Source organism: Triticum urartu, chromosome 1A, assembly GCF_056163025.1.
Source record: "Triticum urartu cultivar PI428250 chromosome 1A, HENAU_Tu73, whole genome shotgun sequence".
Taxonomy (NCBI): Eukaryota; Viridiplantae; Streptophyta; class Magnoliopsida; order Poales; family Poaceae; genus Triticum; species Triticum urartu.
The window spans coordinates 538,996,564-539,067,522 of record NC_141873.1 but is presented as its reverse complement, the minus strand read 5'-3'; the positions used below and the strand labels follow the sequence as shown (position 1 = coordinate 539,067,522).

The window sequence follows — 70,959 nt, the reverse complement described above, 5'->3', positions numbered from 1 at the left end:
TTTCATTAATTTCTTCTTCCATAGACTCCTGCAAAATAGTAGTCTCTTCTTGGACAGCGGAGACTTTCTCAATAAGCACATTAATATAGGAATTATATTCATAATTGTCATAGCAATATTTTAAGATAGCTAAATTTTCAGGCCTATAAACATCATCATCATAAGCTTCATGCTTTTCAAACAAATGTTCAATTTCATAAGCACCCTTAAAAGAAACAAATTCTTCTATTTGTTCCACATCATAGTAATCATATATACCATTAGCATAAGAAGCTAAGGTTTCATTATCATTAAATTCACATGAAAAGGGAAGGTGTGGAGCCTTCACCTTAGAGCAACAAGTATAATCATATCTCAAGCATAGTTGCCTAGCATACCAATTCAATATATGAATTTGATCCCATAATAGTTTCCCTTTTTGTGTCAAGCGGTAATCCCTAAAGTATTCACGTTGATCCAACGTTACTCCCATTACATAATTGAATGGGGTTTTCTCAGGACTATTAAAGTAGTACATAATATTATTCACATAACCACCATCGAGGGTTTTAGGAGGTTCCCATCTCCATGAGTAGCAAGTACACCTAATTTTTTTGGTATTTAGTGTTCCATATACATAACTAAATATAGAAAACAACTAAGAACAGCAAATAAAAATTACTTAGTGATAAAGCAAACAAGCACACACGAGAATATTCACCCCACGCTATTGCTCCCCAGCGACGGCGCCAGGAAAAGGTCTTGATAAACCACAAGTATAGGGGATCGCAACAGTTTTCGATAAGTAAGAGTGTCAAACCCAACGAGGAGCTAAAGGTAGAACAAATATTCCCTCAAGTTCTATCGACCCCCGATACAACTCTACGCACGCTTGACGTTTGCTTTACCTAGAACAAGTATGAAACTAGAAGTACTTTGTAGGTGTTGTTGGATAGGTTTGCAAGATAATAAAGAGTACGTAAATAAAAAGTAGGGGCTGTTTAGATAAAGAAACAATAAAGTAAATATAGCAAGTGTGGAAAAGTGGTGGTAGGAGTTGCGAAATTGCCCCTAAGCAATTGACTACTTTACTAGACCGATAGCAAGTATTATGTGGGAGAGGCCACTGCTAGCATGTCATCCCTGACTTGGAATTCTATGCACTTATGATTGAACTATTAGCAAGCATCCGCAACTACTAATGTTCATTAAGGTAAAACCCAACCATAGCATTAAGGTATATTGGCCCCCCTTCAATCCCGTATGCATCAATTTCTATGCTAGGTTGAAGCTTCTGTCACTCTTGCCCTCCAATACATAGTCCTATCAACATACAACTAACCCTAGGGTGTGATCCACGTGCGCAATCATATGATGAGCACCAAAGGACAACAACATAACCACAAGCAAATTAAATCAATCATAGTAATTCATCAACCACCGATAGGACAACGAAAATCTACTCAGACATCATAGGATGGCAACACATCATTGGATAATAATATGAAGCATAAAGCACCATGTTCAAGTAGAGGGTACAGCGGGTTGCGGGAGAGTAGACCGTTGTATATAGAGGGGGGAAGGTGATGGAGATGTTGGTGAAGATGGCGGAGGTGTTGGTGTAGATCGCGGTGATGATGATGGCCCCCGGTGGCACTCCGGTGCCACTGGAAGCGAGGGGGAGAGAGCCCCCCTCCTTCTTCTTCTTCCTTGACCTCCTCCTAGATGGGAGAAGGGTTTCCCATCTGGTCCATGGCCTCCATGGCACAGGATGGGCAAGAGCCCCTCCGAGATTGGATCTGTCTCTCTGTCTCTCTCTGTTTCTGCGTTCCCAGATTCTTCCCTTTTGCCGTTTCTTATATTCCTGGAGATCCGTAACTCCGATTGGGCTGAAATTTTAACATGACCTCTATCCAGAAATTAGCTTTCTTGCGGCGAAAGAAGGGCACCAACCGCCTTACGGGTGGCCCACGAGGGTCAGGGGCGCGCCCAGGGGGGCAGGCGCGCCCCCTGCCTCGTGGCCACCTCGGGCACCGTCTCGCGTGGATTTTTCTTCCCAAAAATCATATATATTCCAAAAAAATCTCCGTCAATTTTTATCCCGTTTGTACTCCGTTTGATATGGATATTCTGCGAAACAAAAAACATGCAACAAACAGGAACTGGCATTGGGCACTGGATCAATATGTTAGTCCCAAAAATAGTATAAAAAGTTGCCAAAAGTATATGAAAGTTGTAGAATATTGGCATGGAACAATAAAAAATTATAGATACGACGGAGACGTATCACTCGGCAGTAATTTGTTCACCCACCGTAATATTTTCTATCTTGAGAGAACCCTCTAGTGAAACCTATGCCACCGGGGTCTATTTTCCATCATATAAGTTTCCGATCTACAATTTTAGTTTCCGATTTACTTCCTTTGCAATCTTTTACTTGCCGATGTATAAACCAAAAATACCAAAAATATTTACTTTACCGTTTATCTATCTCTATCAGATCTCACTTTTGCAAGTAACCATGAAGGGATTGACAACCCCTTTATCGCGTTGGGTGCAAGATGTTGATTGTTTGTGCAGGTATTCGGTGACTTGTTCGTTGTCTCTTACTGGATTGATACCTTGGTTCTCAAACTGAGGAAAATACTTACTCTACTTTGCTACATCACCCTTTTCTCTTCAAGGGGAAAACCAACGCAAGCTCAAGAAGTAGCAGGAAGAATTTCTGGCGCCGTTGCCGGGGAGATCTATGCCAAGTCAAGACATACCAAGTACCCATCATAAACTCTCATCTCTTGCATTACATTATTTTCCACTCGCCTCTTGTTTTCCTCTCCCCCACTTCTAAAACGATTTTTGAAAAGATTTGCCTTTTCTTCGTCCCTCTTCCGTTCGTCTTCTTCGCTTGCTTTTTTGTGTGCTCGTGTGTTGGATTGCTTTCTTTGTCATGATGACTCAAGAGAATACCAAATTATGTGACTTCCACAAATGCATTGATAAGTGGTTTGCCTATCCTCAGCCTGGTAATCAAATCGGAGTGAGAGTTCCACCCATGGGTACATTTTAAATGCATATGTAGTAGGGGTCGTGAACCAGTTGGTACACAACTTGGTTTTGAAAGATATGTCACCAAAAGTAGTAGAGTTGGTCGTCTTTCATATCGAGCCATTGAAGATAGGCCATCTCCTAAAATGTGGAAGTTTGGTGCTTTAGAGATAGGGTCGGCACGCTTTGCTGGAAAGCAATAAGTCAACAAAACAAGGTAGGTCTACCCCTTAATAAACAAGAAGGCTTCCAGGAATTGGGAAGAACACGAGTTTGCAAAGCTGGTTGACAACATTGGAGGAGTGCTTTATCAACTTGACAAGAGGACAAGTGGAAGATTTTCTTACAAGGCAGCAAAGATGCGAATGTTTTTGAAATATTCATGGACATCGTAAGTTTCTCAAGAACCACCTACCAACTGAATGTTACACTATTTGTAGAAGTTTAGCCATGACATCATTAGGTGGATTTAAAAGAGAACATTTCAATCAATTTTTCATATTTTATTTCATAAAGTTAACCCACAATGGCATGTTAAAGTGGCAGAGCCAACTTGTTGGGATTAGGTTCAAGTCAACCAAATAAAATTGTGTATACCCCTTATAAAATTACAGTAGCTCAAGACTAAGCAAAGATTATAACCCATTGTCTATTAGAGTTGAACCGAGTAGTTGATATTCCTGGTTATGCACGTGGTTAAAGTATGACGATATAATTTTTTTAACTAAAACTTTAGTGTTTATCATTAAAAATATATCTTTCTAAAATAAACCCACACTTAATTTTGCTAATATTTATTTTTTGGTTCATATGTTATGTGTGAGTATGTTTTATACTCAATTCACAGTAGAAGGGTCCCGGTCGCATATCGCGCTATAGTTCTTGAAAGCATGCGTATAAAAAAATCTTGATAAATATTTCTAGACTAGACTAATAGGTTATGTGTGACTTCAAAAGATCGAGCCCATCTGATGAGGACATCGCTACCGCTATTACACCCACAATGATTGGCGCTACACATGTTCAAATCTTGAAAACCAGGGACCAATCACTAGAACTTGAGCATGCCAATTAAATTATCGGACACTTTTGTTTCTTAGAATTATTTCTAATCTTCATGAGAACATGGTGTTGCCTAAATTAGATATGCTTGTATTGCTCACAGCCTATCATGGACAAGATGAACGAGCTTTGGAGCATGATCAAACATGGAGATGAAGACGAGCGGACATCGAGCGACTATATTTTTGGTTAGGACCATGTAATTTCAAAATACAAGACCATGGATAGTTTTTAGAGTCCTTGTTAGTGGAGGAAACCAGCTTAGGGTAAATTTTGACCTCTCCCTCCAAGGGATGGATGAATTTCCACTTTGTCTCTCCATAAATACCGACTGAGTCCCAACTGCATTGTGGGGGCCTCAGCCATAGCGGTAGCTAAATACTTACCTAAAAGCATATCCAACACGAGACCAATAATCTGGAGACCAAAAACTAGTTTTAGGGGTGGAAACATAAGGTTTTTGGTCTCCAGGATTTTTTTCTGCTTTTCCAGCAAACCAAACTAGAAGCCAAAAATTTGGACTTATTATTTTACCACACATTTTTGTGCATATGCTATGTTGTAAATAATGAAACTCATGCAAAATTAATCTGAAACAAATAAAACAGAAATAGTATGTAATTTTTACATATTTCGTCAATCCACAACCCCAAATTCAACACAATTGTTCATCAAACATAACAGAAAGTGCATCAAACATAAAACAAAACATAGAAGTAGAATTAGTGGTCTAGTTGCCCATTTCAGATTCACCACTCCTTGATGAGGTCTTGTTGAAGTTCATGAGCATATTCATCTCGGTTTTCATGGTGAACTTGAAGAAAGTGTAGGATGAGGTATTCCATTCTACACGGATGCATCACCCTTCCCATGAAGTCATAGTAGGGTAATCCAAATCTTGGCCATGCTCATGCTCAAGAAAAATGTTTTGCAAGATCACGATGACAATCAAGATGTACCTAAGGATTTCTTCGTCCCAAAACTCTCCGATCCTCACACAAGAGCAAATTGGGCTTGCAAAATCCCAAACGCCCTCTTGACATCCTTCCTAGCAACTGCTCGAGGATTATGAAAACTAAGTTATTTCTTACCTTGGGATCTTGGAACTAGCTTCACAAAGGTTTCCCACTTTGGATATATCAATTTGCTAGGTAGTGACTCATGTTGTATGAGTGGCCATTTGCTTGAAACTCCACTGGTGGTGATTCCCCAATGGCTAACCATGCAACGAGTGGTGATCAATGGAGCATATTGATGTCATTGCAAGCTCCAGGCATGTCAAAACCATGTCTCATGATTTGCCATAGCTTCAAGAATGATGGTGGCATCCTTCACATGGCCATTAAACTCTCCATGCCATGCTGCAGGGAAGTTCTTACTAGTAGAAAAAGGGCCATTTGTCCTGGTTCCTAGGGCCCATTTGTCCCGGTTGGGGAACCGGGACTAAAGGGTCGGTACTAAAGCCCTATACCTTTAGTCCCGGTTCTTACACTAACCGGGTCAGATGGGCCTCCACATGGCCGCTGTGGCGAGCCCAGGCAGGAGGGCCTTTGGTCCCGGTTGGTAGCACCAACAGGGACCAAAAGGCATCCACATGTCAGCAGCTGGCAAGAGCTGAGGTTTTTGTTTTTTTGAAAGAGGGTGGTTTAGGGGTTTTTGGGGGGTTAATTTAGGGTGTTAGCTAGCTAATAGATAGAAGTGTTCTCTCTTATCTCCGTGCTTGGTTTACCAACGCTATTGCTATGCCTAAACATGGCTTAGATTGAAGTGAAGGCAACATGTGTGGTGCATGTCGAAAGTAATACTAATATCCTAACTTGATCAAATTTGGATTAGTACTACTTTCGACATGCACCACATGTTGCCTTCACTTCAATCCAATCCATGTTCATTTCACCCAGTGATATATAAAAACTCTTCATGCTCGCATCATGCATCATCATAATAACAAGTCCTACTAATCATCATCATACAACAATGAAAATAAGCTGTCAACTATTTTGAAATGAACAATATAAATTAGTTAATAACTATGTTTGACAAACTCGCATAGCGGTAGAATTGGAAGTGTATCAACAAGGACCCAAATGTCCATATTGTCTTGGTCGATGTCCAGATCACCAAGATCCATGGTGACAAGCATACCCTCATAAAAACCATACATCTTGCAAAGTGCTTCCCAATTTTTGCAACCAAAATGGGTTACGCTCTCAGAATTATACAGATTTACTTCAAAATCCACATCATGATGGGTCCTTAGGTGAATTTTCTGTGTTTCGAAATTTTCATGGTCTTCAAAATCCATCCTCTCCAAGACATAGCATCTTGCATGGCATGAGATAAGCTACTCAAATTGTAAAAGATGAAAATTACACATTGAAATAGTTGAAGTCATGCTTAATTACGAAAAAACACTTTTCGTCATTGCGTACCGTTTCAACATCGAAGGTCTCCTGGAGCTTAATGCTGAAGCGCTGATCTTCGTCCAGGTGAGGCCTGTCACACAGACCTCGGTCGTCGTTGCACTCCCCCGAGAGACTTTCGTCGTCCGATGATGACATTTCCTACGTTCATAATTCAAAGATTAAACTTGTACAATTCAATATATGTACTATAAAAATTAAAATAGATCATTATTATTCATCACGGGTTGACTATCGGTCTGCTGAGTCTATATGGTGGAGACTCTCCCTCATTGATTCCTCTCTGACATTTGCGACCGTCGGTGATGGTCGTTACTCCTCCTTCCCCTAGTGCATAACAAAGGTCTAGCACAAGGAGAAGAAAAATAAACGACCCCCACAACAACAGTCAGGATTCTTCGTCCTCTCATATATGGTGGAGCCTCGACAGACTTAAAGTCAACCCAAAATATCGTTTAATTATCTTTCTAAAAAAGGACATATCGAGCGCCTGAAATTTGCCGGAATGGAAATATACATGTTTTTATCTACATCATATGAGCATTCAAACTTTGATGGCCATTGCATTTCAATGGTTGAACATATGAGCAAAAATATTTCAAAATATCTTATAGGACTCATATTGACATGGAGATTTGGCTAGTCTCACCTCGAGGTCGGAGGGGGGTCGGTGATGGGGACGACGGCGGGGATGATGGAGGGGCTACTAGATTTTTGCAAAAACAAAAACCCTATAAGGTATCAACTAATCAAATGCATACGCCTTACATAGTGCTCTCCAACTTTAGCATTCAAAGTAGGAGTAGTTTTCCAATTTGAGCATTCAATAAGCAAAACCAAATCGTAAAATAAATTAGTATTCAAATTAGCAAGCATTCAACAAGCAAAACTACATCATCTCTTGCATCCGTACATCGTCGAATGTTATCACTAATACACCTAGAATAGTATCATACATATAGCATCGCTAATAAAACTAGAACCGTAGCGCCCGACGGGTATCGGCGCGGGAGGTGGACACCCAAAGAGAAGGAACCATTACAGGATCATAGCTGCAATGAGATCCCTGAAGAACCTGCCAGATATTATCGAACCTGCCCTCCAACGCAACCATGTAGCAACAGACGTGCTCGTCCTCCTCGCTGACACGGTGACGTACCACCTTCGCGGTGTCCGAAAGCTTCGGCACCGTCACTGGCCCACGCGACCGCCACCAAACCCTGTTCGGGTCAACGACGGGTTGCCTCCTCACCAAGCTACGCCCTCCGGAAGATAGCACCTCCCAATACCAGCCCGGCGGAGCCCAGTCCCGGACATGGCCCCTCTGATCAAGCAGGCCTCCTCCGCCGAGTCGACGACGAGGACGCGGGATAGGCATCGTCGACGTCGATGCGGGAATAATTTCTTTAACTAAAAAAATAAACTAATTCTATTAATTTCCGTACTAAAAATAAGCTACTTATATAGTAAAATAAAGTAGTTTTATTAAATCAACTAGTTCAACTAAGCACTTACTATAAATAAAATAAAGTACTACTTACTAAAAATAAACTAGTTTAACTAGTTCTATTATTTTTCTAACTAATTCTATTAAACACTTACTGAAAAACATCTAATTCAACTAATCTAAAGTGCACACTAACCTAACATCTAATGCACTAACTTAAATTAGAGAATGTTCAAATAAAGTAGTATTGCTTGGTTTTTTTAAGAAATGTTCAAATAGAAAATTTAGTAAAAAGGTAAGGTTTTGCCTAATGCATTCTTCATATAAAAAATTGTTACTCTGTAATTTAATAATTTAGTACTGTGACTATACATAATAATCTATACAAATTACTAGTATATATATACATGGAAAAAATACATATATATATATATGAAAAAAATGAAAAAAGAGAGCCGGGGCGGCGGCGGCTCACAGCGGGGCCGGCCGGCGAGGGTGACGGCGGGGGCGGCGAGGGCGTCGGCGGGGGCGGGCGACGGCGAAGGTGTAACACCCTCGATGCGACTATATCTCCCACGTGTCGAGGCACGACTTAGAGGCATAATCGCATTGAAGGCATATGTCGCAAGTGAGGTAATCTTCACACAACCCATGTAATATAATAAGGGAAAGAGATACATAGTTGGCTTACAATCGCCACTTCACACAAATACATGAATAAAGCATTACATCAATCAAATACACTCATGATCCGACTACGGAACCAAAATAAAATAAGAACCCCAAATGCGACAAAGGTCCCCGATCGACCCCAACTGGGCTCCACTACTGACTGACTGAAACGAAACAACACAAAAGGACAAGATCTTCATCGAGCTCCTCCTGAGCCTGGTTGCGTCATCTGCACGGACTCATCGGCACCTGCAAGCTGGTTTTGGAAGTATCTGTGAGCCACAGGGACTCAGCAATCTCGCACCCTCGCGATCAAGACTATTTAAGCTTATGGGTAAGGTAAAGGTATGAGGTGGAGCTGCAGCAAGCGACTAGCATATATGGTGGCTAACATACGCAAATGAGAGCGAGAAGAGAAGGCAAAGCACGGTCGATAAAGGTATGATCAAGAAGTGATCCTAGACTACCTACGTCAAGCATAACTCCAACAACCGTGTTCACTTCCCGGACACCGCCGGAAAGAGACCATCACGGTTACCCACGCGATTGATTCATTTTAATTAAGGTCAAGTTCATGTTTTCTACAACCGGACGTTAACAAATTCCCATCTGCCCATAGCCGCGGGCACGGCTTTCGAAAGTTCAATCCCTGCAGGGTGTCCCAACTTAGCCCATCACAAGCTCTCACGGTCAACGAAGGAATAGACCTCCACCCGAGACATTCCGATCAGACTCGGTATCCCGGTACAACAAGACATTTCGACAGGGTAAAACTAAACCAGCAACACCGCCCGATGTGCCGACATCCTGATGGGAGCTGCACATATCTCGTTCTCAGGGCAACACCGGATGAGACATCCTACGAGTAAAACCAGCCCTCAAGTTTCCCCAAGGTGGCCCCGCAGTCTACTCAGTTCGGACCAACACTTAGACAAGCACTGGCCCGGGGGGGTTAGAATAAGATGACCCTCGGGATGCCCGACTCCCAAGGGAAAAAAAGGCTGGGTGGCAAATGGTAAAACCAATGTTGGGCATTGCTGGAAAAGCTTTACTTAAGGCGAACTGTCAAGGGGTTCCCATTATAGCCCAACCGCGTAAGGGACGCAAAATCCGGGAACATAACACCGATATGACGGAAACTAGGGCGGCAAGAGTGGAACAAAACACCAGGCATAAGGCCGAGCCTTCCACCCTTTATCAAGTATATAGATGCATTAATTAAATAGGATATATAGTGATATCCCAACAAGTAAGTAAATGTTCCAACAAGGAACGAACTCCATGTTCCAACAAGGAACAAACTTCAATCTTCACCTGCAACTAACAACGCTATAAGAGGGACTGAGCAAAGCGGTAACATAGCCAATCAACGGTTTGCTAGGACATGTTGGGTTAGAGGTTTGACATGGCAATTGGGAGGCTGACAAGCAAAAGGTAGGCATCGTAGCATTGGCATAGCAAGAGCGAGCAAACTAGCATAGCAAAGATAGTAGTGATTTCAAGGGTATGATCATCTTGCCTGAAATCCCGCAAGGAAGAAGAACGAGTCCATGAAGAAGACAAACGGACGTAGACGAACGGATCCTCACAACCTCGACGTTATCGGAACCAACCCGAAGAAGCAACACCGGAAAGAAGCAAACAATCATGGTAAACAACCTCCACATAGACATGGAAAGATGCACAACCAAGTATGATGCATGTCCGGTTTAAGTATGCATGGCATGGCAAGGAGCACAAGCAATCCTACAAATTAAGTGGAGCTCAATATGCATCGTGATGCATATTGACAAGACACCACGTCAATTATTTAGTTCTCTCTCGTTTATGTACCCCAACAATATTAAATGTTGTTTAACATGGCAAGAGGTGAAGCACAACAAAACTACCTATCTAGGCAAGTTTAAATGAGGCCGCAAGCAACGAACAACAATTCCGGTAAATCCTCATATGCATATTTTAGGTTAGGTACTGTTCTGCCCTAAACCAGATTTTAGAGTTATTAAACATGCAAGATGATGCCACCATGTTAAACTAGGCATTTTTCTACCCCATTTACATATAAAGATTATTAAAAACGGAGCTACGGTTATTTAGTTATGAATTAAATCATTTTAGCATGGCATAGGAGCAAATTAATACAAACAACATTTTAATTATTTTAAACATAGCTGAAAGTTGGATATTATTAAACTACACAAAATTCTGAGCAAGTTTCATATATAAAACATTTTAATCCGATGCACGGTTGTGGGGTTGTTAAATGCATGATGTTCAAGGGTTTTTCTGCAAAACTGTAAACTCCTGGATAAATGGACAAATTCGCAGCGCACAAAAAAAATATGGGCTGAATCTGAAACAGGGCAGGCGGTGGGGGCTCTCTCAACACGGGCTTCGGCCCGGTAGAAGGAGGAGGAGGCAGGCCGGCGATGCTGGGTCTCGGATCTGGTTGGCGGCCCAGCAGAGAGGAGGGGCTGGCGCTGGGCCTTGACGCGGCGCTGGGCCGGGTGGAGCTGGGCCGGATCGGGCGAAGGGAAGGCGGCCCGTGCGAGAGGGATCTTGTCCCCGACCTCCCGCCGAGGCCGAGGTGAGCCATGGTGGCGGCGGCAGGGTCCGGTGGTGGCCTGAGGCGGCGGGGCGAGGCGGCACCGGCAGGAATGGACAGATCGGGAACTGGGGAAGCCGGATCCGGTGTCGAGGGTGGTCGACGGCGCTCGGGGATGCGGGATCCGGCGGGGTGGATCTGGCAGCAATGGACTCACCTGCGAGAGAGAGAACGAGAGGTGAGCGCTGGGAGGAGAAGAAAGAGAGAAGAGAGAGGGACGGCGGAGCTCTGGCCTCAGGTGGAGGTCGCCGGCGGCAGCACTCCGGTGGCCGGAAGAAAGAGGCAAAGCGCGAGGCGGCGCGGGGCTCCAGCGGGAGGAGGCATACGAGCGGCTGCGGGTGAGCGTGCTCGGGCGCACAGCGGCAGGGCGATTCGGGTCCGAGCGGCCCGGAGCGGGCCTCCCATGGGCTCTGAGGGCCGCGGCGAAGTGGGGCGCAGGGGAGGACACGCGGCGATGCGGGAGTGGGTGCAGGGGCAGCGCGGCTGACGTGGCGGCGGCGGCGGGTGGCTTTGGCGGCGACAAGTGGCGGCGAGGTGCTGGTTGGGCGCTGAAAGCGAGGAAGGAGGGGGGTTGGCTGCGGCAGGAGGTAGGGGAGGGGGCTAGGTTGCCCAAAATGGACTAGGGGTGTCCTTATATAGCAAATTTTGCTAGGGTTTGGGGGTTAGGAGGGGTTTTTCAAGCTATACGATCGCGATCGGACGACCCGGAGCGGAGGGGGTTAGATAGGTGGGCTAGTGGGCTGTGAAGAGAGGTTGGGCTGAGATGAGAGGAGAGGAGTGCAGCCCGGCAACTGTATCCGGAGACCGAAAACGTCCGACGTTTTGACCGACTATAATGCCGCTATAGTTTAACGGTTGGGCTATCAAACAAACTCCGAATGCGATGAAACCTGACAGACGGTCTGTCTACACTATAATAAGACCGCACGTCAACTCTCATCCCATTCCGAGAACATTTTCCGGCCACTAATAAAATAATATTTCGGACATGCCTCGGGCGCGTGCAAGTGTGTCTGGGGTCAGAACGGACAACGGAAGGAACGAGGAGACCGGGACGGATGCAAGTTTTGAAAACATGACGATGCAATGCACATGATGACATGATAAGATGCAACACGCAAGCACATGACATGGCAACAATAGCGAATAACTGGAGGACACCTGGCACAACGGTCTCGGGGCGTTACAGAAGGCGTGCGGGGGCAGGGGCATGGGCGACGATGACGGAGTGGGCGGCGGACGGCGACGGAGTGGGCGGCAGACGGCAACGTCGCGAGCGGCGGACGGCGTCGGCCTGGGCTCCAGGGCGGGGGCGACGGCGTCCGGCAGCCTGGCGGCGTCGAGGAGGCGCGTGCGTCGTTGGGGGCAAACTGCAAGATGGAAACCAAAATTTTAACAAATGTTTCTTATATACATGATGCTTTAGTCCCGGTTCTTGGCACGAACCGGGACGAATGTACCCCTTTGGTCCCGGTTCGTAACATCAACCGGGACCAAAAACCTCTTTTCAACAGCCCAAATGGTGGAAAACAGAGACATTTGGTCCCGGTTGGTGGCACCAACCGGGACTAAAAAGGGCGCATTGGTCCCAGTTGGTACCGGGACCAAAGGGGGGCATTGGTCTCGGTTCATGGCACCAACCGGGACCAATGGCCTTGCACAGCGACGTGGTGGGAGTTTAGTCCCACCTCGCTAGTTGAGAGAGTGCCGCACCTGTTTATAAGGCGCGGTGCGCCTGAGCCTTCGAGCTCCTCCCCAAAGCAGGCTTACGGGCCTAACCACTCTGTATCTGTCTGTGGGCCTGCTGGGCCTTCTGCGGGCCTGAATCCTGACCCAACAGGCTGGTTGGGTTTCTAGTCGTATTCAGGCCGTGGTTGCCCAATAGGCGGCTTTTTTTTTATTTTTTCCAGTATTTTTGTTTTGTTTTTCTCATTATTTATTTTCTTTTTTTGCTTTATTTTTTTAATTCCTTTTGCTTCTAGGTCAGAAAAATTATAAACTTTCTGTTAGTGCCATTACTTTTTAAATTTGAATAGTTTAAATTTGAATTCTTTGAAATTTGTGTGAATCACTAGTTTGTGATTAACTTTACTATAAAAATATTTTTTAGAGTGATTCTTTTTTCTGGTACTTAATATTACTGTGTTTTATTATTATATTCAAAAACAGTTTTTGTTATTCTAGTTTCTAACAAAAAAATCTTTATGATAATTCTTTTTGCTATTAAAGTTTCTAACAAAAAAAGATCTTCATGAAAATTCTTTTTGCTTATAATGTTTTGAACAGAAAATACTTTGATAATTTTAGTTGCATAAATTTTATATAATTTTAATTTCAATAATACTACAAATGATTCTTTTTAGTTGCATAAATTTTATCTAATTTAAGTTGCATAAATTTTATTTTTATTGATTCTTTTTAATTGAATCTTTTTCTTATTAGAGTTTTATTAAAGCTTTTTAGTTGATTCTTTTTGCTATTGTAGAATATTTTAGTTTTGTTTGGATTAAAAAAACACCTTTGGTCCCGGTTTCAGACACCAACTGGGACTAGGTGCTTTTGGTTGGCGGGATAGATTTGAGGGATATGGGTATCCCAACCACCTGGTTAGGGATAGCTTCTTTTTCTGTTTGGTTGGGCAGGATGAAGAGTGGTTGAAGATAATCATATATGTGTTTGGTTTGTGGGATGGGTAGTGGATAGAAATTGTGACGAACACACACATTGCATCAAACTGTGACCAGGAACTCTTTACAGAAGTAGCATCAATCTCGTGGGGACACGCTACGAAATATTGTAATCACCATGTACACACGGATGGCTCGGTCAGAAAATCGGCGGACGGAGTCTTCCCGGAGGCAACTCCACACGCTGCCATCCTCACGGCAGACGGTGCGACCCTGCTTTGCGGAGAGGAAAACGGCGCGATGGCACTGCTCCTTCCCTGACCCCGATGCCAGCGTTGACTTCCCCGACTCTCCGAGACCGGCCATGGCACTGCTTCGTCCCGGGCGTCGTCTTCCTCGTGGCGGTGGCCAAGATGCCACGCCAAGCTAACCTGTCGTACCTGGTCGCGGCCGGCCTAGTTCCGGCCGCCGCTCCTAGATCCCCCGCCGCTGCCGCACTCAACGAGAGGAAAAGTGAGGGGAGGTAACGGGCGAGAAGAAAGGCTATCGCACAGAACGAACGGGATGCCCATATCCAGTCGCGGGATATCCTTCAAGCCAAACACATCCTAAACATGATGGGCCAGGAGCAAGGTCCATTGGTCCCGGTTTGTTTCTGGAACCGGGACCAATGGCCTTCGAGGCCCGGTCCGCGTCCTGGCCTCATGAACCGAAACCTATGCCTTCATTGGTCTCGGTTCATGGGTGAACCGGGATTAATGGGCTTTCCTTGCCTGAACCAAAGCCCTATTTTTTACTAGTGTCTTCTACCTCAGTGCATGCATTCAACAGAGTTGAGCATCCCGGGAAACCCTCGTGCTTTGTTCATCTCCAAAGGTCTAAGAGTGTCCTGAGCATTGGATGCTCTCAAATACGGTGGTCCAAACACTTCAAACACTACTAGGAAATTAAAATACACACTTGATGTAAGTGCTCTCTCCCATCGCCACGTGATGATCAATCAAATCTGTAGGAATACCATATGCCATCATGCATAGTGTTGAAGTCACCCTCTAGATAGTGTTGCATCCAAGATCTCCTGCGCAATTCCTCATCTGCATGAAGAATCGATCATTCCCTTTGACGATGTTGACAATGTGGAGAAACAAATCCGAGTCATTCTGAATTGGCATTGAAAGTATCGCTCTGGATACACCGGGTTTGCACAAAAATAATCAAGCATCAGCCTATTGTACCCATATTACCTGCTCCTATGAATCACCTCACGGGCAACGGAAACGCCTTGCTTTGGCTGCTTGTTTTTTCCATGTCGAGCAACATGACCATGGCAATGTCCTCATCTTCATCCCACACATATTCCTCTTCGGAGGAGGAATCATCATACACGGGTAACGAGGAGGATTTGCAACAATTCATCTACACCACACAAATCTATCATCGTGAACAAGTCCTAGGACGCAACAAATGACAGAAAATGAAAGGTAATTACCTTAGAGGAATTCCGCCGAACACCTTGTGGGCACCAAGCTCAGCTTTTGCCGGTGTAGCTCGCCTAGGCCAACACAGTAGGGGTTCAAATGGAGCCTCGGCTTTGCGGTGGTCACACCGATCGAGTGGGAGTCGCCTGGCCGCCAATCTACCTCAGTGGGCGACATTGGTGTGGCGGCGAGAATTTTGATCGACAAAAGGGCAAGGGAGGGTTCGGAATCGGCGGGAACAGGCGCAACATTCCGAGCTTCCACGACAGATGCGGGGTCGTGGCGGACTGTCCCGGCTGACGGGAACGAGCAAAGGGGTGGCGTCGACAGCAGCGAGAATCGACCGGTGCCGAGGTGAGGTAGGAAGGGTCGGTGGTGGGAAAGTTTCAGACCAGACATTTGGGGCTTCCATGGTTGTGGTTTTGATTTTTTGTCGGCTGCTAGTGGTGACCCAAATATACCATTTCTATACCATTTTTTTGGTTAGGAAAAAAAATTGGTTGGTATGCATGTATTGGTCTTCTTTTGTAGCCTTTGTTTTTTGCTCCAAAAGAATAAAAAGCTAATCTCTCCGTCCCAAAATAAGCGTATTAAGGGAATAGTTTTTTTCTCATGTGAGATTTCTGTCTCTTGTTGGTGATGTTCTAATAGTGCTCTCAAAAAATATAGTGCTACCTTGAGTAAGCAGAGAAAATGTGTGCTCTTGAAAAACAGATACTCTTTTCGTAAGGAAATATAAAAGCGTTTAGATCACTAAGGAGTACTTTCTTCGTTTAGTTATCTAAACACTCTTATATTAATTTAGAAAGGGAGTATACGAGAACCACAATTTGCATTTTGGCATGATGTTGTGATTTCACTCGGCGCAACTGCTAGTACCTAAACTACACCTAGGGGTAGGACACAAGAAAATTTGTATCTCACGAAAAACATGCGAATTTTTAGATTGGAGGCAATCTCATGCCTCTTCTGTTGCTGTATCACATTACAAGATCACACACAGTCAGACATGGCCACGGGCGAAATGGTTGCAGCAGCTTCACCAATCTGCATTTTCTTCGCCATCAAGATTTTCAGTCTCTCCGTGCAGCACTCCGGTGGCCATGGTCGGGGCCTGCCGCTGGACGAAGTCCTCCTTGCCGACATGCCGTGCCCACCACGGCACCACCGGCGATCTTACTCCGCTTGCTCAGGTTACAAGATCTGGACCGGAGCAGTCGAGCAGAACGCGTCCGGCGGCCCGCCGGCGGCGACACGGAAGTGCCAGAGGCGCCCCTTGGCGGCGACGAGGTTGTCCTCGCACAGGTACTCCCTGGCGTACCACCGCTCCACCGTCCGGTTCATGTCGTGCACCGCCACGTCCACCGCGCCGCCCCCCGCCGCGCGCGCGAGCGCGGCCGCGGTGTATATGGCGCCCATCCGCCCCGGCTCCCCGGGCCCGGCCCCGCTCGGCCCGTCGACGACGACCACGTCCCACCGCGCGTCGAGCACCTCCCGCGGCAGTGAGGTCAGCGCCAGCCGGCAGCCGGACTTGCGCACCGTCCCCGTCGGCCGCCCGCACACCGGGCTCGCCCGCGCGCGCCGCAGCAGCGCCCACGCCTCCCCGGCCGGGTCGGGGTAGCTGGCCCGGTGGACGGCCGCCGAGCCGGGGCCGGGGCCGCGCCCCGCGAGCACGCGCCGCGCGCTGGCCGCGTCCTCGGCGCTGTCGGTGACGAAGGCGGTGGCGGCGCCCTGCCCGGAGTTGACCGCGGCGAGCGCGAGGAGCTGCGGCGAGAGGCCGAACACGAGCAGCCCGCACGGCGCGCGCGCGGCCACGACGGAGCGGAGCAGCGCGAACTCCTTGGCGTTCAGGCCGTCCCTGGCGGCCGTGCCGTTGCCGTTGCCGGACCCGCCGGCGTCCCAGGCGGAGCGGCCGGGGCGCGCGGGGGACGACGATGCGGAGTGGGTGAGGAGCAGCAGCTTGATGAAGGAGAGCGTGGAGAAGACGATGAGGATGGTGGTCAGCAGCTGCTTCGGCGACATCATCGCCATGTTTCTTGCTGCTGCTGCTGCTCAATCTCTTCTCGATCTGGTCTTCCTCCTTCAAGTAGATCTCATCTGCATCTGCAGCTCTGAATTCTCCTTCTTTTCTGAAAAATATTTGCTCCCAAATCTGAATCTGGTGTGTGGCTTTGGTCTAACCTCTGCTGATCGCTGTCCGGCTGGTGGGGATTGACTTTATTTCGCGCTGGCTGTTTGCCTCGCTGCTGACTCCGTGTCACTTTCCGCAAGGTGGTTGTGCTGCTGTTGAGTTCTTCAGTGAAACTATGATAATACTACCTTACTTCTACTATTTGTTTTAAGTTAAAGTTTGAAATTTTTGACTAAATTTATCCAAAAGAGCAGTAGTATATACGACATCAAATTGGTATATTATGAAACTACATTTCAAAACAAATCCAGTTATAGTAATTTAGTGCCATAAATGCTGCTACTTTTTCCTATAAATTTGATCAAAATTTTAAAACTTCAACTTTGGACAAAAGCTAGATGTACACTTATTGGTGGATGCAGGAAGTATACTGTTGTGTTACCTTTGGTAGGACAAGTGGACAACTCGTGGATATTATCATATTGTTGTCCTGTCTTGGAAATTATGCTTGGCTTTGAAGGCATGTTCATTTATATCTCAAACAAAAAATGATTTATTTCATGAATCCACACACACTGCATACAAGCTCGCACTACAAGATCAAATTCTAGGAACAGTTTCACCAATCAGCAGCATCTTCTTCGTCTTGAGCGTCTCCGGCGGTCGGGGCTTGCAGCTGCACGAAGTCCTCCTTGCCGAGGCACGACTCCGGGAGGACGTCCCCGACGTGCTTCCCGAACGCCTGGTGGCAGAACGCGGACGTGCTGCCCCCGCCGGCCGTCGTCAGGTTCACCCCGTCCAGATACAGGCGCCTGCACGGCATGGCGTCGCTGCACGCGAACGTCACCGCCTGCTCCGTCGCCGACGTGCCGGTGATGTCGATGTAGTTGATGTTCTCCACCGCCACCGCGCTCCCGTTCTGCACCACAATACCAAACAAGTTCAGAGATGTGCACGGTGTTCTGCTGCTAGGCAGTGAAACGCGTCATCGGATTCAGTCAAGACGGCCGGCGAGCTCAGCCGTACCGGGGCGCCGCAGCGAGTTCCCCGGTTGGAGGCGGAGTAGTGCTGGTCGATGACGATGGGGTTGGCCACGTTCCTCATCATGATCTGCGCGAACTTCACCTTGCGCGCGAACCCGCAGCCGTCCTGAATGACGACCAAGAACATCACACAAAAATGTCACCATGTCACACGGCCATTCTTGGTTCGGATGAGAATTTTGGCTATTGGTTTGTGCTTTGTACTACCTCGTAAGTCTTGACGCGGACGCCGTTCTTGGTGTTGGAGATGAACATGGTGTCCGTCTTGATCTTCTCTATCTTGTGATTACTCTGGTTCTCGCCCAAGCCCCCAATGCTGACATGACGAAGAAGAAGATGACACATTCAGCTTAAGATTAGGTGAAAATTCTAGTATTTGCAAAGAGATGACACATTACCTGATGCCGAGGCCAGGCCCGCAGGAGATGGCTCTGAGCCGGACATCCGAGCAATTGCCCACAATCGACACGCAGTCGCCACCTAAAAATGACACTCAAAATATAAACACCAGCAGAGTTCGCCTGTCAGAGAAAATTTCAGTTCAGATACAGAACCAGAGCGACGTACCGACGGAGAAGAGATCATCCTTGATGTGGACGTTGGTGGAGCTGACGACGAGGACGCCGGCGGTGCCGGGGCTGTACTCCGGCGAGGTGACCCGGAGGTAGTTGGCCTCGACGTTGTAGCAGCGGGTGAAGACGAGGTGCTGCCGCTGGCTGTTCTGCAGCGTGAGGCCCTTGACGCTCACGTCCTGGCAGTCCTCGAAGTGGAGCGCCATGGGGGCGACCTGGTGCTGGCGGTACGAGGTGCAGTTCTCGTCCTCGCAAGCCCCCGCCCACCACTGCTGGCCCCGGCCGTCGACGATGCCGCCGCCGCTGAGCGACAGGTCCCCCACGCCGGAGAAGTGGAGCCACCGGCCCTGGTCCCCGTCCGCCCACTCCTCCGGGCTCTCCGGCGCGATGATGTTCCCGGAAATCTGACGAGGCGCGAATTAGCTAGAGTGTACTGTGACAGTGACAGAGGAAGTGGGGACAAAAGTGTACCATGAGGTTGATCTCGCCGCGGCAGGGGCCGGCGAGCGTGACGGGCCAGATCTGGTAGGACTTGCCGGCGGGGACGTTGAGGTAGGTGTTGCCGCCGGTGGCGCACGCCGCCTCCCACGCGTCGACGAATGCCTGGAGAAAACAAAGGGAGAGTCAACGGAATGCGGCCGTGCCGCCGGAGATGGCTCTGGCGACATTGCTGCGCACCTGCGTGTCGTTGGCAATGCCGTCCCCGACGGCGCCGAAGTCGTCGAGCGAGAGCAGGACGCGGGCCTCGGCGGCGCCCGGCAGCAGGAGGGCGACGGCGCCGGCGATTGCCGCGAGCAGGAGCCGCGCCCTTGGCCTTGCAGGGAGCGCCATGCTGCACGCGCGCACTCACGAGCTCAGTCACGCTGCTGCTGCTCAGTGACGGAAGCTGATTTGGCGCGAGTTGAGTTGGGTGAGTGGGGGGCAACGGCAGGGCGGGTGGAGGATAAGGGCGCGCGGGAGAACGAACGGACACGTGGGCGCCAAGGCCAGGCCAAGCACGGCGCTGCACGATCGAGTCGAGTGCAGAACGAAACATGATCCGGATCTGCGGGAGGGGTCGTCCCTCGCCGCTGCACCTGCGATCGCCGGACGATCAGCCCGGGCCTGAATCACGTGCTGGTACACTACACGGTCAGCCGGGGCTTCTTCTCCCCGGCGATCTGTTTGACTTTGTGCATCGACGATCTTGGCATTCATTTTTTGCAGCTGGATACTCAACTTGGGCATCATGATCCACGAATCATGCAATGTGCTCTTTATTTTTAGAGTAAATTCTATTGTTTTTTACCCCAAAAACTGATCTTTGTGACATATATTACCCATTTTTCAAAAAATTCTTGCCACATTTTACACCGATACCGCAACTTTCCCCATTTTGTGTTGTTTTCAAGCTGTTTTTTTTTGGAGTCGAACTGGTTAATGGCCGACCCGGACAAAACCAGTTGCCGCACTAGCTGCGCACCTGGTCTAGCCGTACCATGCGGCAGTACCGGAGCTACATCAGAATGACTGGGCGGGCCAGTTTGAAAAGAGCCCAAGGTTTTTTTCCTCTATGGCCCATTTCTGCCTAAAGGCAAGCTCTCTTTGCGCCCTTTTCCCTCTTCAACTCATTGCTCCACTCGCACCCCCCGGGCTTTCTTTCCTTTCACGATGGTGTTTTGCAACCAAGGAGATCAAGTCAACGGAGCACTCGCTGGAGGAGTCAACGGGGCCGCCGTCCAGATGGTATGCTCTGCTCCTTCTTCTCCATCTCCTCTATCAGAAGATATATGCAGTGCTCTATTATGGAGGACAAAAACGATGGCAGTGCTCGTTGATCCATCTTCTTTACTCTCTTACTTGGTTTGTTTGCTTCTCCGGTCTGCTGTTGTGGATAGGGCAGTGTTGGTTAGAAGGGTTTTCTGCGGATGTACTACTCTTCCTTATAAGGTTTGGTGAAAAAAACAAAGATCTTTTTTCTAAAGATGTTAAATCTTCGAAAAAGATAGGTCTTTGATGATTTATTCTTGTGTTTTCTATTGGATTAGATATGTGTTGAATGCATCTTTGCATAAAAGAGAAGTATTTAAGAGAGGTCAAAGTTAGGGTTTATGGTTTTAGCATAGAAGAGGCTCGGTGAAGAGATGAAGATAGGGTTTTGATGGATTTATGTGAGTCTAGTGACGATTGGGCTAAAAGAGAAGAATTTAGAAGAGATCAAGAGAATATAGGGTTTTAGCAGTAAAAGTTCTTATTCGGGTCAAAGTTCAGTTATAGATGTCATAATAAATCAGTTCTACGTGTCAAAGTTCAGTTACAAGTGTCATAAAAATTTAGTAATATGTGTCAAAGTTCAGTTATAGATAAAAATCAGTTACATTTGCACTAAATTGTTCTTGATTTTGTCTGTTTCAGATTGAAAGCATGTGGCTGCTTAGGTTCACTGTGCACGGAAAAAGTGCTTCTCAACATTACAACCCTAGGCATGGCTTAGGGACTCAATTACCTATGATAGCTTGAAGGAACAATTGTTGGAGTGGGGGTTATGCAGAAATACATTTTTTTTCTCAAAGGTTTGGTCAAGTGGGAGGATGACCATGGTTGAACTAACAAATGATGCTACGATCCAAAAGATGCTTAAAGAAGACCAACCATTGCATATGATTGCTTTGCATTGTTATAGGAGACCTGTTTGGTATGTAGAGCCACCTCCAATGTTTTTCCTGCTCCTGGTCCAATTGTTGATGTTACCGCTCCTGCTCCTGCTCCATTTGCTCTTGTTCCGAAGGAGGTTGCTGATGGGCGGGCTAGGGCGGCGAGTGGCAACAAAGTTCATGGTGACCGACAGAGTGGCGGCGGCAGTGACCGATGGTCGGAATCGGGCGACGCAGAGGCGGGTGAGGCGGTGCGGTGACGTGGAAGTTCACACAAACGGTTGGGTTCCTGATACAACCGTTTTTCTTTTTGGCAGTTGTCAGTGCTGCTACAAATGTACCCCTCCCTTTCGATTTATAGGGGTCAATTGAGAAATCTCACCAACCAACATAGATGGTGAGTGGTAGCATAAGAGGGTGCTTGGATACGTTTTAGTCCCATGACTAAAAGTAGTGGGACTAAAACTTGCTAGCCTCACCCATGCTTGGATCCAAATACTAAAGAGACTAAAATCAAGTTATTGAGCATTTATTATCCTCCAAACCCTCCAATCCAAAACTCGCATGTGTTCAAGGAGAGGAATTAAATGAGGAGAGAGATGGCTAATACATATTTTAGTAGGAGGGTGCTTGGATACGTTTTAGTCCCATGACTAAAAGTAGTAGTACTAAAACTTGCTAGCCTCACCCATGCTTGGATCCAAATACTAAAGAGACTAAAATCAAGTTATTGAGCATTTATTATCCTCCAAACCCTCCAATTCAGAACTCGCATGTGTTAAAGGAGAGACATGAAATGAGGAGAGAGAGGGCTAATACATATTTTAGTAGGTTTCATATGACTAAATTTTTTTAGCCTCAAGACTAGTCCTAGCCTCTCTTTAGTCAGGGGTGCTTGGAACTTTAGCCTCTAAAAGAGACTATTTTTAGTCAGACTAAAAATAGTCCCTTGGATCCAAGCATGCGCTAATTTTTGTAGCTTGCAAAAGTACTCAATTAATGCGGTTGTTTTCCTAAAAAAATTGTATTAACCAATGCATTAATTGCAATGCATGCATGTGTGACTAATAAATGGCTAAGAGCTTTTACGTGCATCGTGAGTTTTCTTTTTAATCTTACATGCAACGATTTAATGCACCTCAAAAATCTGAATATGTGATGAGACACAATAAAATTGTGACTTATAAAATGGGAAAACAATTCTTTTGAGATAAGCCCTATAAACCGAAAGGAGGGTACATCACTTCTGGCAAAATTTAGGGCATTTGCAAAAAGATATTAAATTAGGCACTATGGGGCATCTGTTGAAGTTTTTTTTCCAAAAGGCCCAGAAGCAGTTTTTTTGGCACGGCCAATGGTGTTAGGACATCTACAACCGGATATACCAAATTCATCCTACTATACATCCATGGAAGGCCCGACCATATCCATGGATAATGACTGGTCACCCTCATATGGCCACGTCCACAACATGATTCTTCGAAGGCTGCGGACAGTGACCGGTCATCCCTCAAAGCTATCCATGCAATGTACGTAAGAAACTGTCTCTATTCATCATCATACGGCTACAGATGAACTGATGAACAACACAGTTAAAACGAAATAACATACGAACATATAAACACAGTCCATCGGACCCAAAGTCCCAGTTCATCGTCGTTAACATAGTTATTAAAAACTAAACTAAACTAACTTTCCCAGTTCATCATCATCACCACTTCCGTGCCGGTTCCTTGCCTTTGCGGTCGCCGGTGCGGCTGTAGCTTTCCATGTAGGCGTCGGCGACGAGAGAGGCGGAGTCGTCGGAGTCGGAGCTGTCGTCAAAGGAGATGATGCCGGCCGGTGGACGGACCACACGCTGCTGCTCCTTCGCCATCCTGGTTGCCTTGGCTTTGACCGCCGCATCCGCGGGTCAGTCAGCAACATTCTACGACGAGGTATGTGCCGATCGGTGCGGACGAAAATTGCTACGAGCACATTTTTTGTACGTACAGGAAAATACAACACGCCTGAATACGTACGGCGGTACGGGAGTACAGTACATCACAATATAATACTGGCACAATACATGGCGGGATTATTCGTAGAACTGCCGGCTACTCTACTAGGTACTACCATATCATGGCACTACTGCCGCCACTCTCTGCATGCCGGAGCATCACAGCCGAGACCAAGAACCCGGCCGAGACCTCACGGCTCACTCCTCCTCGTCGCCAGCGGCCCCCCTGGTTCCGGCGAGGCAGGACTCCGGGACGACGACGCCGGCGGCCTTCCCGGACGCGCTGCGGCAGTAGGCGGAGGCGCCGCGGCCGCTGAGGCGCTTCAGGTTCACGTCCTTGAGCGACACCTGCCTGCACGGCACGACGTCGCTGCACGAGAAGGTCACCGCCCGCTTCGACGCCGACGTGCCGGCGATGTTCACGTAGTCGATCTTCTCCACCGCCACCGTCCTCGTCGCCTGCATGCATGCGCCCAAGAACAAGAAGCAGACCAGAGTTTCAGGCATCGATCGGCGTGTTTGTTAGTCCGGCAAGCGGAGATCGTACCGCGGTCGATCCGCAGGGTGTGGGGTGCTCGGAGCGGTACTGGTCGATGATGATGGGGTCGGAGACGTTCTTCATCACCACGTTGGCGAACTTCACCTTGCGCGCGTAGCCGCAGCCATCCTGATGGAGACAACACAAGTTCATGATGAGCTCCTTGCAGTAGTTCATGATGAGCTACTGCTAGATCGATCTTACTACCTGCCAGGTCTTGATGAGGAGGCCGTTGGAGGTGTTGGCGATGAACATGGTGTCCACCTCGATCTTTTCGAGCCTGTCAGCCACCGGGGTCTCGCCTATGCTCCCAATACTGACAGATCCAACACATGAGCAATGAGCAGACAAGCATTTACCAATGGAGTAGCTGATGAGGCAGCTAAGAAGCTACCTGATGCCATTGCCAGGTCCGCAGGAGACGTATCTGAGGCGGACGTCGGTGCAATTGCCGACCATGGACACGCAAGCGCCGCCTGAAAATAAGAGATTCAGTTAGCCAGGAGCACTGTAACTGAGGAAGGAAACCCCTTTCTTCTTCAGATGCAGACTGCCATTGACGGATCGAACACACACCTGTGGCGATGTGGACATCGTTGACGTGGACGCTGATGGAGTTGACGAGGTGGATGCCGTCGGTGCCCGGGCTGCTCTCCGGCGAGGCCACCCTGAGGAAGCTGGCCTTGGCGTTGGAGCAGCGGGTGAAGGTCAGGTGGTGCTGCTGCCCGTTCTGCAGCGTCACGCCCTGCACCCGCACCCCATGACACTCCTCGAAGTGAAGCGCCTGCGTGCATGCAGAGAACACGAGCCATTTTTCTTCAAACATGAAACGAGGTAGATGGAAAAATGGCAGGGAAATGATGAGCAAACATCAAAGTGAAGGTGACAGAGGAGTTCACCTTGGGAGCATCCGGGGCCGTGCAATGCTGCAGAGAAACAATCGGAGTAAAACAAATCAGTCCTCAGTTGTGTGATAGTGATGCGCACAATCATACAGTGATGAAACAAATCATACCTTGTCGTTGCGGTGCCTCCCCTTGCAGGCCTGCGCCCACCACTCCTGCCCGCGGCCGTCGATGACGCCGCCGCCGCTCACCGTCAGGTCCTGCACCTGGAAGAAGTGCAGCCACTTGCCGCCGTCGCGCCGCTCCCAGTCCTCCGGGCTGTCCGGCGCGATGATGTTCCCGGAGACCTGTCCCGCCGGGCAGGGGCACAAACCAAGACTCGATGAGCGAAGACGCGCAGGTGCGTGCATGCCGGACGAGAGAAGCGCACGCGGCGGCAGGCAGGCAGGAAGGAAGGAGCGTACGAAGATCATGATCTCGTCCCTGCAGGGCCCGGCGAGCGTCACCGGCCAGATCTGGTACGACCTGCCGGCGGGCACGTGGATGACCACGTGGTCGTTGGTGCTGGCGCAGGCCGCCGTCCATGCGTCCACCAGGGCCTGGACAGCAGAGCCAAACAGACAGTGTCATGTTTGAGGAGCAAGGTGGAGGCATACTGTCGCATGCACGCACGTACGTACCTGCGTGTCGTCGGCGATGCCGTCGCCGACGGCGCCGAAGTCGTCGAGCGAGAGGAGGATGCGGGCCTCGGCGACGGCCGGCAGGAGGAGCGCGACGGCGCCGGCGAGGACCGCGAGGCGGAGCAGAGCCATCGCCGTCGCCATGTACCCTGCGCGTTGTAGCCCGCGCTAGTGGTTGCTGCTGCTGCTGCGAGTCACGGACCGGAGGAGCATTTGACGAGGCGCGGCGCGGCGAGAGGACGGGCGGCGGGGGCCATGCCGAGGACGGGGGCGCAGGCGCTCGCTGCCCGCTTTTCAGGTGCCTGGCCGGGGACGGGGTGACACGGAGCATCAAGCATCGGCACAGCGGGTTCACGTGGGCGGATGGACGTGACCTGACCAGCCGCGTCTGTACGTGCCAAACTGTGGCGTTGCGCTTGCGTCCGAGGGAGCTGTACGAGAGCTGCAGGAGGCGCGTGCGTACGACTGGGTTATTCTCGTGGCAAACGATCGGATATTTCCGATATGGCGTGGCTAGGTCTCAGTCCACTGAGATTTAACAAAGTTTCAATCAACTGACATACTTCTTTCATCCGAAAGTATTTATTATCAAAATGGATAAAGAAAAAATGTATCTATAATTAAAATATATCTAAATACATCTTTTTTTATTTATTTTGATTGATGACAAGTATTTTCAGACGAAAAAAGTATCATATAAAAAAAAAAATCTGAAAAGAAAATTTTGCACGGATCTCAATGCATGATCTAACGAATATAGCATCGACTGAGATATAACGAAGTTTGGATCAGCAGTGCGCCCAACACGCCGACTCATTTCATATCCGCACTCAACTTAAAAAAAGACCCGCGACCGATCATGCCAGCGGCCATGACTCATGCCGGCACCATGCCAGCGCCAGCATACAATGCCGCCTTCAAAAAATATCACCATAGTTCGTGTTGGCGCACTCGCCAGCCGGCCGACACACATGCCGTGTTGGCGCACTCGCCAGCCGGCCGACACACATGCCAGTACACAAAAAGGGTGGGACATGGGTTCGACTACGCCATCGCGGCCCCGTGGTTATGCCAGCACACAGGTCGGCATACAAAAAGGAAGGCGCTCGCGACCACGGGATCACTCGTCGGTGAACTTGAGCGTGTCGGCCTGCATCTTCTTGAACCATGGCCTCTTCCTTGGTGACACGGTGTTGAGATCCACCTTCATGATCTCCACCCCGGTCACCATCCGAGGAAACGCCGATGAGCCAGTGCTGGCCGCGGCGACGGCGGCGTTGACGAGGCCATGCTGGCCAGGGTTTAACCCTAGCATGTAGAGCGCCTCTGAGGGAGTCCTGGATTAGGGGGTCTCCGGATAGCCAGACTATATCCTTTGGCCGGACTGTTGGACTATGAAGATACGAGATTGAAGACTTCGACCCGTGTCCGGATGTGACTCTAATTGGCGTGGAAGGCAAGCTAGGCACTATGGATATGTATATCTCCTCCTTTGTAACCGACCTTGTGTAACCCTAGCCCCCTCCGGTGTCTATATAAACCGGAGGGTTTTAATCCGTAGGACAACATATAATCATACCATAGGCTAGCTTCTAGGGTTTAGCCTCTTCAATCTCGTGGTAGGTCAACTCTTGTACTACTCATATTATCAAGAATAAATCAAGCAGGACGTAGGGTTTTACCTCCATCAAGAGGGCCCGAAACTGGGTAAAACATCGTGTCCCCTGCCTCCTGTTACCATCCGCCTTAGACGCACAGTTCGGGACCCCCTACCCGAGATCCGCCAGTTTTGACACCGACATTGGTGCTTTCATTGGGAGTTCCTCTGTGTCATCATCATTAGGCTTGATGGCTCCTTCAATCATCGATAGCGATGCAGTTCAGGGTGAGACTTTTCTCCCCGGACAGATCTTTGTATTCGGCGGCTTCGCACTATGGGCCAACTCGCTTGGCCATCTGGAGCAGATCGAAAGTTACGCCCCTGGCCACCAGGTCAGGTTTGGAAGCTTAAACTACACAGCCGATATCCGCGGAGACTTGATCTTCAACGGATTCGAGCCCCTGCTGAATGCGCCACACAGTCACGATGAGCACGATCTAGCTCTACCATCGGACAGTGTTCAGGAGATCAGACCGGCAACTGCTCCGACCCTCAATTCGGAGCCAATTACGCCATCCGTGGACGGGTGGATAGACCCCGCCACGGAGGCCGTATTCTCAGCGGCGATCGAGCCGAGTATCGACCTTACCCTTCACGAGAGCCGTGATGCCAAGCTGTCGGATCCTTCCCTGGCCATGGACTCCGAACCGCCTGCGCCCATGCCTATCGAATCCGACTGGGCGCCGATCATGGAGTTTACCTCCGCGGATATTTTTCAGCACTCGCCCTTTGACGACATACTGAACTCATTAAGGTCTCTTTCCTTGTTAGGAGAGTCCTGGCCGAACTATGTCCGACAGGATTGGGATGCGGATGACGAAGAAATTCGCCGCCCACCCACCAGCCACTTAGTAGCCACTGTCGACGACTTGACCGACATGCTCGACTTCGATTCCGAAGACATCGACGGCATGGACGACGATGCAGGAGACGAACAAGAACCACTGCCCACAGGGCACTGGACAGCCACCTCATCATATGACATATATATGGTGGACACACCCAAAGAAGGCAATGACGACGAGACAGCAGAGGATGACCCCTCCAAGAAGCAACCTAAGCGCCGGCGTCAGCGGCGCCGCTCTAAGTCCCGCCAAGGCAAAATCGGTGATACCGGCACAGGAGATAATAGCACTCCGGACAGTGCCGAAGATAACAACAATCCCCTCCAGCAAGATGTAGAGCAGGAGGATGGAGAAGCCAGCCCTCCCGAGAGAGTGGCAGATGGAGAGGCGGAGGATGATAATTACATGCCTCCCTCCGAAGATGAGGCAAGCCTAGACGACGACGAATTCGTCGTGCCTGAGTATCCCGTCGAACAAGAGTGCTTTAAGCGCCGGCTTATAGCCACGGCAAATAGCCTTAAGAAAAAGCAACAGCAGCTTCAATCTGATCAAGATTTGCTAGCTTACAGATGGACTGAAGTCCTTGCGGCCGAGGAATATAAACTCGAATACCCCTCCAAGAGTTACCCAAAGTGCAGGTTGCTACCCCGACTGGAGGAGGAAGCACGAAAACCTACATCTCCAGCGTATGACGCGGCTGATCGGCCACCCCGTGGCCGCGACAAAGAGGCATTTCAGCCAAAAGCTCAGCCCGCACCCCGACGCCATTCAAATAAAAATGTCAAGGCATGGGGAAATACGCGAGACCTGCGAGACGTATTGGAGGACAAAGCAAAACACGCAATATCGATCTATGGATCACGAGGGCGCGCCACCTTGCGAGACGATAACCGTCACGCCGGATACAGTAAAAGTAAATCCGCCCGGGCCGAACACAGCGGACAAGACTCATTTGAGCTGCGTCGCGACATAGCCCAGTACAGAGGCGCCGCACACCCTCTATGCTTCACAGACGGAGTAATGGATCACCAGATCCCAGAGGGTTTCAAACCCGTAAATATCGAATCATACGACGGCATAACAGATCTGCGGTATGGATCGAGGACTTCCTCCTGCACATCCACATGGCCCACGGTGACGATCTACACGCCATCAAATACCTCCCACTTAAACTCAAAGGACCAGCTCGGCATTGACTCAACAGCCTGCCAGCAGAATCCATTGGCTGTTGGGAAGATCTGGAAGCCGCATTCCTCGACAACTTTCAGGGTACTTATGTGTGACCACCAGATGCCGATGACTTGAGCCACATAATTCAGCAGTCAGAGGAATTGGCCAGGCAATTCTGGACACGGTTCCTGACAAAGAAAAATCAAATCGTCGACTGTTCAGATGCAGAGGCCCTAGCAGCTTTTAAGCACAACATCCGCGACGAGTGGCTCGCGCGGCACCTTGGCCAGGAAAAGCCGAAATCTATGGCAGCCCTCACGACACTCATGACCCGCTTTTGCGCGGGAGAAGACAGCTGGCTGGCTCGCAGCAATAATATATCAAAGAACCATGGTACTTCGGATACTAAGGATGGCAATGGCAGGTCACGTCGCAACAAACACAAGCGCCGCATCAACAGCGACAATACCGAGAATACGACAGTCAATGCCGGATTCAAAGGCTCTAAACCCGGTCAGCAGAAAAAGCCATTCAAAAGAAGCACTCCGGGCCCGTCCAGTTTGGACCGTATACTCGATCGCTCGTGTCAAATACACGGCACCCCCGACAAGCCAGCCAACCACACCAACAGGGATTGTTGGGTATTCAAGCAGGCCGGCAAGTTAAATGCCAAAAATAAAGATAAGGGGTCACATAGCGATGACGAGGAGGAGCCCCGGCAGCCGAACACCGGAGGACAGAAGAGGTTCCCCCCACAAGTGCAGACGGTGAACATGATATACGCAACCCACATCCCCAAGAGGGAGCGGAAGCATGCGCTAAGGGACGTATACGTGTTGGAGCCAGTCGCCCCAAAGTTCAACCCATGGTCCTCCTGTCCGATCACCTTCGATCGCAGGGACCACCCCACTAGTATCCGTCATGGCGGATTCGCCGCACTGGTCCTAAACCCAATCATTGACGTATTTCACCTCACTCGAGTCCTTATGGACGGTGGCAGCAGCCTGAACCCGCTTTATCAGGACACAGTGCGCAAAATGGGCATAGATCCCTCAAGGATCAAACCCACAAAAACGACCTTCAAAGGCGTCATACCTGGTGTAGAGGCCCATTGCACACGCTCAGTCACACTGGAAGTGGTCTTCGGATCCCCGGATAACTTCCGAAGCGAGGAGTTAATCTTCGATATAGTCCCGTTCCGCAGTGGCTACCATGCACTGCTCGGGCGAACCGCATTTGCTTGCGAGATTCAATGCGGTACCGCACTATGCATATATCAAGCTCAAGATGCCAGGACCTCGAGGGGTCATCACAGTCATTGGAAACACAAAGTGCTCTCTCCGCACGGAGGAGCAAACTGCGGCCCTCGCAGCAGAAACCCAAAGCAGCCTCTTAAGGCAATCCGCCAGTTCGGCGATTAAAGACCCGGACACCTTCAAGCGCGCCCGGAGTAATCGGCAACAAGACCGCCTGGCACGTTTCGAGCTCGCATAGCAATGCGGCCTCCACCCCATCCCCAGCCAAACGGCAAAACTCGTGCTACGCATACATAATTACGTATTGAAAATACCATGGGCACAGGTGGGGAGGGGGGCACTACTACGGCACGCCCCAAGACGCGGCTCAACCGCACTAGGGGCTTCTCGCCTTATTATTTTTCCTCTCTTTCAGGACTTTACTCTCTGGAAACCTTGCCTGGCAGTATGTTCGCCGGACACACGATACAACAACCAAGGAGGCAGAAAGCTACGTCGCATTATGGAATTCCCAGGTGGTCTCTGATAACGAGTAAAATACCTGCTTTCAATACCATTCCTTAGCTTGCCCTTGGAGGGGACATGTCAAATAGTCCTACTTTTTGCTTATCGCACTACTTGTATCATTCTGCTTCGACGCACCTTTTTGAATAAACAATGCATAGCACTAGACTATTATCGCATTCTCCATTCTTTCTTTTTTTTATATATGTTCATCCATGACATTCAGCATCCGTACACTCTGGTACGGCCAATACGCCAGGGGCTTAAGCGTACCCCATAATACGGCGTGAGAAGTCCGAACACTTTCAACAGTGTGGCACCCCGAACTTATAGCATTATATGCATCAACTCCGAATCATGTCTTGGGTCAATAGTTGGGTTTGCCCAGCTCCCATGTTTTGGTACCTTACGTTCCGCTATATCGGCTAAGGTAGCACTGGGAGAACTACTGCAATTGTGCCCCGGTTCAGCTAGGCTAAGCACCTCAGTAGAGAAAGCTAAAATTGACTGTCATGATAAGGCGAGAGCTGGTCGCTGTTTGAGAGGTCTCGAGTCCCTAAAGACTTATGCCGCTTAGAGCGAGGAGTCGGCTTTGTCCGGCTTAAGGCGTGTATAGCGCCCCGAATTCGGCCTTCCGAATACTAGGGGCTTCGTCAAAATTTAAAATTATAGAATTCTATGGCTAAGTGAGAGTGATAAAGCATTATAGTCCGATTTCCTTGTTCGTTGTGCTGAGCACCTCCCTCGAAGGACCCAACAATGGGAAAAAGAGTGCTCAGGTTTATCCCGAACACCCCAGCACTCGTGGCATGGGGACAGAAGTCGACGACTGGCCATCTCTCAGATTTTATAAAACAGCCGCACAGAAGGTAATATTTTAAATTCAAACAGGCGTTGCATAGCGCATATGAACAAGTTTTCATAATACAAGATCACACGAGCAAGTTTATTCAAAAATTACATCTTTCGCACACTCGTCCGCCAGAAGACGGGCACCCTTCAGGACACCCTCATAATACATCTCGGGGTGGTGATGCTCCTTGCCCTGCGGCAGCCCCTCCTTCACCAGCTTCTCGGCATCCATCTTGGCCCAGTGCACCTTGGCACAGGCAAAAACCCGGCGGGCACCTTCGATACAGACGGACCGCTTGATGACTTCTAGCCGTGGGCAGGTATCTACAAGCCGCCGCACCAGGCCGAAGTAACTGTTGGGGAGGGAGTCGCTAGGCCACATCTGGACTATAAAGCCCTTCATGGCCTGTTCGGCCGCCTTGTGCAGCTCGACCAGTTGCTTCAGCTGGTCACTCATAGGCATCGGGTGTTCGGTCCCAGTATACTGAGACCAGAACAACTTCTTCGTCGAGCTTCCCTCCTCGGCCTGGTAATATTTCGCGGCATCCGACACGCTGCGGGGCAAATCTGCGAATGCTCCTAGAGAGCTCCGGACTCGGGTAAGTAACAAGTAATTTACTTTCACATGCTTGCTTTGCATATTGAATGCCTTACCCGCCGCTATCTTGCTCATCGCCTCAATCTCCTGAAGGGCCTTTTAGGCTTCAGCCTTGACATTCTTTGCGCTCTCGAGGGCCGCGGCAAGCTCGGACTCTTGCGTCTTCGAGTCAAGCTCCAAAGCCTCGTGCTTCGTCACGAGAGCCTGGAGCTCTTGCTGCACCTCGCCCACCCGTACCTCTTATTTTTCCTGCTCGGTGCGCTCCCGGGCTGCTTTGTTTTCGGCCTCGGACAACGCTTGCTTCAGGGTCACCACCTCGGTTGTGGCCCCTGGCACATTCATGATGATCCTTTCATTTCGCAACCACATTTTCTTTTATATATATAGACAAGGTATTGCTTACCTTTGTTCTCCTCGAGCTGCCTCTTGGCAAGGCCGAGCTCTTTCTCGGACCCCTCGAGGTCCTGCTTCAATGCGGCGACCTCCGCAGTCAGTGCGGCAGAGGTCAGCAGTGAAGCCTGCATACGCATACAGACATACTTATATTAGACTCCTGCAGATATTATTTGATCCTCTATTCGGCTTTTCTTTGTGAACACCAAACAGAGCATCAAGGGCTACTGTCTATGCGGTAATATTTTCCCTATATTTTAAATACTTACCTCAAAGCTTGTTAGAAGGCTGGCACAGGCTTCAGTCAGTCCGCTCTTGGCGGACTGAACCTTCTTGATCACCGCACTCATAATAGTGCGGTGCTCTTCGTCTATGGAAGCACTGCGAAGCGCTCCCAGAGGTCACCGGCACGGGCGTCTTGCCCCTTTTGGAAGGGGGCCGCCTGCCCGAGTCCGGAACCACTGGAGGTTCTGGCGCGGTGTTCGGCCGAGGGCCGAACTTGGAGCCCCCGGGAGCCTTACTCCCTTTGCTCCCGGAGTCCGGAAGGTCGCCTTGAGGCGCCTCCGAGACTGTCTCCCCTCGGCCCGGTGCCTCTTAAGACAATACCTCGGCATTGTCCGTAGGGCAAGGGGAGGAGGCGGTCGGAAGTGGATCGCTATTCATATCCAACGAGTCCAAGGAACCGTCCGACGAGGATACGTCAATACGGGCTTGGGGCGGTCTGCATAATCATATTCGGCGTTAGGAGAAGCAGTGCGACAAAGGTATGCTATGAGTTACTCTGGTATCCGAATACTTACGACTTCGCCAGGGGCTTGGCCCTGAGCAGCCACTCATCTTCGCCTTCGGCGGCGGCGGTGGAGCAGTCCGAAAGAAGAGTCCTTCCCTTCTTGAACCCTTCGGCCTCCTCGGTTGGGGCGGCCTTCCTTTTCTTGTCTCCCCCGGCTGGAGGGGGAGCATCTTCATCTTCCTCCTCGTTTTCATGGGAGGAGTGCATCGCGGAGTTATCGGACGATGACTCCGATACCACCTGGCGCCGGGAACTTTTTCGGGTTCCCTTGGCCTTCTTCTTGGTCTTCTCCGGCACCTCATAAGGAGCCGGAGTCAGCATCTCCGTCAGGAGAGCGTCCGCAGTGTCTTCGGGCAGAGGGGCCGGACAGTTAATCTGCTCCGATGTCTCCACCCAGTCCTGTCAAAGGCATGGGAGCTCAGACCCCGCACATGGTTAAGCTATGGGAAATAAATATCCTACCGGATGTACATAACTTACCGATTCGCAGGGCGCTTCGCGCTTAACCCGCGGTCCTCGGTAAGAGAAGGAGGGACCTCGGCACCCTTGAATAGCACCCTCCAGACGTCCTTGTGCGTCGTGTCGAAGAGCTCGTGTAGAGTCTGGTGCTGGGCCGGGTCGAACTCCCATAAGTTGAAATCCCGTTGTTGACACGGGAGGATCCGGCGAAAGAGCATGACCTGGACTATGTTGACAAGCTTAAGTTTCTTGCTTATCATATTTCGGATACACTTCTGGAGTCCGTCCAGCTCCACCGATGAACCCCAGGACAGGCCCTTCTCCTTCCAGGAAGTGAGCCGCGTGGAGAATCCAGATCGAAACTCGAGGACCGCCACCTAGTTGGTGTCGCGCGGCTCGGTGATGTAGAACCATCCCGATTGCCACCCCTTTATGGTCTCCACGAAGGAGCCCTCAAGCCATATAACGTTGGGCATTTTGCCCACCATGGCTCTGCCGCATTCCGCTTGTTGGCCGCCCACCACCTTCGGCTTGATATTTAAGGTCTTCAGCCACAGGCTGAAGTGGGGCCGAATGCGGAGGAAAGCCTCGCACACGACGATGAACGCCGAGATGTTGAGGATGAAATTTGGGGCCAAATCATGAAAGTCCAGCCCATAATAGAACATGAGGCCGCGGACGAATGGATGGAGGGGAAACCCCAGTCCGCGGACGAAGTGGGGGAGGAAAACCACCCTTTCGTGAGGTTTTGGGGTAGGGACGACCTGCCCCGCGGCTGGCAGCAGGTGCGCGATATCCGCGGCTAAGTATCCGGCTCCATGTAGCTTTTTGATATGTCCCTCCGTAACGAAGGAGGCCATCCACTTGCCTCCCGCTCCGGACATGTTTGGAGAGAGTTGAGGAGAAGGATGTGGACTTGGGCGTTGGAGCTCGAGTGCGCAAGAATGGATAAGCAAGGAGGAAGAAGGCGTGGGTAGAAAAAGGTGAGACCTTATCCCTTTATAAGGGCGGATGAAACCATGCGCCCCCCACTAGCCTGGTAAAACTCACTTATCCCCCAAGCGCCGTAATTGGTGGCACGGTTGGGTTACCCATGTCCGTATTGATGAGAATCCCGTAATAAGGGGAACACGATCTCTGCTTTGACAAGACGTGTCAACAAACCGCCTCGCGTTATGTGCGGGGCTGGTTAAAGAAAAACGGTTCGAATAATTACCGGGCCATGGCGTGATGCCATGCTGCCAAAACGTGTCAGCAGATTAGATTTGTGGAAATATTATTCTCTCTACGGTGGTATGTGGAACTTATTTTGCAGGGTCGGACACTATCCTTGTATTCAAACTCTTCTGTGGTGTATTCGGAGGAGGAACCCGCCTTGCAATGCCGAAGACAACACTGCGCGCCGGACTCATCGTCATTGAAGCCTGGTTTAGGGGCTACTGAGGGAGTCCTGGATTAGGGGGTCTCCAGACAGCCGGACTATATCCTTTGGCCGGACTGTTGGACTATGAAGATACGAGATTGAAGACTTCGTCCCGTGTTCAGATGGGACTCTACTTGGCGTGGAAGGCAAGCTAGGCTATACGGATATGTATATCTCCTCCTTTGTAACCGACCTTATGTAACCCTAGCCCCCTCCGGTGTCTATATAAACCGGAGGGTTTTAGTCCACAGGAGAACATACAATCATACCATAGGCTAGCTTTTAGGGTTTTAGCCTCTCCGATCTCGTGGTAGATCAACTCTTGTACTACTCATATTATCAAGAATAAATCAAGCATGACGTAGGGTTTTACCTCCATCAAGAGGGCCCGAACCTGGGTAAAATATCGTGTCCCCTGCCTCCTGTTACCATCCGCCTTAGACGCACAGTTCGGGACCCCCTACCCGAGATCCGCCGGTTTTGACACCGACAGCCTCCCTCATTGCCGCTGCGACGCGGGTGTTGGTGACCTCCTGCTGCGCAGCAGCGATGATGGGGGCCTGCGCGGCGGCCTCATCCCTCGCGTTCGCGGCGTGCCTTCGGTCCTTCCTCTTGGCCGACTCCATTGCCCGCTGTGTGGGAGTCAGCGGCTTCTTTGGCTTGGCCGCGGCGGCGGTCTTGCGCGGGGCACGAGGCTTGCCTTTCCCGGATGGGGCGGCGGCCGGACGAGGTGGGGTCGGCGGCGGCGTCAAGGTCGATGGCGTCGTCGATGGCGGGTGTGGGGCAGGGGCGGGAGGGTTTTGAGGGGAAATGGTAGTGGCTGCCACCGACCGGCGGGCCTGGGGAGAAGAGTAGGCGCGCGCGTTCGTCTCGTGTCCGCGCCGATGCAAATCCGGCTCAAAATTGGGCCAGGAATGGGTCGACATGCGGACGGCAAGCGGACGTGTGTCCGTTTGGGTCGGCGCGTTGGGCCACTTTTTCTGTCCGTGCTGACCCAAACGAACGCCAGCAGACGAAATGGGCCGCCCCATTGAAGTTGCCCTTAGGGTTTGTTGCACCAAGACACCGCATATTGATGCAACCCTTTGCATCTAACTCTAATCCATCGCTTAACTCTGTTTACACGAAGAACTCTCATCTAGAGTTTCTCTACTTCTTGTCGCCACCGCGGCCGGTCCGCCTCGTCTCCTATGGTCCTTGGACCATGGAGGCGCGGTGGATGCCGGCCTTTGCCGGCGGGAGAGCTCCGGTTTTAGGTGTTTTTCTGAGTTTTGTTAGGATCTGTGTTATGATAAGAAGACGAGGTATCGGCGGTTTCTTTTTGATGGGTTTAGGTCCTCGCAGCCTAGCCCCCGTCCTGGCGATGCTTCTACCGTCGCCGGAGGGCGTGTGGCAGCGAATCTCATGGGATGCGGTCGGCATTTGTTTTCGGTGGATCTGTCTGGATCCAGTCTTCGTTCGTCTACATATGTGTGTCTGCAGGTTGGATCTTTCTGATCTACACTTCTATTTATTGGTGACGATTGATGTTCTAGTGTGCTAGTCCTGTGGGGCATTATCATGACAACTTTTCAACTGTCTACTATAACAATATTTGCCCTGCTCCGATGAGGAAGGGGCGATGGACAGCAACACGCCTTCGCCTCGCTTCAGTGTTTGTACTCATCGATAGGTGGTCTACAGACCTGGATGTAATTTTTACTTCTGATGTTTTTTGTACTACCTTAATAATTGATGAATAGATTGAAAGATTTCTTGAAAAAAAAACTATGTTTACATGATTCCTAATGGGCGAGTCCCGCTTGTAAGTGCACACATGGCAAAATCGACGGCCACATCATCTTGCTAGTTAAAACCATTAATATTTGTAGTTTTAGTTGCTCATTCAATTTTTTGGTTCAAAATATGTTTAAAAAAATCCAATCATATTTCTACCTAGTATTGATATGAAAAAGCTTAACTTATTTGGATCATAGCTTTGGGCAACTAACATCATACTACTTGAAGAACATAACTAACAATTCTCACGGCTCGTCCTTAACAACATCCAAGATACTATAAAATTGCCATTTTACCTGTCCAGGCTACGCCAGAAACCACTAGCAACTATACATACTTGCACAACCAAATTCATATTGTGAGGTTATCATGGATGAGTGTAAAGGGGACAGAGCCACAAATGTTCCCGCCCATGTCTGGGAATGTCGTGCATCCTGGCAAGGGTTTCACCTTGCCTTCACGGTCAACACTTACAGGGTACTTCAAGAGGTGCCCTCTCATCTCAGTCACCTCATTGGCAACGAACTGATCCCAGTTATGTTCCCCGAGATGTCGAACCCGCCTCATGCACTCTATGCTCTCTGGATGGTTGAAGTCTTCCTCGATAGCTCCGATATGCTCAGCCCAGAGCGACATTCTGTACCCGTAAACCTACACAAATTTTATTTAGAGAACAATTCAAGATATATCAGTTGCGTCATAACTCACTAAATTATTTAGCTTTAATGCATCAAAAGCTGTACTAGTAGAGTTGGCATCAGAAGTGCTAGTGTCATTCTTGCTATTCCAATCCAATAAATAAAAGAAAATGAAAATATCAAACGGGTGCATCTGAGGTCATGTAATGGCAAAAACGACAGGTGAAAAACAGAGCCAATCAGCCAATGAAGACATGTCAGTCCTACAAGTACCAATAAATGTTATGCAGAAGCAAGAGCTTGAAAAATGAGGCATAACAGGATTACCTGTCCACGAGGGGCAGAAATTTTATTTGCCCAGGTGTACTGTGGTTGATACGCTCCCATAGCAATCTCAGTATCTCTGGTTCCTTCCATGGACCTCTGGTTGATATTAGCTGATCCAATTATCACATATTCATCGTCCACAATCATGCCCTTTGAATGTACATACAGCATGAACCTCCTATTTTTCCTAGCTTGTTCCTAAACAGTAAAGTGTAAATGAGTACTATGTCCAAGGTCAAAGAAAATATGACAAAAATCACAAGACCTTATACCAATCTCCTTTCAGAACTAATGTCACACGGCTATTCAAAATAAAACCCATATGCTATAAGGATGCAGGTGGGCATCCTGCAAAACCCGCATATAGACCTATCAAAAGTCGATCCTATGTTTGTATGTTTGTATGGGGGTATTCGCGAGCCTCCCGCTTGCATCCTTCTGAAGCAAGAGACAAAAAAGGATCTGAACCTTTGGCATTGTGGTGCATCATGGATCATAGAGGCTAACATAACCATGTCAATACTTTTCCGAGACAAACACAGAACTGTCAAGTTCTGTCCAGGTGAAGGGCATTAAGTTTGACGCATCTAACTTCTCTACTATTATATTGCAACTGAAAAGTCAAACATTTCAACCTTCCTGGGATGAATCAAAACAGCCAGGGATTGTTAGAATACATTGTAACATGTATATACGGTATAAGTATAAACCGTATATACGCCCGGTAGGCTAGCGTGTTGCGTGGTGTTGTAACCGGTAGTTGTGGTTGGTTAGGATTCATCCTCATCTTGTGTTTCTTTCTTGAGGATCAATCCAACATAACCTAACTACCAAATCTTGTAAACCTCTTTGCCTATATAACATGCAACGCGTCCCTGCCAGAGGCATACGCTTCATCCAATCTTTCATGGTATTCAGAGCCAACTTCCTCTCCAACATCCAAACCTAGTCATGGCTAGCTCCAGCTCCGCCGCCACCGCCGCCTTTGCCCTCATTCCCATCGCTGACAAGCTGCACCGGGGCAACTACCTGGTCTGGCGCGCGCAAGCCCTAGCCACCATCCGTGGAGCACAGCTGGTCGATCTCCTCAACCCTGATCACCCGTTCCCGGAGCCCAAGCTCGCCGATAAAGATGGCAAGCCGACAGATGCGCCAAACCCGGAGTATCTTGTCACCGTGGCGCAAGACTCACAGGTACTCAACTTCATCTTCAACTCGATCTCGCCACCTATGATGATCCAAGTCGCCCACTGCACCAAGGCCGCCGCGGCATGGACCACCATCAGGGAGATGTTCCTCTCCCAGACACAGGCCAACATTGTCAACACACGGATCGCCCTCTCCACCACCAAAAAGGGCACCGCGACCATCGCCGACTACATCGGGCGCATGAAAGCGCTGGGCGACGAGATGGCTTCAGCAGGCAAGCCGCTCGACGATGATGACATGGTCTCCTACATCCTTGCCGGACTAGACTACGACTACATCTCGTTTGTCTCGTCCATCTGCGCCGCGAGGACTGAACCAATCAAGGTAGCTGAACTTTACTCTCAGTTGATCGGTTTTGAAAAGCGTCTTGCCATGTTCGAAGGTGGAAACCACTCCTCCCAGTCCTCCGCCAACACTATCTCTCGTGGCCGCGGTGGCTTTGGCCGCGGTAACGGTGGCCGCGGCAATGGAGGAGGTGGCCGTGGCAACAGAGGCCGTGGCAATGGAGGCGGTGGTCGTGGCAATGGAGGCCGCGGCAACGGCAACGACAACGGAGGAGCCGATGATCTTCCTGAGGTTGTCTGCCAGATCTGCAAGAGACCGAATCACACCGCCCTCGAATGCTACCGGCGCTTCGACATCTCCTACACCAAGAACGAGAAGAGCACCGAATCTGCCACAACCTCGTCCTATGGAGTAGATACCAACTGGTATCTGGACACTGGCGCCACCGATCACATCACCAGCGAACTCGACAAGTTGACCGTCCACAACAAGTACCACGGCAACGATCAAACGGAGAAGGTATGGAAATTAGTCATATTGGTCACACTACTATTCGTCATGGGTAGTGCGTCATGTTCTTAGCCAGAATAATATTCCCTTTTCTAGTAGCGATTTGAATAAAGAAGGAGTGTGTGATGCATGCCAAATGGGCAAAAGTCACCAACTTCCTTATCCTAGTTCAAACAGTGTGTCTAAAGCTCCTTTAGAGCAAATTTTCTCCGATGTATGGGGGCCTGCCCGTGATTCTATCAATAAGAAAAACTATTATGTGTCTTTCATTGATGATTACAGCAAATTCACGTGGATATATCTCCTTAAGCACCGATCCGAAGTGTTTAAAGTCTTTCATGAATTTCAAACCCTTGTTGAAAGGTTGTTCAATAAGAAAATAATCACTATGCAAACAGACTGGGGTGGCGAGTATGAACGTCTAAATTCCTTTTTTCGTCAGTTAGAATCACTCACCATGTTTCATGTCCCCATGCTCATCAGCAAAACGGATCAGCAGAAAGAAAACATCGACATATTGTTGATGTAGGGCTGTCTCTCTTAGCCCATGCCTCCATGCCCTTGAAGTTTTGGGATGAGGCTTTCCTCTCTGCTACATATCTGATAAATCGCACCCCTAGCAAAGTGATTAATTTTGAAACTCCTCTGACACGTTTGTTTCAAGAACAACCCAATTATCATTCTCTTCGGGTCTTTGGATGTGCATGTTGGCCGAATCTTCGCCCTTATAATTCCAAAAAGTTAGAATTTCGTTCCAAACAGTGCGTGTTTCTTGGCTACATCAATCTTCACAAAGGTTTTAAATGTCTAGATGTTGCTGCTGGACGAGTATACATATCCCGTGATGTTATTTTCGATGAGACAGTTTTTCCCTTTGCAAATCTAAATCCTAATGCAGGCACCCCTCTCCGGTCAGAAGTCCTTTTACTTCCTGAGTCTACACCTTTTGATCATGGGGACGAACCTGTAGTTGATCAACAGGCTAATTTTTGCCCTAATCCTGTTGCTAACAGTGGAGAAAATCCAGTTTTTGTGTATGATTTTATGCAGCCAGAACAAGACGAAACTGTTGCAGAACACGAGGAGGATTCAGGTGCTGCGGGCAGCGATCCCGAGCCTGCAGCGTCAGCAGGCGCAGGCGACGCAGGTGGACCAGGGGGCGAATCTGCATCGACTGCGCAGACGCCGCCGCAGGAACGACGCGTGGCGCGCGCTGGGCCGCCCGCTGAATCTCCCGACAGCGCGTCGTCAGGTGGGCCAATCGGCTCCCCTCTCACGGGCTGCCAGGTGGGCCAACCAAGCGAGGGAGACGTGCGCACGGGCTCCCACGTCGATCTGCCTCGACAAGATGAGATATCCTTTGTCGCTGGCGACAGATCCGCTACGGGATCGCGCGCTGACATGGGATCGCATGCGGATCCTCCCTCCTCGGGCGGATTTTCTGTGCCGCATGCACCTGCAGCTCCTGATGTGCCAACCCGGCGAACACGGTCACAACATGGCATTTTAAAACCTCAAATTCGTACAGATGGCACAATTAGGTATGACAAGCTCAGACCTCATTTTGGTGGTCTGACAACTACTGGTGAACCTCATAACTTGCAAGAAGCTTTGAATGATACAAATTGGAAGAGGGCCATGAATGATGAGTATGATGCTCTTATTAAAAATAAGACTTGGCACTTAGTCCCACCAATAAAAAATAAAAATATCATTGATTGTAGGTGGGTCTATAGGATTAAAAGAAAGGCAGATGATCAAATTGACAGATACAAGGCAAGGCTAGTAGCAAAAGGTTTCAAACATAGATACGGTATAGATTATGAAGATACCTTTAGTCCTGTTGTTAAAGCAACTACTATCAGACTTGTTCTTTCTGTTGCAGTATCCAGTAACTGGAGCCTCAGGCAATTGGATGTTCAGAATGCGTTCCTCCATGGCGTTCTAGAGGAAGAAGTCTATATGAGACAACCACCTGGCTATGAAATTAGAGGCAAGGAAAATCATCTCTGCAAACTTGACAAAGCGTTGTATGGTCTAAAACAGGCATCTCGGGCATGGTACTCCAGGTTGTGTGACAAACTTCAAGCACTTGGTTTTAAACCATCAAGAGGGGATACCTCTCTGTTCTTTTTTAGAAGAGGAAAGACTATTATGTTTATGTTAGTCTATGTTGATGATATAATTGTTGCTAGCTCATCACAAGATGCAACTGTATCTTTGTTGGCAGATTTGAGAAGAGATTTTGCCTTGAAGGATCTAGGAGATCTACATTATTTCTTGGGAATTGAAGTTAAGAAGGTAAAAGATGGCATCCTTCTGACCCAAGAAAAATATGTCATGGATATATTGAAACGTGCAGGTATGACAAACTGCAAGATTTCAAACATGCCTCTCTCAACTTCTGAAAAGCTGTCAAAGGAACAAGGAGAACCTTTGGGGGCCGAAGAATCAACAAGGTATAGAAGTATGGTAGGTGCTTTGCAATATTTGACATTGACAAGACCGGATATTTGTTTCCCAGTGAACAAAGTTTGTCGGTATTTGCATTCTCCTACCTCTCAACACATGACAGCAGTTAAAAGGATTTTGAGATATCTCAAAGGTACTATGAGTACAGGCCTAAAATTCACTAAGTCAGCTTGCAGCATTGTTAGTGCCTTCTCAGATGCTGATTGGGCAGGATGTCCTGATGACAGAAGATCAACAGGAGGTTTCTGTGTGTTCTTTGGTCCCAACCTGATTTCTTGGAGTGCACGTAAGCAAGCTACTGTTTCAAGGTCAAGTACTGAGGCAGAGTATAAATCATTAGCCAATGCAACGGCTGAGATTATCTGGGTCCAAACTCTTCTGCGTGAACTTGGAGTTGCTCATTCGCCAGTTGCTCGTCTTTGGTATGACAACATTGGTGCCACATATTTGTCAGCAAATCCAGTGTTTCACGCAAGAACTAAACATATAGAAGTTGACTATCATTTTGTTCGAGAGAGAGTAGCTAGCAAGCTACTGGACATTCGGTTTATACCCACAGGTGATCAAGTTGCTGATGGGTTTACCAAGGCCTTGTCATGGCGAAAATTGGAAGATTTTAAGAGCAATCTCAACTTGGTGAAGTTATGATTGAGGGGGCGTGTTAGAATACATTGTAACATGTATATACGGTATAAGTATAAACCGTATATACGCCCGGTACGCCCGGTAGGCTAGCGTGTTGCGTGGTGTTGTAACCGGTAGTTGTGGTTGGTTAGGATTCATCCTCATCTTGTGTTTCTTTCTTGAGGATCAATCCAACATAACCTAACTACCAAATCTTGTAAACCTCTTTGCCTATATAACATGCAAAGCGTCCCTGCCAGAGGCATACGCTTTATCCAATCTTTCAGGGATCACAAGCACAATGTGTTCAGACTTAAAAGGAAAACAAGACATCATTCTCACCTGAGGACTATCTGCTGTGCTTGAAGCGCTAGGACTGTCAGAAGCTTCACGATTGCCAAGACAAAAGAAGACCAAATAATCCTGAGGCTCATATACATCATCCAAACCTGCCTCTTTCAAGGCTCTATATATTATCTTGTACATCATTTGCATTGTTTTGTTCTACAATGCCAGAGGAAGAGCGAAAATGAGCGATTCCACAATATAAATGAACCGAGATGCTCCATAATGAATAAACAAGTAACATGGCACAAATAAAGGTGCCCAATCTAACCTGCCAGTAAAGAATTCTTTGTGCTATGTGACCAGTTGGTTTACCCTCAGGCCACATAGGAAGCACTATGTATGCAGAGAACCTCTGGTTCACCTTAATTTTGGTTGCGATTTTGAGAGCAATTTCAATTGGTACTAGATTGTTAGCCCCTGAAAGAAAACACATTGCAATCTTGAGTAGTCAATCAAGGTATTTGGTGTATTCTGTACTTCCATGAGAAGAATACTGTACCAATATCTTTGTTTGAATCCCAATCGAATGAAGAACCTATGAAGTACTGATTCTCAATATAAATAAAGTGTTGGGCTGCCCGGATGGCATTCACATAAGCTGTGTGTATGCTCATATCAATTAGTACATTCTTTCCACAAACAAGATTCTGTTAGCCAAAACAGGAGTGTTAGTTAGAAGCACGCAAGCTGCAGAACATAATGTTAGCGGGTGGTGCTGCTTTAATTGATTCAGTGACCTTTCTGGTTGCTTCTCGTGGATCCTTTGGAAATCCTTTGGCAGAGTTGGAATCAATAGATCGAAACACCTGAATATCAAAGTACAAGAGAGCTAAATGCCCAAAAATTGAAACGAGAAGCAAGGAAAACCCTTGATTCCTGAGTTTCGTTTTTGAAAAGAGAGATCTCTCCAGTTACAGAATTTTGCAATTACCTGAACATGCCATGCCTCAGGATCGTTATCGCTAAAATATAATGTGTCGCTAATGTTTATGATATCAGGTATTCTTTCAATCCTGAGAAGTGCTTCATCATATGATTTTTCAAACTTCTTAATACCATGGCGTTTCGATGCCTTCAACCAACGCTCCTCAAAATTCTTTAGAACGTCATAAGCTGCTGGACCGTCGATTTTTGAATGCAAGTCATGCCATGGTTCCCTTGGGCCACGAGCATCAACCACCTGTAAACAGATGACAAGGATAATTACTTTCAGAACAGAGATTTGAATAAACACTGAGCAGAAGACATGATGCAATTATTCTTCCTGACCTAAGATGATCTCCTTTCAATGATTAAAAGGCAAACAGCACATAAGGCTCCTACTCTTTTAAAAAAAAGAAGACTCCGGTAACACACAACACAAGTAGTACATGACAAAGGAATCAAACACTTACAGCAAAGTTTGGATTGTGATAATCCTCCTTGTGCAAAGTTTGAAGAGTCCGAAACAGAGGGTGCCCAGGTATATCGTAGCGTCCACCACACAAATCAAGGCCTCCAATAAAAGCAATTATTTTTCTCCTATTACCACCAGCATCAGCATCCACGATAACTGTTTTCTGATGATGACTATATGTTGTTCCTGTTTCCTAGTTTTCAAAATCTTCATATGATAAATAAATGGCACTGAAGAATTGATACAATACAAGATTACTTCAGAAAATAAATACAAAAACAATTTAAATTGTGTGCAGCTATATATTTTAGTTTCCTGGTTAAATAATACTTCCTCTGTTCCAAATTATAAGATGTTTCGGTAGGCTAAAATATAGCCTACCAAAACATCTTATAATTTGGGACGGAGGTAGTAAATAGTAAGAACTGATATTATGAAGTAATATAAGGCAGCAGCATAATATAACTTTATGGTTGCAAAAATAATGGATGGCAAACAAACTAAAATCACACACATTAGCTAGGTGCACTGAACATAATACTTTCAGTCTCCAACAAAAGATGATCTACAATAACAGATAAGCAAAATGGTTATATGACATAATAATAAGAATAACCTTCTGTTTCACCCAGCTGTGACGTTTCCCAGCAGATCTTGGGCAGAGCAATATTTGAACCGGAGAGTGCTTGAAGAATCTACGTGTTTCCTCATCTCGTGTTCGCATATATCCATCCTATAATAAAATTTTGATTAGGAGGTCTACATAAATTCTTTCATCAGAAGTAAAAATAGGCTGTCCTATCTTTAACATGTTTAGCAACTTAAAATTTACGAATGAATGATAAGTATTACTGGGAGATTGGCTGCACTACAATTTTCAGCTTGGATGCAAAATTGCCTCAACACAGCAGTTTTGGACTCTATGAGTAACTCAAAATACCGTTCTGCCGATGATAGTCTCCGATGTTGGATCGTCCCAAACAAGAAGCAACACCCTTACTCCTTCCTGTGACTTCATCTTCAGCAGGTCCCCAAGTGACGGCACCTCCTTGGCCCCGTCCCTCACGAGCCGAATGGTGTGGAACACCGACCAGCCGGCGATGTAAATCAGCCGCCGTGCCTGGATTATGGCGGTATACATGTCGCGCCAACATTGCCCATGTTGGTATTGGAGCCCATTGTCAAGCCGGATGTCCGGGAGACAGCCCTCCGGCACATGTGCATCCTGGTAGAGGGTCACCCTCATGCCACGGCGCAGAGGAAAGTATGCATTTGGCACTCCATGGCTGTCCGGCCCAGCAGCGACACCACGGTGGTACGCTGTGAGGCGAGCCACCGGGGTGTACTGTATGGAGAGCCGCAGCACCGCGCCGGGAGCGCACGGCTTGCCATTGGGATCCAGCAGAGGATAGGCGCCCTCGATCCTGTCCCCGCGGAGGAGCTGCTCGGCGGGGATGGCCGCCGCGCCGATGACCTGGCCGCCGAAGACGTCGTTGTCCTTGACGGCGAAGTGGACCTCGGCCGCCTCGTGGCCGACGGGCACCACGAAGTTCTGCGCCCACACGGGGTCCTCGCTGTTGGGCACGACGTAGGTGCGGGCGACGGTGGCGGCGGAGACCTGGACGGTGACGTAGGGGTCTCTGGTCATCGAGGCGCTGGGTACCTTGCCGGCGACGGAGCCGACGATGCGCAGGCCGAGGAGGTCGCCGAACTTCTTGTAGAGCACGCCCTTGTCGGGGAGGCCCCCCGCGTCGCGCACCCAGATGTCGAGGCTGCCGTGGAGCAGCACCACCTTGAGCGACGCCCTCGCGCTGCCGGCGCGGCGGCTGCTTCCCTCCATCGCCGGCCGCCTCCGCCAGTACCTCCGGGCTTTGGGGTCGTCTGGTCCTGTACGGCTTCATCTCGCTCCCCGTCGACCAGTCGGCCTGAAATGGACCGGGACCTGCGGCAGCCGTGGGGTCTTCGGCGAGATGGGGACGAGGCGAGGAGCGGCAGCCGCACGGTGGTGTGGAAGGGAAGAGTCGTCGGCGCCGACAACGACGGCGGAAATGCGACGGAAGTTAAATCGGGAACACGACGGCGGTCCGTCAATTGGACTCCCCGACGGATTTTCCTAGTGTTATTATTTTTCAACAAGAAAATTCCACGACTTAATGTCTGTTTTGAGACACTGTAATAAATTTCAAACCATAGCCAAATTCCACGTGTTCACGCAGAACATACTAGCACCGCTTGTATCTAGACAAATCTAAGACAAGAATTTTGAGACGGAGGAAGTACTTTGAAACCTTTGACAAACCTCTTGACAGTTGTCCTTATGGCATTCGCCAAACAAACATGAGACGGATAACCACAAAACGCAAACGTGACAACTTGTCTTTTTTAAAAAACTTTCAATCTATTCGTCTTTAATCATGACAATACAACAAACCTAAAAAATAATAAAAATTATATCAAGATCCACAGACCAGCAACTTGTTATCGCCATAGCTTTAGTTCTCTCCATCTCATCTGATTTTGTGTTGCTTCGTCTTGCTCCCCATCAACTCATCGCCTGAAATTGACCTAATTGTACAGTCATGCGAGGAATCATGGAGAATATGAAAAAGAAAGATGTGCTTGCAAAGATCTCCTCGAAGACATTGGGGAAATAGAGGTTTTACTGAAGTTTAGGCAAGTATTAGTAAAAAGCCTAAGTCAAGCTTGTTGATTTGTATTGATGTGTATGAGAGTGATTATAAAGAGTAAGTTGGATATATGTATTGATGTGTATGAGAGAGAGGTTATAAACTACTCCCTCTGTCCCATAATATATGATCGTTTTGCAAGTTAAACAGTTTGCAAAATAATCTTATATCATACGAAGGGAGTAGTTGACTTTTAGTAATCCTAGTATTTCTTGCTCGGATTTTGAGACGGAGGAAGTACTTTGAAACCTTTGACAAACCCCTTGACAGTTGTCCTTATGGCATTCGCCAAACAAACATGAGACGGATAACCACAAAACGCAAACGTGACAACTTGTCTTTTTTAAAAAACTTTCAATCTATTCGTCTTTAATCATGATAATACAACAAACCTAAAAAATAATAAAAATTATATCAAGATCCACAGACCAGCAACTTGTTATCGCCATAGCTTTAGTTCTCTCCGTCTCATCTGATTTTGTGTTGCTTCGTCTTGCTCCCCATCAACTCATCGCCTGAAATTGACCTAATTGTACAGTCATGCGAGGAATCATGGAGAACATGAGAAAGAAAGATGTGCCTGCAAAGATCTCCTCGAAGACATTGGGGAAATAGAGGTTTTACTGAAGTTTAGGCAAGTATTAGTAAAAAGCCTAAGTCAAGCTTGTTGATTTGTATTGATGTGTATGAGAGTGATTATAAAGAGTAAGTTGGATATATGTATTGATGTGTATGAGAGAGAGGTTATAAACTACTCCCTCTGTCCCATAATATATGATCGTTTTGCAAGTTAAACAGTTTGCAAAATAATCTTATATCATACGAAGGGAGTAGTTGACTTTTAGTAATCCTAGTATTTCTTGCTCGGTGTTACAGAACGCCCCCCCCCCCCCCCCCCACCTGACACCACCACCACCGCACACACATGCATAAAAGTGCAAAATAATTAAATTACTAGCTATACTATGGGCAACTGCAATGAAAAACCATTGTATATCGATATGTAGATCGAGTCAGGACAGTGTTCACTAGTCGCCTCGCCCATGAGCCCACGGTATATTGCTTTCGTTCTTTACCATGATAAATTTATATTCTGGACCATGTAAAAATTTGATTTTGGTACCATGGATAGTTTATTAAGTTTACAGTGGCAAATATTATATACACTATAGCAAATTTTAATGACACAAACAAGTTCTAATCAAAGCGAACTATTTTTGAAAAATGTGAACATTTTTTCTAAAATTCTGGACAAAATTTGAAGTTTTTGAACTTTTTCTAAAAGTAAACCTTTATTGAAATTCTGAACATTTTTCAAACAATAAAATTGAAATTTTCAAACATTTTTGAAAAATAACAAAATTTGAAAATCTGAACATTTTTCGAAGATTTATTAAATTTTGAATTTATGTAAAAAAAGACTAAAAAAGGAAACAAAAAATAAATAGAAAAAACCCGGAAAAAAAGGAAACCAATAGAAATAGAAAAACTGGTAGAAAACCATTTCGAAAATACCTACGCTACGCTGATAAATTGGCTGGCCCAGTCCATCGCCAGGTGGCTCGTTCCTTTGCTGAGGATCGACTATTTGACGCGACGCGCGTCAAGTAGGAATTCCCGCCTAATACACGATCAAGATTCAAGAGACAATGTTGAATCTTTTTATTACACAGAGTAGCTAACACCGGACCAAATCTTACAGCCTGCTCCGCTGTCGATAGGAACGGTGCGTCTGCCGTAGTGTCCAGCCGCGGAATTCTCCACAGACATGGTGCTTCATTCTTGTTGACTGTCCATGAAACTACCGCGGTGTAATAATCCAGAGCTGGAACCCATATCAAATTATCGGTGAAGCTCAATCGTTGCACGATGGATTCAGGCACATTTTTACCATTAGCCTCACACTTGCAACTACCAGTAGTGCAAACCTTCGATAAATGTGCAGTTAGACTCATGTAATAGTATTCCGATGTCCAACAAATCACCGTCCACAATAAACATGAAAATCACTCCAGTAGTCTGGAAAGCCATGCTGCAAATTCTATCAAACCAAAACATGTACTATCAAAAAGTATGTGTACGTAATTTGCAAGCCAGTGCGTGAATAGGATGCAGAAAATATACGATTTTGTTCTTCATTCACATCGAAAGCTGGGGTCGTTTAACATGTATCTGAGTTAAATGATGTGAATTAGGCACGTGTGTAGACACAAGGTTCTAAGCAAAACCTAACGCTTCTTATTCTTGGGCTAACTGGAACGACCATCATTATGTCTCCCCTTCTTTTTGGTACGGCAAAACCATATTTTTACCGTTGCAACTGTCACTCGTCAACAGATCGAGTTCCATCGTTCTTACCCACAGCTTCAACTGACAAACTGCTGATCATCTTCACGACAGCTGGAGCCTCATCTTTGCCTCTCACACCTACAACTGTCAACTGTTTATCATCTTCGCTACCGACAGCCGTCCCGGTAACACCAATTTGATCTTCAATTGTCGTCATATCAAGCAGTAACTTATCAACATACTGCTGTGCTAACTTTCTCTGTCTGTACATACGCAAAAGCCTTTCCAGACACTTCAGAATGTCTTTTTTGTCAAAATCAGTAACAGCTTTTCCTGCATCTTCAGTCACATCTATTTGCTTTGGTTCCAAACTACCTGCAAACTGTACAAAACATAGCACGGAATTACTCATCAATTGCTTCACCACATCAGTTCATCGAAAAAGCATTGGCTGTTTATAAACTTGGTTAGATTCTCAACCTTAGCGAGTTCAATTTCGGCCTCAGACCCAGGAATCACAACCTTTGCAATCCTCCATGCATACATCAAGTCATCATCTTCCATGCCACCAATCCAAGAAACATACGGATCACATATGCCGCGTAAAACCTTGGTAGTAGCCTTCGAGAGGATGTCAAGAATATTCACGTAACCAAATTTATGTACGAAATCTGAATTAATCTGAAATCGACAAAAAGAAAAAGAAGGGAATCAAATCAGCCTACTCATGTAAAACTGCAGCAATCAATACACAAATAAACCATAGAGAGAAGCTGAAGTTCTTGAATTGATTATTTAATACAGTACAATAAGAACTACTAACCAGTTATGTGTTAGCATGATCACGGAGCATCGTAAATACCAACAAATTAGAAATACTCATGAATTCCACATTGTTGCAGATAAAAGTACTCGTTAATGTAATTTAACAAGATATAATTTCATTACTAGTGTAAACTGTAAAGGATGCTAGAAAAAAAAACTCGAATAATGAAATGCCTTAAGTATCACAACGAAATCTTGAATTCAGTAACATGAACATTAAACAATACTAAGTAGTACAAATTACTTTGGAAGGAAGTTTAATCACTGGTCATGAACATTAAACAATACTAAGTAGTACAATAGCAAGGCGAGCATTATTACCTTACTTGTGGAGACTTTGATTTTATATGTTTCCAAGTCCCTTAGCAGTTGCTTGCTCATTGGAAAAAAATACTCATCGGTGAGCTTATAAAATCAGACAGGAAATGCTTTAGACCCTAAATCAACTCATCCACAGCTTCATCACCAGTCCAACATTTGACACCCTGAGAAAATATGCCAACATTAAAATGCCAGACTTAACTAAACTAGCACCGATGATGAAAAATAAATAGTTGAGGGAATATAAAGTTATAAACTGACAAGTTTCGACTCAATAACAGCTTTAAGCTCACTGTCTTGAACAACCAATTCCTCATTAGCCTTGCAGAATCTTAGAATGAGTTGCCTCAGTTTGTCACTAGGACCAATGACACTATCACGGACAACCGAATGCTCAACTCTTACAAAACCGAGGGCAAAGACAACCTGACACAATCCAAAAGAACGCCCGTCAGAATATGATGGTGGGTGACACATGCTGATAAATGCAACATGAACAAAATGTTGAATGGAGCAGACAAATGCTGATAAGTGCAACATGAACAAAATGATTCGAATCAAACTAAGATACAAAGCTTAGAAGTTATGGTTGGCTATCACACATGGTACATCAAGTGTGTCCTGTAATTGGAAAATAAAAGACATTTCCCTAAGTGTCCTTTCAGGTTATCAACTGTCCCTCCTTGGCAGGGCCTACGTGCAGAGCGTGCAACATCCATACTAGCCTATCTAATCAATTTATCCACCTATGCCAGGTTGCTTAGATGTTTGGTGTCAGTCAGAGACTCAGAGGTAACACTATTTGTAGCAACGCTGTAAAAGTTGAACACCCGGCCTCGTTAGGCACTGGTCTGCTACATAACCAGCACCTAGCCCCTTGGTGAGATGTTCTGTAGAAAATAAAACTATCTGGGTATGTTTCACCACTGATGTTAGATTACTATGGAAGGGTATAGCTCTCCTGGAGGTCATTCTCTGTGAGACTCTGGCACTGAAAGTGATTCTTTGACATAAACTCTATGGAGTAACTGAATCAGAAGAAGCTGTTTTTTCAGCTACCAGCATTAGTTCGCTTCAGAGAATCAGTTTGCAGCCATTTGGAAGAGCTCCTCTGGATTCACTCTGGGTGCTCGGCCAAACAGGCCACGAGTTAAATTGCAAAGAAGATATGGCAGCATGATTATAAAAAAACCTAGAAAAGAAAATGAGTTTCCCATGTAACTTGAGCCCATACGGGATCAAACAAGTTAGCACCGAAAGTAATTAATATGTATAGAAGTTTCAGAGGTTGAACAGTACATTACGCGCATTCATTATATCCGTAAAATATTTCCAGATATTCTGCAAAAATGGGGAAAATTATTTATCAGTTTGACGATTCATTGATCATTTGCACGGCACCAAAAAAGAAGGAAAATAAATTATCCATCACAAGGTGTGGGACAAGTACCTCATGAGGACCGGTAAACACATACTCACAAACATTAAATATAGCAAAACCTGAGGGAGTCTGGAGCAGCACCCTCTTAAATTCCCTATAATCGAAATCCACAGGTTCCCTGCCAGTGAAATCAAGAACAGAGAAAATGACGAGCGACCATGTGATTGGAATAAATAGAGCAAGACATCCTGTCCTACAACGTATGGTCAACATTCCTGACTAAGACTAGTATGGTCACATCCCATTCCCAGCTCCAGATAAATTACCGACAGCCAGAATGTCACGTATGACACCAAGGCCCCAGCTGACGCTGCGATGGAAGAGGCGACGGGCGAAGCAAAAGCACACGGCAAACGCGTGACCAGTGCACGTGAGTCACTGCAAGTGGGTCCGGGGAGTGGGTGAGCTGGTGACGGCCTGCGTGCCGTGGGGGTTAAGTGCGGCTGCGACCGCGTGAGTGAGGATTATGATGTATTAAGATAAATCAAACGCACGAGCGAAGCTGTTCTTCCTCGCGTCTCTACCAGATCCCCTTTCCTTTGATCCTTCCCTTCCCTTGATCTCCTCTTCCCCCACTTAGATCGATCGAGGGCCGTGACAAGTGGTATCAGAGGTCACCGATCTGGATCCGCTGTATCAAAAACCACGTTATCAGACCAAGGCGGCGACGCAAGTGGCGGCCATGGAAGAACAGATCGCGGCGCTCGCCAAGGCGGTCAACGACAGCCGCCTCGCCACCGACGCGCGCCTCGACGCGATTCAGCAGTCGCTCGAGTTGTGGCGGTCGGCAGTGACAAATCTGCAGCAGCAGTTGGACGAGCTGCGGACGCAAGTCGGCCGAGTCGCGCTGCATCCAGCTCTCGCGTCGTCTCCGGGGACCCAGGAGGGCGCGGTGGTGCGGCCAGCGGGCGTCACCTCCGTCGACATCCCGGGGCACCACGGGCCAAGTGGCCACGGCGAGGTCATCAATTCCGGGGGCTCGGCTCACGGGGTGGTTACCACTCTGACGCCGCCTCCGGGCAAGGGTGCGTTATCTGATTCCACCTCTCAGCCTTTACCTCTCATTAGTTTGCACCAAAGTTTGGATCAGGGCTCATACCACAACTCGCACTCCAATTGGGCCCTGCCCAAATTGGATTTCCCTCAGTTCGAGGGAGAAAATCCCCAGTTCTGGAAGACTCGTTGCGAGAAATACTTTGCAGTTTATGGTGTGCAGCCGGATCTCTGGGTCCGGGTGGCCACCCTACACTTCTCAGGGACAGCAGCGCGTTGGCTGCAGGTCCAGGAAGCGCATAACACCCCGTTCACTTGGGAGACTCTGTGCTCTGCCCTGTGCGCCAAATTTGGCGGGGAACAGTATCAGAATCAACTTCGTCAGTTTAACACTTTGCGCCAAACCAGATAAGTAGTAGAGTACATGGAGCAGTTTGAGGAATTGATGCATCATTTGCTTTCGCACAATCCATCATTTGATCCGCTTTTCTTTACCACTCAGTTTCTAGATGGTTTAAAAGCAGAAATCAAATCAGGGGTAGTTTTGCATCGCCCGCAAGACCTCGATACTGCCTTTTCGCTTGCTCTGTTGCAGGAAGAAATGGTGGGTCAGCTGCCACGACGCGACCCCGGGCAAGCTCGACATGTACCAAGACCGGTGGTGGCTCTGGGGGCACCGCTACCGCGACCTGCTCCGCCCGCTCCCGCCGCGGCTGCGAAGGACAGGCGTGCCTTGGACGTGGCTCGAGCCGGCGAACAACGTCAAGACCCAGCCCGCGGTGACGATCGGGTAGCGGCCCTGCGCAACTACAGGCGAGCGCGCGGACTGTGCTTCAAGTGCGGGGAGCGCTGGGCTCATGGGCACCAGTGCGCCGCCACAGTGCAACTCCATGTCGTCGAGGAGCTGTTGGAACTCCTTCAAGCCGAAGCGCCAGAGGGTCCGATAGCTGAGCTCGATCTAGCCGAGGATCAGCTGATGTCAATCTCAAAAATGGCGACCACGGGCGAAACAACACCGCGCACAGTGCGGCTCCTAGGGAAGATTGGTGACCTGGAAGTGTTGGTGCTTGTGGATTCAGGCAGCTCTCACAGCTTCGTCAGTGAAAACGTTGCCGCCCAGTTGCAGAATCAAGTTCAACCTATGCAGCCGGTGACAGTCAAGATTGCTGACGGAGGAACACTTACTTGTTCAGGGTATATTCCAGCATGTAAATGGGAGACGCAGCGACATACGTTCACCACAGATGTGCGGGTGCTGTCCCTTGGATGTTATGACATGGTGGTGGGAATGGATTGGCTGGAAGGTTGTGGCCCGATGCTTATCGACTGGACGGCCAAAACAATGAAGTTTCAGCACCAAGGAGATCAGATCACATTGACAGGGTTGCAAGCAAACACACAAGTAGTGCTTCCGATTTCCATGGATCAGTCGTTATCCCTCGAACAGTCAAACTCCATTGCTCATGTGTTATGGGTGTGTGTGACCGAACAGACTGAGGAAGCCACTGAGATACCAGTGGAGATCCAACACATCCTCGACAAGTTTCAGTCAGTCTTCGAGGAGCCTACCTCTCTACCTCCACATCGAGCTGGAGATCACACTATTCCGCTAGTGGCAGGTGCTCAGCCGATCAATATCTGACCATACCGTTACACACCTGAGCAGAAAAATGAGATCGAGGCTCAAGTCAAAGAGATGCTGCGAGCCGGACTAATTACTGCCAGTTCGAGTGCCTTCTCGTCACCAGTGCTGTTGGTCAAGAAGAAGGACCAGACATGGCGATTCTGCATCGATTTCCGACACCTCAATGCAATTACTCTCAAGAAAAGTTATCCCATGACCATCATCGATGAGCTGTTGGACGAGATCACGGGTTCCAAATGGTTTTCCAAGTTTGATCTTCGCGCAGGATACCACCAGATCCGTTTGGCACCGGAGGACGAACACAAAACAACGTTTCGTACTCATATGGGACACTTTCAGTTCCGTGTCATGCCATATGGATTGGCGTATGCACCGGTAACTTTCCAAGGAAACATGGACACAGTGCTGGCTCCGGTCAATCGAAAAGGAGTTCTGGCCTTTATGGACGATATCCTGGTACATACGAAGGATCTGCAAACTCACCAAGAACGACTGTCTCAGGTATTTCAGCTGTTATCAGATCATGGCCTCAAGGCGAAGCGGTCTCAGTGCATGTTTGCGCAACAGCAGATTAGTTATTTGGGGCATGTGATCAGCGAGCGAGGGGTAGCTACAGATTAGACTAAGATTCGTGCAGTACAGGACTGGGAGGTGCCGGCCAATGTCAAAGAGCTCCGTGGATTTCTTGGGCTTGCAGGCTATTACAGGAAATTCGTCAGGTTCTTTGGGGTAATCAGCAAACCACTTACCGAACTCCTCAAGAAGAGCACCATTTTTGTGTGGACCCCGGCAGCAAATACCGCATTCTTGGCCCTCAAACGTGCTCTGGTCGAAGCCCCTGTTCTCGCGCTGCCCGATTTTCAGAAACAATTTGTGGTCGAGACGGACGCTAGTGCCTCAGGAATTGGCGCTGTGCTAATGCAACAAGGACATCCGGTAGCGTATCTAAGCAAAGCCCTGGCACCCAAGAACCTGGGATTATCAGCCTATGAGAAGGAATGCCTGGCTTTGCTTCTCGCGGTCGATCATTGGCGGCCTTACCTTCAACATGCATAATTCATCGTGCGTACGGACCAGAAGAGCTTGTTGCACCTCACGGACCAAAGGCTCAACACACCAATTCAGCGACGGGCCTTCACCAAGCTCATAGGCCTGCAGTTCGTGATCCAATACAAGGCGGGGCTCTCCAACCTTGCAGCAGATGCGCTGTCGAGGAAAATGCATAGCACCCAAGCTGAGCTCGTAGTGATTTCGGTCTGCAAACCGACTTGGCTGGAGGCCATACGGCGCAGCTACCACTCGGACGAAGGGATTAAACAGCGCATGGCCAAGTTGGCTCTCGATCCTAACAGCGAACCTGACTATGTGGTTCAGGACGGAGTGCTTCACTTCAAAGGGCGCATTTGGATCGGGGATGATCAGAATACGCAACAGCACTTGATTCGAGCACTCCATGCAAGCGCAGCAGGAGGGCACTCGGGGTTCCACGCCACTTATCATCGGGTGAAGCAGCTCTTTGCTTGGAAGAACATGAAGCAGCAAGTAAAAACTCTGATTCGGGATTGTATGATCTGTCAACAAGCCAAGACGGAGCGCACATCTCCGGCCGGACTCCTGCAACCACTGCCTATTCCCCAGAAACCATGGGCCGTGGTGTCTTTGGACTTCATCGAAGGGTTGCCTCACTCGGGCGGGTATGACACAGTGCTGGTGGTGGTGGATAAATTCTCCAAGTACGCCCACTTTATCCCCTTGACTCACCCGTTCACAGCCCTTCAGATCGCTAAGACATTCATGAAAGAGATCTATCGACTCCATGGACTACCGCTAGCCATCATCTCGGACAGAGACCGCATATTCACAAGCAACATATGGCAAGAACTCTTCAAGCTCTATCGGATTGAATTGAAACTTAGCTCAGCTTACCATCCGCAAACAGATGGGCAGACCGAACGAGTGAACCAATGCCTCGAAGCTTACTTGAGGTGTGCTGTGCATTCCTGTCCTGGGAATTGGTCCAAGTGGTTGGCGCTCGCGGAGTACTGGTATAACACCTCGTTTCATTCGTCGCTGGGCAAGACTCCGTTCGAGGTGATCTACGGACACCTTCCGAGGGAGTTTGGAGTTACTCAAGTGGATACGTGCACGGTCCCAGACCTCGCGGCTTGGCTTCAGGAACGGCAGGTCATGATGGAACTCCTTCAGCAACAGCTCAAGAGAGCGCGGGACAGAATGAAGACGCAAGCTGACCGAAAACGCACAGACAGGGAATTTGCAGTGGGTGATGCGGTGCTGCTCAAGCTGCAACCGTTCATCCAAACGTTTGTTGCACAGCGACCGCATCAAAAGCTGGCATTCCGCTACTATGGTCCTTACCGAGTGCTCGCTCGGGTGGGGGCTGTCGCCTACAAGCTCCAGATGCCGGTGGGCAGCAAGATACATCCGGTGGTACATGTGTCGCAACTCAAGAAGGCGGAAGGAGCTACAGTACCTATCAATTCTGACCTCCCTCCTGAGAATTCTATCTTGCAGGCAGAGCACACACCCGTCGCGGTCCTGGAAAGCAGACTGGTACAAGTGGCGGGGGCGTCGCGGCATTGGATCCGCGTACAGTGGAGTCAACTGCCGGTTTCCTTGTCCACCTGGGAAGACCCGGATGCTCTGCAACAACAGTTTCCTGCTTCTCCACCTTGGGGACAAGTCGGCACGCAAGAGGGGGCGATTGTCACGTATGACACCAAGGCCCCAGCTGACGCTGCGATGGAAGAGGCGACGGACGAAGCAAAGGCACACGGCAAACGCGTGACCAGTGCACGTGAGTCACTGCAAGTGGGTCCGGGGAGTGGGTGAGCTGGTGACGGCCTGCGTGCCGTGGGGGTTAAGTGCGGCTGCGACCGCGTGAGTGAGGATTATGATGTATTAAGATAAATCGAACGCACGAGCGAAGCTGTTCTTCCTCGCGTCTCTACCAGATCCCCTTTCCTTTGATCCTTCCCTTCCCTTGATCTCCTCTTCCCCCACTATGATGAATATGAGCTACTGACCAAGATGCTTTGCATCCAAATTCTGACCCCGATACTATTTACTGGGGTTTTAGTAAGAATGGCAAATACTCTACCAAATTCATGTATAATCTCTCATCGTTAGGTTGGAGAAATCTCTTGCTGGGTGTCATTTCAAATGGATTTGAGAGGCTGGGCTACCTTGTTTTTTGAGGTAGCAACCCGCTTATTCCAAGCAGTCATTTGATACGTCTCCGTCGTATCTACTTTTCCAAACACTTTTGCCCTTATTTTGGACTTTAACTTGCATGATTTGAATGGAACTAATCCGGACTGACGCTGTTTTCAGCAGAATTGCTATGGTGTTATTTATGTGCAGAAACAAAAGTTCTCGGAATGACCTGAAACTTCACGAAACATCTATTCGGAAATAATAAAAAATCCTTGCAAAAGATGAAGGCCAGAGGGCCCACCACCTGTCCACGAGGGTGGGGGGCACGCCTGCCCCCCTAGAGCGTGCCCCCCTACCTCGTGGGCCCCCTGAATCTCCTCCGACCTCAACTCCAACTCTATATATTTGGTGCCCCCCTATGTTGACAATGAAAGTATACCGCTCAAAATATTATTCACCTCTATTTCAAAACCGAGCTCTGGCACGTCTACAAATCCCTGCTTTCCTCTGCGAAGGGCCTATCTATTTACTTTCATGTCGAGTCATCATCTTCTTATTAAAAAGCACCAGTTGGAGAGCACCACTATCATTTGCATTCATTACTGTTAGTTTACATTGAGTATGACTTGACTGGATCTCTTTTACCATGAATTACAATGTCTAGTCAGTCCTTGATCTTTAAAGGTGCTCTGCATTTATATTTTGCGGTCTTAAAAAGGGCTAGAGAGATACCATCTTGTTATATCATATTATGATTGTTTTGAGAAAGTGTTGTCATTCGAGATTTATTATTATTGCTCGCTAGTTGATTATGCCATTGATATGAGTAAACTTGAGACCTAAGCGTTATTGTGAATGTGGTTAGTCCTAATCTTTGCCGAAAACTTGAATGCTGGCTTTACATATTTACAACAACAAGAGCAAACAGAGTTTGTAAAAGTTTTTCTTTATCACTTTCAGTTTATCAACTGAATTACTTGAGGACAAGCAAAGGTTTAAGCTTGGGGGAGTTGATACGTCTCCATCGTGTCTACTTTTCCAAACACTTTTGCCCTTATTTTGGACTCTAACTTGCATGATTTGAATGGAACTAATCCGGACTGACGTTGTTTTCAGCAGAATTGCTATGGTGTTATTTATGTGCAGAAACAAAAGTTCTCAGAATGACCTGAAACTTCATGGAACATCTATTCGGAAATAATAAAAAATCCTTGCAAAAGATGAAGGCCAGGGGGCCCACCACCTGTCCACGAGGGTGGGGGCGCGCCCCCCTACCTCGTGGGCCCCCTGGAGCTCCTCCGACCTCAACTCCAACTCTATATATTTGGTTTCAGGGAGAAAAAACCCGGAGAGAAGGATTCATCGCGTTTTACAATACGAAGCCGCCGCCAAGCCCTAAAACCTCTCGGGAGGGCTGATCTGGAGTCCGTCCGGGGCTCCGGAGAGGGGGATCCGTCGCCATCGTCATCATCAACCATCCTCCATCACTAATTTCATGATGCTCACCGCCGTGCGTGAGTAATTCCATCGTAGGCTGATGGGTTGGATGAGATTTATCATGTGATCGAGTTAGTTTTGTTAGGGTTTGATCCCTAGTATCCACTATGTTCTGAGATTGATGTTGCTATGACTTTGCTATGCTTAATGCTTGTCACTAGGTCCCGAGTACCATGATTTCAGATCTGAACCTATTATGTTTTCATCAATATATGAGAGTTCTTGATCCTATCTTGCAAGTCTATAGTCACCTATTATGTGTAATGATCCGTTAACCCCGAAGTGACAATAATCGGGATACTTACTGGTGATGACCATAGTTTGAGGAGTTCATGTATTCACTATGTGCTAATGCTTTGTTCCGGCACTCTATTAAAAGGAGGCCTTAATATCCCTTAGTTTCCATTAGGACCCCGCTGCCACGGGAGGGTAGGACAAAAGATGTCATGCAAGTTCTTTTCCATAAGCATGTATGACTATATTTGGAATACATGTCTACATTACATTGATGAATTGGAGCTAGTTCTGTGTCACCCTAGGTTACGACTGTTACATGATGAACCACATCCGGCATAATTCTCCATCACCGATCTATTGCCTACGAGCTTTCCATATATTGTTCTTTGCTTATTTACTTTTCCGTTGCTATTGCTATCATCACTACAAAATACCAAAAACTTTACTTTTGCTATCATTACCTTTTGCTACCGTTACCACTACTATCATATTACTTTGCTACTAAATACTTTGCTGCAGATATTAAGTTTCCAGGTGTGGTTGAATTGACAACTCAGCTGCTAATACTTGAGAATATTCTTTGGCTCCCCTTGTGTCGAATCAATAAATTTGGGTTGAATACTCTACCCTCGAAAACTGTTGCGATCCCCTATACTTGTGGGTTATCATCTTTGTTGCCAATTTTATTCCTGGTGCTATTCCTTCTTGCCTAACGGTGAGAGATTATACATTGTTGGCCTTGCCGCGGTCACCTAGGCCATATGGAACAATTGTGTTACGTTTGAACATAAGCTAATTAAGAGCCCCTTTGAGATTGTGTTCTCTGTTTGCACCTCACTTATATACTGGGCAGGTCTCCAAAGGATGGCAACACTACCGAGAAATAGTTTATAGGTAGACGTGTATTAATAGCACACTGTATTGACCAATGCTACTGCTAATTAGTAGTAGCACACTACATTAACCCCATGCTACTAGTAAATATTACTAATAGTGCCTGGCGAAAAAAAACGCGCTATTAGTAAATATCTCTCGCGCATAGGGCAAAGTAGTAGCGCAGGTTGTAAAACATATGCTACTACTCCTACTAAATGAATATCTAAAGCGCATGTGAGACACCCACACTACTACGTACTGAGTGTGTCGATCGCCGCACCATCCACTTGAGATCCACTCCCACCCCACTAAACACTGTCTCGCGAATCCCTAAAAAACTCTCTCTCAGGAATCTCACCCCACCCCTCGGTCGAGCTCCTCTCCCCCATCATCTCCTCATCGCCGCCATCACCCACGCCGCTCGGTTCCAGCCGTGCGCAACATGCCCCCAAGCTCCCAAGCTCTGCCCCTCCCTCCCCTCCGTCCAGATCTGTGCCTCAAGGCCAGCACCCTTGCCCGCGGCTAGGGTTTCAGGCGCCCTTGTGTTCTTGTTGCAGAGTACCTAGGTCAGCCCGCCAGCCAATGAGCAAAACCCCGCCCCTTCGCACAGTACAGGATTGGCCGCGGACGGAGGCGAGTGCTGGCGCGATAGCGGGAGAAGCTGTGGCGGCGGTGGATCTGGCGACCGCCGGGTCGGCTCGTCGTTCGTGGCCGGCCGGAGTCGCGGCGAGGCGCTGTCGTTCATGGATTCCAGTGGCTGGCTGACGAGCAATTGCTCTTGGACGCTGCTGCGGGTGCTCATTTTTTTTTATTTTTTAATTTGCGATTGCTCTTGGCTATGTCAAGTGCATTTTCTGAATTTTCAGTTCCGCGCCTAGCTATCCAAGTGCATTTTCTGAATTTTCGCAAGTGCAACAGCCGAGTTCAGTTTTAGTTGAGTGTAGTACTAGTGCAGGATTTGAAAGATCAGTTATAGTTCAATGTAGTACTAGTGTATGACTAACAAATTAAATGTTAGCAGATAGATGCAAAGTTAGTTCACAATGTCAAGTTCAGTTTTCGTTCATTGTAGTGCTTCTCAAGTTGAGTGGTCTTGTCATTCTTGCGGCGGAGAGTCTTGTCATTCTTGCGGCGGAGGTGCCGTGAATTCACCGTCGTGAGAGACCGGCGGAGGACTGACGCGAGGAGCGTAGTCTCGAGATCGACCGACGCGCGGACATCGCCTCCCCCTCTCCCTCGCCTGCTGCTGCTCGCACCGGGCTACATGTGCCTCAGACTCGTGCGCGCCGGCCCCGGCGTAGGCATGAGGACCCAGCGGTGGCCGGGAACCACTTCTGGACATGAGGGTGGTGGAGGTGGGTGGCGTACCTCGCGGAGCGGAGCAGTGAGCAGGGGACGTCACCGGCGTTGCGTCGACGGGCGAGGGCGCTGAGGAAGAAGATCCGCCACTGCCAGGGCTACCTTGCTCGAGTAGCGACCTCCTCAAATGCGATGCGGAGGGCCACCTCTTCGATGTTGATGTTGGAGCCGTCGGATTCTGAACCGGAGCTACCATTGTTTCCGTCGTCGTCGATGATGAAGGACACGACATGACCCTGCTCCTCTTGCCACCATCATCGTTGTCACACGAGTAGCAATGCCAACAGATGCGATACAACCGTCCCGACATGCCTACCCACGCCATCGGCCAGTGCTGACCGTGATACCATGTGCGTCCGATTCCCAAAAGGCACGAAAGGAATTGATGACCTTTAGGGCAATGCCACAAAACGGGGAAGGACGTGTTAGGCTTTCGCTCGATCCGAAAATGAATTGGCGAGCAGGAGCTCCACAACTACGCCAAATGAAAAGAAGTTTTTTTAGAAAACTTGCCAAGTTTATTCGTTCGAAACAATGTTCATAGGTACACTAGCTGGGTCATGAGGATTGCCCAACCACACATGTCTACCTATACCTAGGTTACAAGAGAACTTGGCAAGATTACGAGCCCCAAAATTAAAGTTTCTACGCTCATGAATGAAATTGCAGAACTGAAAACTATCTTTCCTATTCAATATTTCACGTATAATTGCAGCATGAGGACCTCCTGTCCCATGGTTGATATCATTCACCACTGTCTGGCAGTCCGAAGCGACCACAAAATTCTGAAGGCCAAGATCTTCCGCCAAAGCAAGGGACTCCCTACACGCGAAGGTTTCCAGAACCACCGGGTCGTTTACCCCTTGAAAAGCAACTGCTGAAGACCCCAAATAAACGCCATTATGGTCACGACATATTGCAGCCACTGGTCCCCCATGTCTGTTCCGAGCGAGCGCTCCATCTGTGTTAATTTTCGCCAAATTTTGAGGCGGGGCAAGCCACCTTTCCGCCACTTCCAATGGAGCTGGGATGGACACATGATGTACTGTTGCTTTCGGCAGCTGTTGGAGCTCGCTGATGAAAGAATTCACAAAGGCAGTGGTCTGGAAAGGGCTCTGAAATTCCGCCTCGTATATAGCTTTCCTTCAGGCGTACCAAACTGACCAAAGTGTCACTACCATCTTCATGAGCATGTCATGGCTCAGCATGTCATACAAGCCGAACATCCAATTTTTGGCATTAGGTTCGCTGTGAGCCGTAATCTTTGAGACTAGTTCCTCATCGGAGAGAGCCCAAATACATCTCGCCATGGTGCAAGAAATGAGAGCATGCCTCCACGAGTCTTCGCACCCACATAGAGGACAAACACTTGCATCTGGCATGTTCATTTTGTGCAAAACATTAGTGGTCGGGAGTGAATGCTGGGCCAGTCTCCACATGAAAACTCTGAGCTTTGATGGGACCGTCAGCTTCCAAAGACATGTTCATGATTTACCTTCCCTCTCATTCATAGACGAGCCGCCTCTCCCCTCCAGCCAACTCTCCCTCTGGAGCTTGGTCTGGAGTAAGAATCTGTACGCCGAGCTCACTGTAAAACGACCTTTCTTGTCCGGTGCCCAGGCCCAGAAATCATCTGTATTATGCGTGCATACAGGAATTTTCAGAATTGCTTGTGCATCAATGGGCAACAAGACTGAGCGGACTAACTCTGTGTTCCATGAAGCTATGGACGGCTGCATCAGCTCCGAAACCTTTCTTGGGGGGTTCTGAATGAGAGATGTAATCGTCCTTGGTGATGTTTCTTTTGGGATCCAATTGTCTTCCCATATATCAGTGCTTTGCCCATTACGAATCCTGCGTATAATACCTTGCTTCATCATGTCTCGGCCCTCGAGGATAGCCCTCCAAATTTGCGATGGTCGAGACCCAAGTTCAGCGTCTAAAATTGTGTTATGAGGGAAATATCCTGCTTTGAGAATCCTTGCACTCAATGTAGAAGGTTGCTGTAATATTCTCCATGCCTGCCTTGCCAATAGTGCAAGGTTGAACAGTTCCAGGTCCCTAAAACCGAGACCTCCTAGATATTTTGGCCGTGTCATCACTTCCCACGAGACCCAAGCTGGTTTGCGTTCGCCCTATTTACATCCCCACCAGAACTTCCTTATGATTGATTTGATGTGATCACACAAACCTCTAGGTAGTTTGAAACAGGACATCAAATAAACTGGGATTGCTTGTGCCACAGATTTTATCAACACTTCCTTTCCGCCAGCTGATAGACATTTGCTCATCCACCCCTTAACTTTGTCCCAGACACGGTCACTCAAATATTTGAAAGTGCCCTTCTTCGAATGCCCAACATCCGTAGGCATCCCTAAATACTTGTTACTCAAAGATTCATTAGGCACACTCAAATAACCCTTTATTGCATCTTTCACTATATTTGGGGTCCCCTTACTAAAGAAGATTGATGACTTCTCCCTGTTAATCCTCTGCCCCGAAGCCTTAAAATAAGCATCCAAAAGGTGTGATACCTCCTCCGCTCCATTGATACTTGCCCTGAAAAACAACAGGCTGTCATCCGCGAATAAAAGGTGGTTGACCGTCGATGCTGCCGGTGTCACCTTAATTCCGCAAAGTTGGGTTGACTGATTCTGAGATTTTAAAAGGCACGAAAGGCCCTCTGCTGCCAACAAGAAAAGATATGGAGAGATGAGATCTCCCTGGCGAATACCTCGTGTAGGTTTGAACTCGTCCAATTTACATCCATTAAACATCACTGAAAAGGAAACTGAACTCACCATGTTCATTACAACAGATATCCATGGTGCTGCAAACCCAAGCTTTTCCATGATTGATTTCAAATAACTCCACTCCACCCTATCACATGCCTTCATCATGTCAAGATTTAGTGCACAAAAATTGTTGCTCTTGGACCTGTTTCTTTTCATAAAGTGTAGACACTCATAAGCTGAAATTATGTTGTCCGTTATAAGCCTTCCTGGCACAAACGCGGATTGCTCTTCAGATATGATATCTGGCAATATCATCTTCAGACGGTTTGCGAGCACTTTACAAGCAATCTTATAAAGAACATTACATAAACTTATAGACCGAAACTGTGATAAAAGTGTGGGGTTTGATACCTTTGGTATAAGCACTAGCAAAGTATCATTCAAGCAGTCCAGACTTACTTCCCCACGTACAATGCTTAACACCGCTTGTGTAACAGCTGCACCACACACATCCAATGTCTCTGGAAGAAGTGTGCCGGATACCCGTCCGGACCAGGGGCCTTGGTAGGAAACATTTGGAATAGCTCTACTTTCACTTCCTTCTCATCATACGGGGCCAGTAACAACTCGTTCATCGCTGCGGTGACCTTAACAGGAACGTGCTGCAACACTTCTTCCACTCCCTGAACTCCCTCAGAAGAGTAGAGGGTTTTATAATAGTCACAAGCAAGTTGCTGCATCTCAGTTAAATCCTCCGTGATCTGCCCATCTGGCCGTTGAAGAGCCTTAACCAAGTTCTTCCTCCTACGCATAGAAGCTCGCAAGTGGAAGAAGTGTGTATTGTGGTCCCCCTCTGATAGCCATTGAACCCGGGATCGATGACACCACATTAGTTCTTCCCGTAGATATAACTCAATCAAACGATCATTTATTTTTGTTTCCACATGACTAGGACCTGTTCGCGCTGCATCACTTCGCAGCCGCTCCAACTCTTTCTTCAGCTTTCTGGTCTCTCCTTGAACACTTCCAAAAGTCGCTTTGCTCCACTCTCCCAAGTTACTAGCGAGTGCCTCAAGCTTAGCTCGAACTTCGTTCACTGATACTGTTGCGCCATTAGTGTCCTAGGAGGATCGAACTCTCTCATCTAGGTCAGCATGAGTCTCCCACATGATTTCATACCGGAAAGGTTTAGCCACCATGTCATTCCTAGATTCTTCCAGCTTCACCAGAATAGGCGTGTGGTCTGAAGTTGCTGCAGCCATATGGTGTACCGACGCCAACAGAAAAAGTGAGCACCATTCCGCCGTGCCCAGAGCCCTGTCAAGACGTACCCTAGTATAGGATCCGCCCATGACCTTCTTTTCATAAGTCCACCATTAGCCATTGAAGCCCAGGTCCACCAGTGCGCATATGTCAATAGCATCACGGAAGCCTTGAATCTGAGACTGGCTCCTGTTCCCAATGCCATCATGCTCGTCATGCCTTAGTACTTCATTGAAATCACCTAAACATAACCAAGGTAGGTCTTGTGTTGTTGCAAGACCTTTCATTGTGTCCCATGTTTGATGGTGTAGATGAGTCTGCGCCTCACCATAAAAATAAGACATTCTCCATGGGGCACCCCCAAGATCAGAAATTTTGAGATCTATGTGGTACCTTGAGTAACCCAAATTTTCAACTTTTATTTCATTATTCCAGAATACAGCCAAACCACCACTCCTACCGGTGGGATCAACACCAAAAGAACAATCATAACCTATAGTACTTGCTAACTTCTCCGCTCGAACTCTGCTAATCTGAGTTTCTACAATGCAAAGCACTTTAGGGGCAAACTTTCTCATGAATTCGCGTAGCTCTTGAATTGTCGGGGCGTTGCTGATACGTCTCCGTCGTATCTACTTTTCCAAACACTTTTGCCCTTGTTTTGGACTCTAACTTGTATGATTTAAATGGAACTAACCAGGACTGACGCTGTTTTCAGCAGAACTGCCATGATGTTGTTTTATGTGTAGAAAACAAAAGTTCTCGGAATGACCTAAAACTCCACGGAATATCTTACAATAAATAATAAAAAATCCTCGCCAAAGATGAAGACCAGGGGGCCCACACCCTGTCCACGAGGGTGGGGGGCGCGCCCCCCTACCTCGTGGGCCCCCTGGAGACCTCCCGACTCCAACTCCAACTCTATATATTTGCTTTCGGGGAGAAAAAAATAGAGGAGAAGATTTCATCGCATTTTACGATATGGAGCAGCCGCCAAGCCCTAAAACCTCTCGGGAGGGCTGATCTGGAGTCCGTTCAGGGCTCCGGAGAGGGGGATTCGTCGCCATCGTCATCATCAACCATCCTCCATCACCAATTTCATGATGCTCACCGCCGTGCGTGAGTAATTCCATCGTAGGCTTGCTGGACGGTGATGGGTTGGATGAGATTAACCATGTAATCGAGTTAGTTTTGTTAGGGTTTGATCCCTAGTATCCACTATGTTCTGAGATTGATGTTGCTATGACTTTGCTATGCTTAATGCTTGTCACTAGGGCCTGAGTGCCATGATTTCAGATCTGAACCTATTATGTTTTCATCAATATATGAGAGTTGTTGATCCTATCTTGCAAGTCTATAGTCACCTATTATGTGTTATGATCCGTTAACCCTGAAGTGACAATAATCGGGATACTTACCGGTGATGAACGTAGTTTGAGGAGTTCATGTATTCACTATGTGCTAATGCTTTGTTCCGGTTCTCTATTAAAAAGAGGCCTTAATATCCCTTAGTTTCCATTAGGACCCCGATGCCATGGGAGGGTAGGACAAAAGATGTCATGCAAGTTCTTTTCCATAAGCACATATGACTATATTCAGAATACATGCCTACATTACATTGATGAATTGGAGCTAGTTCTGTGTCACCCTATGTTATGACTGTTACATGATGAACCGTATCCGGCATAATTATCCATCACTGATCCGATGCCTATGAGCTTTCCATATACTGGTTTACGCTTATTTACTTTCCAGTTGCTATTGTTACAATCACTACATAATACCAAAAATATTACTTTGCTTTCATTACTCTTTTGTTACCGTTACCACCACTATCATATTACTTTGCTGCTAAACACTTTGCTGCAGATACTAAGTTTCCAGGTGTGGTTGAATTAACAACTCAGCTGCTAATACTTAAGAATATTCTTTGGCTCCCCTTATGTCGAATCAATAAATTTGGGTTGAATACTCTACCCTCGAAAGCTGTTGCGATCCCCTATACTTGTGGGTTATCAAGACTAATTTCTGGTGCCGTTGCCGGGGAGCATAGCTCTATTCTTTGAGTCACTTGGGATTTATATCTGCTGGACACTATGAAGAATTTGAAAGACGCTAAGACAACAATTTATCCCTCAACTACGGGGGGAGGTAAGGAACTGCCATCTAGCTCTGCACTTGATTCACCTTCTGTTATGAGTAAGCTTGCGACACCTAAACCTGCTTCTGCTATTCGTTCTGATATGTCGCATGTTATTGATGATGCCACTTCTGCTATACATGATACTTATGTTGAAACTACTTCTATGCTTGATACTACTGTGCCACTTGGTGATTTTCTTGAGGAACGACTTGCTAGGGCTAGAGAGATTGAAAATATTGAATCTGATTATGATGATGAAAGTGATGATGAAGAATCACTTATTATTCCTGAGGGTTATTTATTTGATCAAGAAGCTTCTTTAGCTATTTTAGCTTGCAAAGATAGATATGAACTCAAAAGGTTATTAGCTAAATGGAATAAGCAATCTCTAAATGCTAGGATGAAACCTGACCCTGCTTTTGCTACTTCACCTATCTGTGTTACTGATAAGGATTATGAATTCTCTGTTGATCCTGATATAATTACTTTAGTTGAATCTGATCCTTTTCATGGCTATGAATCTGAAACTGTTGTGGCACATCTTACTAAATTAAATGATATAGCCACCCTGTTCACTAATGATGAGAGATCTCGCTACTTTTATATCCTTAAAATATTTTTGTTCTCATTAAAGGGTGATGCTAAGATATGGTTTAATTCTCTTGATCCTGGTTGTGTGCGTAGGCCCCAGGATATGATTTACTACTTTGCTGCTAAATATTTCCCTGCTCATAAGAAACAAGCTGCTTTAAAGGAAATATACAACTTTGTGCAAATTAAAGAAGAGAGTCTCCCACAAGCTTGGGGGAGGCTTATCAAGTTACTTAACGCTTTGCCTGATCATCCTCTTAAGAAAAATGAAATACTTGATATATTTTATAATGGACTAACCGATGCTTCCAGAGATTACCTGGATAGTTGTGCTGGTTCTCTTCTCAGGGAAAGAACACCGGATGAAGTTGAAACCTTATTGAATAATATGTTGACAAATGAAAATAATTGGGCACCTCCTGAGCCAGCTCCTGCTCCAATTAATGATCCTATTCCTAAACCAACTCCGAAGAAGAGAGGTGTTCTATTTCTCAGTCCCGAAGATATGCAAGAGGCAAAGAAATCTATGAAAGAAAAAGGTATTAAAGCTGAAGATGTTAAGAATTTAGCTCCTATTGAAGAAATACATGGTCTTAATTTACCGCCCGCTGAAGAAACATATGATCTTGATCATTTACTTATTGAAGAACCTCCAGACCTCGATAACCCAACATAGGTAGTAAAGGTAAATTCTCTCTATAGATATGATAGAGCTGAAATCCCTCCTACTAAAATTGCTAGTCAATGCTTGGATGAGTTTGATAATTTTATGTTTAAGCAAGAAGACTTCAATGCTTATTTTGGTAGACAATTAAAACAAGATGCTGATATGATTAAATACTTGGGTGATTATATGGCTAATATTAGAGGTGAACTTAAACTTGTTAGCAAACATGCTTCTATGGTTACCACTCAAGTAGAACAAGTACTTAAAGCTCAAAAGGAATTGCTCAATGCGATGAATAGTAAGAAAAATGATTATGCTGTTAAAGTGGCTACTAGAACTGGTAGAATGACTCAGGAACCTTTGTATCCTGAAGGCCACCCTAAGAGAATTCAGCAAGATTCTCATACAAATAATATTGATGCACCTAGTTCTTCTAAAAAGAAGAAAAAGAAAAATGATAGAACTGTGCAAACTTCTAGTGAACCTATTGCTGAACCACCTGATAATCCAAATGATATCTCTTATGTCTGATGCTGAAACACAATCTGGCAATGAACATGAACCTAATGAAAATGTTAATGATGATGTTCATAATGATGCTCAACCTAGTAATGATAATGATGTAGAAATTGAACCTGAGGTTGATCTTGATAACCCACAATGAAAGAATCAACGTTATGATAAGAAAGACTTTGTTGCTAGGAAACATGGTAAAGAAAGAGAGCCTTGGGTTCAGAAACCCATGCCTTTCCTCCCAAACCATCCAAGAAAAAGGATGATGAGGATTTTGAGCGCTTTGCTGAAATGATTAGACCAATCTTTTTGCGTATGCGATTGAATGATATGCTCAAAATGAATCCTTGTGCTAAGTACATGAAAGATATTGTTACAAATAAAAG

At 47.6% G+C, this 70,959-nt stretch overlaps 4 protein-coding genes and 1 pseudogene across 7 annotated transcripts; 1 reads left to right on the top strand and 4 right to left on the bottom strand.

Annotated features, from left to right (window-relative positions):
- Positions 1-16,136: 16,136 nt before the first annotated feature.
- LOC125527177 (glucuronoxylan 4-O-methyltransferase-like protein (DUF579)) lies at positions 16,137-17,506 on the bottom strand. Its single transcript, XM_048691737.2, has one exon. The coding sequence runs from the start codon at positions 17,367-17,369 to the stop codon at positions 16,533-16,535; it is 837 nt and encodes a 278-aa protein (XP_048547694.1). The 5' UTR covers positions 17,370-17,506; the 3' UTR covers positions 16,137-16,532.
- A 431-nt stretch (positions 17,507-17,937) lies between these two features.
- LOC125527165 (putative polygalacturonase At1g80170) lies at positions 17,938-20,054 on the bottom strand. The gene is made up of 7 exons (XM_048691728.2): positions 19,763-20,054; positions 19,556-19,687; positions 19,080-19,488; positions 18,911-18,992; positions 18,720-18,828; positions 18,496-18,618; positions 17,938-18,388 (listed from the first exon to the last, which is right to left on the bottom strand). The coding sequence occupies exons 1-7, from the start codon at positions 19,913-19,915 to the stop codon at positions 18,089-18,091; spliced, it is 1,308 nt and encodes a 435-aa protein (XP_048547685.1). The 5' UTR covers positions 19,916-20,054; the 3' UTR covers positions 17,938-18,088.
- A 3,677-nt stretch (positions 20,055-23,731) lies between these two features.
- On the bottom strand, positions 23,732-26,063 carry LOC125537899 (putative polygalacturonase At1g80170). Of its 2 annotated transcripts, XM_048701227.2 has the most exons (9): positions 25,780-26,060; positions 25,564-25,698; positions 25,270-25,446; positions 25,154-25,180; positions 24,831-25,038; positions 24,649-24,730; positions 24,462-24,570; positions 24,264-24,383; positions 23,732-24,175 (listed from the first exon to the last, which is right to left on the bottom strand). In XM_048701227.2, the coding sequence occupies exons 1-9, from the start codon at positions 25,921-25,923 to the stop codon at positions 23,915-23,917; spliced, it is 1,263 nt and encodes a 420-aa protein (XP_048557184.1). In that variant the 5' UTR covers positions 25,924-26,060; the 3' UTR covers positions 23,732-23,914. The 2 variants fall into 2 exon arrangements, with proteins under 2 accessions (XP_048557184.1, XP_087385880.1); XM_087529754.1 differs by having other exon boundaries at positions 25,270-25,698; positions 25,780-26,063.
- An 11,613-nt stretch (positions 26,064-37,676) lies between these two features.
- LOC125527143 (phospholipase D beta 1) lies at positions 37,677-47,372 on the bottom strand. Of its 3 annotated transcripts, none has more exons than XM_048691709.2 (10): positions 46,258-47,367; positions 45,934-46,050; positions 45,316-45,510; positions 44,853-45,101; positions 44,659-44,727; positions 44,421-44,568; positions 44,190-44,338; positions 43,916-44,077; positions 38,474-38,671; positions 37,677-38,159 (listed from the first exon to the last, which is right to left on the bottom strand). In XM_048691709.2, exons 1-10 carry the CDS (start codon positions 47,155-47,157, stop codon positions 37,860-37,862), a joined length of 2,487 nt encoding a protein of 828 aa, XP_048547666.2. In that variant the 5' UTR covers positions 47,158-47,367; the 3' UTR covers positions 37,677-37,859. The 3 variants fall into 3 exon arrangements, with proteins under 3 accessions (XP_048547666.2, XP_048547670.2, XP_048547675.2); XM_048691713.2 differs by lacking the exon at positions 37,677-38,159 and adding an exon at positions 42,310-42,421 and having other exon boundaries at positions 46,258-47,372; XM_048691718.2 differs by lacking the exons at positions 37,677-38,159; positions 38,474-38,671 and adding an exon at positions 42,348-42,456 and having other exon boundaries at positions 46,258-47,371.
- Positions 39,902-40,043, top strand: LOC125533299 (small nucleolar RNA Z247; annotated as a pseudogene).
- Positions 47,373-70,959: the final 23,587 nt, after the last annotated feature.

Bases quoted from the DNA above. Each gene is read 5' to 3' on its own strand.
- LOC125527165 (XM_048691728.2), bottom strand. From the start codon at position 19,915: ATGGCGCTCCCTGCAAGGCCAAGGGCGCGGCTCCTGCTCGCGGCAATC. The intron at 19,688-19,762 runs GTGCGCAGCAAT...TGTTTTCTCCAG, and splicing joins GCATTGCCAACGACACGCAG to GCATTCGTCGACGCGTGGGA. The intron at 18,829-18,910 runs GTAATGTGTCAT...TCGTCATGTCAG, and splicing joins GGGCCTGGCCTCGGCATCAG to CATTGGGGGCTTGGGCGAGA.
- LOC125537899 (XM_087529754.1), bottom strand. From the start codon at position 25,923: ATGGCGACGGCGATGGCTCTGCTCCGCCTCGCGGTCCTCGCCGGCGCC. The intron at 24,731-24,830 runs GTGTGTGTTCGA...TCTTATTTTCAG, and splicing joins CGATGTCCACATCGCCACAG to GCGGCGCTTGCGTGTCCATG. The intron at 24,384-24,461 runs GTAGTAAGATCG...TGTCTCCATCAG, and splicing joins TCCTCATCAAGACCTGGCAG to GATGGCTGCGGCTACGCGCG.
- LOC125527177 (XM_048691737.2), bottom strand. From the start codon at position 17,369: ATGGCGATGATGTCGCCGAAGCAGCTGCTGACCACCATCCTCATCGTC.
- LOC125527143 (XM_048691709.2), bottom strand. From the start codon at position 47,157: ATGGAGGGAAGCAGCCGCCGCGCCGGCAGCGCGAGGGCGTCGCTCAAG. The intron at 45,511-45,933 runs GTTATTCTTATT...TTTGAAAACTAG, and splicing joins ACAGCTGGGTGAAACAGAAG to GAAACAGGAACAACATATAG. The intron at 38,672-43,915 runs GTGAGAATGATG...TTTACTGTTTAG, and splicing joins GCACAGCAGATAGTCCTCAG to GAACAAGCTAGGAAAAATAG.